The sequence below is a fragment of the Phasianus colchicus genome, chromosome 2, assembly GCF_987193195.1.
Source record: "Phasianus colchicus chromosome 2, bPhaCol1.hap1.1, whole genome shotgun sequence".
Lineage (NCBI taxonomy): Eukaryota > Metazoa > Chordata > Aves > Galliformes > Phasianidae > Phasianus > Phasianus colchicus.
In genome coordinates, this window is record NC_143437.1 from 73,417,337 (window position 1) to 73,489,425 (window position 72,089).

A 72,089-nucleotide genomic window follows, 5' to 3' on the forward strand; every position below is an offset into this window, starting at 1 on the left:
AATTGTACAAGTAGGACAGAAAGTGAATAGATCCACGAGAACTGATGGAATATAATTTAATAGTTTCATGAGAAAAGATGTAAGGTTTGTGATTAGAACGATGGAAGAATTTTAACCTCCTTTCAGAGTACAGAAAGAGAATTAAACGGATTTATGAGAAATGTTGGAGGAGAACTAAATTGAGTCAACCACTTTCTGTCTATCTATATGCTTGCCTAAAATATTTTCCTGTTACATTTTTGTTCATGACACATCCAAACTACATTAATTCATGCTATTATTTCTTTGCTACACAGGGTTCCCATTCTTCAGGATAAAAACAATTCTCAGTGTTAGAGGTATGTGACCAGTGATGAATAATCAATATTAGCATACATTTTGAAAGATGAGGAAGTTCACAATACATTATTTTTGAGCTTTTCTTAAGTTTTTCTGTGTTCCTTATAACTTTTCTTTAGTTTGGATGCATATAGATGCAAAAAAAACATGATAATCACCTGGTTTTCCTACCATTGCAGAAAGAGACTCGAGCTCTACAAGTTCTTCATGCTAATGCGTATGTATCTCTTCCTAATAAGGGCTGTTAAATGAATAGATAGACAGTACATGCGCAACACCTGCTTAGTCTCTGGTTGCTTAGTTTCTGTAGGTTGTTGATTTGATTTACCAGATATTGGTTGAGACAGATTTTCAGTGGAATGTGTATGAGCTTTCTTTTTGGTGAATTCACATCACAACATTCTGCCCTAGTTCACAGGAGCACAAATGTGCCCTTCAGAGGCTTTTTTATTTTCTCTTCTAGTGCTTGTTGAAGGCCTCAAAAACCAGGGGTGACCTACCTGTCCCCATCAAGAACAAGCTAAGAAAGCTCAGAATGAGGGTAGTATGATTAGGTCATGGTTGGACTCGATGATCGTTAAGGTCTTTTCCAACCTAAGTAATTCTATGATTCTATGATTCTATGGAAAAAAAGATTTATTAATACTTTCTTTTGAAACTCAGCTCCATGGTTCTGGGGTTTGACTCTTTGCTTTCATTAAGCATCACAGCATTCTTAGAAAATCTTAACTGAACCAGACGCCCTTTCCAGTTTCACCCACCATTACCTCTTGGCATTTAGGCTAGAGTAACTAGAGTATAATAATAAGTTAGTAAGTAAAAGTCCACCACCTGTGAAGAATTTGATATGCACACTCAGTGTGAGACTTCTCTTTCCTTTTTGGTTAAACATACACAATAAGCCTCATTCACATCTCATTTCACTTGTAGGAAGCACAGGATCCTGAATCTAGAGTTATTAGTTGGAATCTTTATGCAAAATGGCACACATTGTTCCAGTTTTAAAGAAATGCAAAAACATGCTTGAAAGTGTCACTTTTGTGTCTTGTAAAATTGCGGAGAAATTTATTCAGAGAGTTATTGAAAAATACTTGAAGTCAACACAGCCACTGGTCATAGCCATGAGTTCAAGAGAGGGAAGTCTTGCTTAGTGAACTAAATTTCTTCATATGAGATGTTTATTCAACTAGTGTACCAAGATAAGTCAGCTGATGTAATCTTTTTGAATGAAATAGCAAAGCAAAGGTTTTGCTACTGTTTGCCATAATATCATTTGGGATAAAATATCCAGCATTCAGTTTGACAAAAACATAATGTCATGGCAGAGCAAATGACTAATGGGTTGGGCTCAGAGGGTTATAACAAATGGTCTAATGGCCAGCCATTAGCAGTTTCCTTCAGGTCTCTATTTTAGAACAAGTTCTCTTTAAGATTTTTATCATCAATATATATGCAGGACTCAAATTCACAATAAGGAAGTCTGCAGATGATACTAAATTGGGAGAGATTATTTGTATTCTTCTTAGAGAGCTGCATGAAGAGACCCTAAATTTGTTAGAATTAAATTCAAACCTAATACATCTTCAGTCAAATTTAAGAATATACAGATCCAGTCCAACAATCTGATATCCTTCAGGTGTTGTTGTTTAACCCTGCAAGTAGCTAAGCACCACACAGCTGTTTGCTCACTCCCCACAAAGTGGAATGAAGAAGAGAGCTGGAAACAAAACATAACTTGTGGGTTGAAATAATTATTTACTAAGACAGAAAAATAAAAAAAAAAATGATAAAAATATATTTATACCTATATGTATACAATATATATATTCACTGTATTCACAATGCAATTGCGCACTAGCTGCTGATCAACACTTGACCAATTTTCCACTCTTTTATAGCCTTCTGGAAGTTGTCACATGGTATGGCATAACCCCTTGCCTAATTTAGGCCAGCAGACCTGGATGTGTCTGCATGCTGTCACTATTTGCTAAAGGCAGTTGTTCTGTGCCAAAGGATTTGGCCTGACCCTGGCTGTGCTTCAGCAATGGAAACACTGGTCTGCTGTTAATACTGGCTCAGCTGAAGAAACCATCAGGCAAGAAAAATATATAACTACAAGATACTAGTTGAGAAAAAATACTATTTGGGATTGGATCTTTGCTAGTATAACAGATTAATGCACGTTTAAAACAAAAACAAAAACAAAAAAAAAAAACAAAAAAAAAAACAAAAAAAAAAACAAAAAACAACAACAACAATCAAACATCTGTTAAATTAACATGTTCCTAAATGATCAAATAAATGAAAACTAATGCATATCATTATTCCACATTGTAGTATATCAACAATCTGCTGATTTATCACTGATTTTGCTTGCACTTCAGAGTGGAAAAAATATTTTGCAATCCTTTGTTAAAATATCAATGTAAAAGTGAGTTTATAGTATATTCTTATGGGTCAAGTAGAGCAATACCTATCTTTCTGTTGTTCAGCCTCCTTTTTTAAGGAAGAATTCTAACAGTAATGATTGGCTAAGTGAGCAATTAATTAGATGTGCATGACTTGTAGTTCGATGAGACTGTAGTATGGTAGTGTACTGATGTTCTGATCTAAAATTAGAGCTCTTTACTATTATTGCAATAGCTCAAAAATCAAATAAGCAAGTCAGCTTTTTGACATTTGAGGAAAATAATACTGGAAAAAATCATTACATGAAAATTACTATTAAATATGCATAAGTGAAATATGATCAACAGTCACCCAGCACAGAAAATGAAAAATAGCTTTTGTAGGAGCACATTACAAAGATAAACCAGCCAGTTAAGTTTTGAATAAATCACCTTTTATCCACTTGTTGTGACATACAGCCATAGAAACTGATAACTTCAGGACACCGCGTCCCTATGAAAAATATTTTCTCTAGATAAGACCTGTGCTTTAAATCAGATACTGTATGAAGACTACTTAGTCCTATTAATTTATTTCCAGCTTAATAAGACTCCCTCCAAAATGCCAATTTTGTATTTTAGTATGAGCAGATGGAAAAAAACAAACAAACAAACAAACAATGACCATAGCAATTATGATGTAGTATATAGAAAACAGAGAAGCAAAAATATGATAAAGGGTAACTGGACATTTTTTCATTATCTGGTATTTAAGCAAGGCACCTTTCCAGCAGAAACGAAGGATTACTTCAAGGTTATTTATTCATTTACTGGCAATCAACTAGGCTCAGATAGTTGAAATCACTGCTATCCAGAGTGACTAAGCAGCCTCATGCATATGTTCTACTTTATGTTGCTCATCTGCAAAACAATGAGGCTTGTAATTATGTGAAAGGTTTAATGGACTCTCTTCATGTTTGTCCTCTATTCAAGCTGATTGTTATTTGTGTAATGTAATCTTCTTAGGATTGTGGTTCCCACAGGGAGATGAGAAGGCAGTGACTGGGCTGTGGATGGCAGCTCATGTCAGGGATCAAGGATCATCCAGTTAATAGATTTACATTTAAAACTCACCAATATTTCTGGTCCTAAAGAGCAAGTCTCTGGCACTCAGAGTTGTTTTCTGTTATTTTGTACATCAAGAAAGTCCTTTATGTGTCACCATTTTAAAATTATGTAAGCATTGATCAGAAACTTTCCCATCACTTAATTATTGTCTCAAGGAGTCTAAGGTAAAGACATTTAGTATGTTTAGCAGGCCATTATGTGACAAGTACAAGGAATAAAAATGAAAGATAAAACAGTGGCTATATGTGACAAAGCTGTACAGAAGAAGTGACATCTTGATGTGTTGATTCATATATGACCATCCTTAAAAATGAAAGTTTAATTGACAGTTTTCAGTAAAAAATTATCTTTATACAAATCTTTGTACATATATCCTTATATATATGTATCTAAATACAGCAAATGTGTTATCTATGTAAGAATGACCATCCCTGAAACTACTAAAGTGACTAAAGAGAAACTCTTAATCACAATGCAACTACTAAACTTGTCTTTGAAGATAGGAACATTTTGAAAAAAACACATAGTTAATTAACATGTCTAGCTAGCCTGCAGGTGGGGAGATTATCCCTAACTTTAACTGACCAATTGTAGGCTGGATGCTGTAGGGGAATAATGATAAAAATATCCATTTTAAAAGTATCATGAAAATCCCTAGGTATGTTAACTTTGTGGAACACCACCTAGCACCCAAACTTGTGCAACTTTGCAATCACTCTTGTCTCTGTGTATGAGATTGGCTTACTGCATGCCAGGTAGTGAATCTGATTTTTGGACAACAACAACTGGCTTTAAAATAAACAGGAAACAGGAGTTCAAATCTCTTAGGCAGCTTTGGTGTTACCTTTTTTGATGCTCAAAACACCCTCCATATGTTTAATTGACCATTGTGCCCTTAAAAAGTGTTCAGAACATTGCTTTCCAATCCTCTACATATAAGTGCCTAATTTTTCCTGCAATTGTATTTATCTTATGAAAACATTTCATATAGACCTAGATATATGGGTTTATTTGACTGCAAAAGCCAGATATTTTAGAATTTTGTAATCATTCTGTCACTTCAGTGTACTTACAGAGTCACTTTAGGATAACTTTCATTCAGGCTAACTAACATAATTTTTTAATTTTTGTCTGCCATTTCCTAAGGATGTCCTCCAAACATCACAATGTGGTGCTTTTTTTCTTTTAATCTACAGCAGACAAAAGAGTCCACAACCATTCTTTCCATCTTTTGCCTTTGGATGGATCACCACTGGCAAATTGAGTGCAGCTTTAAAGATTTGTTTAAATGAAGTCCTGTTCTGTCTCCTTGAGTACTGGAATGATTTCACAAAATACAAACTCAGGATTGCAAAAAAAAAAAGCTTTTATTGATTTAAAAACAAAACAAACAAGTGAAAAACATCACCTTGTTCTTCTTCTTTCTCTTTTCAAATTTTCTTTGAATGTCATCACATTGACCCTCTGTCATCAATGAAAATCTTAATCATAAGAGACTCAAACCTGAACGGTATATTTGGCTTTATCATTTTTCCTTATTGTCAGATTGAGGCTACAACCAACTTTCAGGACATCTCATAATTTACACCAAGGTGTATCTTTTCCTATGAAGCTACACTAATAAAGCTTTCATTCAGTTCTCATCATATTCAAAATGCTTCAGCAAAATATCATTTTCATAGTTCATTGCTTTGGTAATGACGGTATTCTATATGCATCTTTCTATTAATTCTGCTTCTAACAAACCAAATGGAGATTACTTATTTTTATACTCAAGGTTCTTTGCAGTGTGTGGCTGCTCAGTCTTTCTTGTTTACTACTGAGAAGTCAAATCTCACCTCTACTTGGCATTCCTACATTTTCTGGAAAACACATACGTGTGCTGCAGTGTGATAATCTTTGCTGCTTGATACTTTCCAAAAATTTGTATTACTGCACTTTCTGAAGTTTCTTCCTTACTAATTTCTGTTGTTGCCTGTAAAAAATCTTCTCTACAACCACTCCTCACTGTATTCAAATCTATCACAAAACAGAAAAGTAGGAAGCAACATTTGACAGTGTATTTTCCCTAACTGAAAATTTTCAAGCATTATGCTTTCCTGTCTTATGTATTTGCATTCATGATGATTTGAAAGAGTATTAAAGTTCTAAGTTTTGTAATTGATATTTTATATAACTGCTGATCTTGTCATACTTCTCTGCTCTGTTCCACTACTGGTTTTCCACATACTGCAAGAAGTTACACATTTCCAACATTAATCAGTCACTACCTTTGTTGTTTAGACTTACAATTAGCAGTTGTCTTTCACTAATTATAATTCATGTCACACCTTTGTTTCACAATGTTCTAAATGTCCCAAAACTCTTTTAAAATGATTTAATATATTGTATTAAGAAACACACAATAGTTTCTTTACTATCACTAGGATCACTAGTAACTGTTTAAAGTACTGGAGTTCATTTCATGTCTGCAGCTTCATATTTTGAACATAGTAATGAAATTAATTCCATATTAATGTTTGAAAAGACCAATGTCTTTCCTTGTTTCCTTTGTGCTAGGAAACTACCAGAAGAGGGAATTACCTGCAAAGAAATAGAGAAGTGTCTATATCACTGCAGAAGGCATCATAAGACTCTTCAAACACTATACACAATTCTGGTTGTACTTTCTGGAGAGAAGTGAATTGAAACTGAATTCAGACTGAAGACAATTTGGAAAAGTGTTATTTATTATGAACACACATGATAAGCAAGTTTAAAATTGATAGACTTGAATGTCCTCAGCAATTCCATAAAATTCAGTCAATTTGTCATAGTAGAATTGCCATATCCAAGATCTCTATTCAACAGAAACTGTTTCCATGTTAACTTAGAATCTTCTGTTAGTTCTTAAGGCACATAACTAATGGTACATTCACATGTACCCTATTTTTATGAGTGCACAAGCTGAATGTGGCCTTTGTTGCACTTGTTAATGGATCAAGAGACTCCTCTGGAAAAACAAGCAGACCCTAGAATATATGAGGCCAATAAACTGCTGAGATTATCTAATTAATCTATCTGCATTCCTGTGATTTTTTATTATGCTTTTGTATATATAGCATGTTTCTAATAAATACTTAGATTTCTACAGTTTATCTGTTAGTGCACATACGTTAATATATACATAGAAATGTACAGTTATAGGTATGTGCATACATATACATCTAAATATTCATATCTATAGTCATAAATTTCCACATAATATCTCTAATGGACAGAAAAATAACTACATGTTTACAGGAAGGTTCTAAATGGCTTTGAACACTTTCAGTGAAGCACTTCAACATTTCTCTAACATAATGTTTTGAAAGGACCTAGGGTCAATAAAAATGTAATATATTGAAGCTAAAAGAAAATTTGACAGAAAATTTGTTCAAAGAGCGCAGTAAGGTGGCATGTAAAAACAATAATGGACCATTATGCTGTCTTATTAGAGAAATTAAAACATTGCACACACGGTCTGACTCATAGCGTGTGGTTTTTCTACTGAACAACTTGAAACCTGTATTTACCATTCAGTAGTGTTTTTTAAGTGTAATTCTTTTCAGTTCTAAATATTTAATATCAAATGTGGCAAGCTTTTTTGGAAGTTCAAAAGATAAAGAGCCATTGGACTCTGACAAAAAACATTTAGCGTGGCAATCATTATTCATACACAAATAGGCTAAATGTAGGCTTTACAGGTACAAGTTACATTGTTTCATCTTCTGGGCATCTACTGAAGTTAACTCTTAGAAGATCCCTATAATATAAAATCTTTTGAACTAAAAATGGATTTGAAGCACTGAAATTGGTGTGAGAGAGATGTCTGCTTGGAATTTCTACCTGAAGAATTTCACCAACAAAGCTTTCAGGTGTCTTTTCCTCAAAAAAAACTGTGCAGAATTTACCCAAACACCCAAAATTTACTTAAACACCAAATGAATGCGCTTTGGTAACCATATGTTCTGATACAATGTTGGTGAGATTATCTTTTCCATCACAAAAGAACTGGAAAAAATATTTATCTGAGTACATGATTACATTTAGATAAGTTTCCACTCTGAGTCTTCTCTTTAAACCAATGAAATCCCACTTCCCCACATATTCCTCAGCTGATTGTTTTTGTTCATGTATGCTTTCCTATCTATACTGAATTGCTGATTCCATCAGTCAGTTTTGGCATTTCAATTTATTTATTTATTTATTTATTTATTTATTTATTTATTTGAGCAATTCATCAGAAGATGTCTAAATAGGAAGAGGAACTTATGCATCTAGAAGATGTGGTGCACAACACAGTTGTTTACTAATTTCCTAACAACTGTTAATCCTCTCTTCTCAGTGAGATAGATTTGAAGAAAGATGTGCATCCGAGTATAAGCAGTGGAATCCTGGTCTTCCCAGGACCTTTTTAGTGGTGAAATTATATGTGAAAAATGAAAGCATAGACCTGTCTACTCAACAATCTCTCCCTAGATCCTAAATTAAGTTTCAATTGTCTGAACTTAACTATTTGTGCCACTGTATGCTTCCATTTACTGTGTATATAAATTTCCACCCAGTGTCAGACCACAGGTGGATCTGCTTTGCCTGGTCCCTGTACCTGCTAGGTCACATCATTAACACACATACACACACACACAAAATAAATAAAATGAACATTTACTTACCAGAGGCTGGAAGGAAGCAGGGTGGTACTTAGATTATTAAATTTCACACACATCCAGAAAATATTTATCACTGATTTTATACCTGACTGTTATTACACTCTTTGTGTAAAGATTACAAAGAATGTATTTCCTTTTACATTCAATCATTCTTTCTTATTTCAAATCTCCTTATGGCCTTATTCTCCACTGTATATTGTTTTAATGAGTTCAACTTGGAAACACATTTTTATTAATTAATTTTACATGTTGTTTTTTGTTTTTTGTTTTTTGTTTTTTGTTTTTTTTTTACTGTAGAAAATTATAGATAGAAATTACCATATCTAGACCTTCATTAGTCCATACTTTTATTATTTTTTATTTTATTCCACCTCTAGTTAAGACCAAAAGTTCCAATACGAGTAAACACACACATACATGCTGCTAGGGGCACACGCAGACAGCTGAGCACGTTTATAGTAGAAGGCACTTAAATTTGTAATTTGCCAGACATCAGTTATTCATCTGTGAGATTCTACTGTTTAAATCAGGATTGTATAAAACTTTATTTTTGATGCAGCAAGATTTAACTGCATAGAGAAATGCTGACTTGAGCTGAATGGTGGAACATGACAGTGTAAACGTTTGTAGACTGCAAAAAATTCTCAGCCTTCACTACAAAGCAATAAAAATGACTATAGAAAAATAATATGGCAAAATATTTTATGTAGTGAATCTTACAGATATTTTGACCACAGCAAGCATATAGACAATGATGACTTACCTATTTAAGGTAACAAATATAATAAAGATTTAGCTAATTTTTAAGATACTAAAGGTATTTTTAAGTAGAAACTCCAGAAAAAGAGAGAAAAACAATTTTGGAGACTTTTTGCAATTGAACCCCAATCACTGGATCACTGACCAGGAATTTTTTATTTTTATTTTTTTTCTGTTCTGGTTTTTGTTTATTAACTGACTTAACAAAATTTATATTTTTTGCCTTTTGACAAATGTTTTGACTTCTGGCTTGCACTGCTACACTTTTCCTCATCTGCTGAGCTTCATTTTGAGAGCAATGGGAAAATATACTGTTGAATGAAAATGTATTGCAACAATCTAAATGTCTTAATATCATTCCTACATTTTGCAGAAATACAGAGGGAGAAAGGGAAGACTAGGGCAGGAAGAATGAGATGTTACTGGGAATGTGCAGGGTTGTCTGAGTTCATACTATGTATTTATTGCTTTCCAGTGAAGGAAGAGAGGGGCAATTCAGCAATATGATCAAATAATTGAATAGGAATTTGGGATAGAGCTACCTGTATAAAAGCTAACAAGACCATTTCATCAAAATTGCTCCTTCCCAGAACATGAAAACTATTTAAAAGCCTTTCAGTTCAGACAAATGGTGGAACAGTGATTGTCTCACTTCAGCTGAGTAGATGTTTCCTGAAAGATGTGCTTTTGCTTTATGTAATATATACTATAATTCAAGTGAAATATAAATGGAAAGAGAAGAAGAAATTTGCCTTGATTCAAAAGTCAGAAACAGATACTGCTGGAAATAGATTTCTCAAAAATCTCTGAAAAAGACAAGGGAAAGAAAATTCACAAGTGTACAGTATCAATATTTATTAATAAATATTTTCTCCTTATTGAAGCTCATTTACCTCTGCAAAGTACAAGTTCTACTGACCTTAGGCAACTCTCATTTTTACATTGAAATGATTCATGAAAATGGGTTGCTACTATCAATTAAATTATCATGAAACAGAGCCTGCACACACACGTTTTATAGACACATAACTTTTCTGCAGGCCTCATTTTTCTTCAGACAGCATGTGACAGAGTAACTTGAACCTCAGAGATGTGCAACACCCACTAAGAGACCTGAAGCATTTGCATTCAGAGACAAACTCAAAGTTATCAAATGAGCAAACTTCGCAAATTGAGAGCAGCCCTATGGAGAAGGACTTGGATGTCCCGTTGAACAAAAAACAGGATATGAGTTAGCAATGTGCGCTTGCAGCCTAGAAAACATCAAAAGAGGGGTTGCCAGCAAGGTGAAGAAGATGACTGTCCCCCTCTACTGTCCTCTCATGAGGCCCATCTGAAGTACTGAGTCCAGGCCTTCATTCAGGACAAGAAGGATGTGAAGCTGTTGAAGTGGAGTCCAGATAAAGCCACAAAGATTACCAGAGGGCTGAAGCACCTCTCCTTTGAAGAAAGGTTGAGGGAGATAGGCTTGTTTAGCTTGGAGAAGAGAATGCTCCAGAGACACCTCAGTGTGGTCTTCCTTAAGGGAAGTTGATAAATAGGAGGGAGGCTGACATTCTACATGATCTAATAGTGGTTGGACAAAGAGGAATGTTTGTAAACCAAAAGATGAAAGGTTTACATTAGTTGTTTGGGGGGAAATTTTCACTCAGAGTAGTGAGGCACTGGCACAGGCTGCCCAGAGAAGCTGTGGATGCCCTATACCTGGAAGCGTTCAAGGCCAGGTTCGATGGAGCCCTGGACAGGCTGATCTAGTGAGTGGCAACTCTGCCCACGGAGAGGGTTGGGACTAGGCAATCAGTAAGGTCCCTTCCAACTCAAGCCATCCTCTACAACTCTAAGAACTGGTGACCTTTTTCAGCTCCTTTGAATTATGTAAGAATGTACTTGAGGATATCAGCTTTTCACCATTGCTTGTGTTGATAATGTTAGAGTAACTAGAAGCCACGTTCACCCTGTTCATTATGAAGAACATGGAAATACAAGAATGCACTAAAAATGTAACTACTTTATACCAAGTCATACTTTTTCCACTGTACTTAGTAGGCACAGTTTTACCTTGGCTCTTCTCTTATTCAAAACAATATATTGTTGTATTTTTCACCCTTTTACTTTCGAGAAAAGTTTAGCTAAGGCCTCTGTCTTAAAGTGCAATATTTTATCCAAGAAAAAACTTACATTTCTTTCCTTCCATGTTTCAGATGCCCAGGTATCATCATTTAGGACAAAAAACATCTTGTTTACTTCTATCCACGTCACTGAGGTTGTTGTCATGCTATTTTAGAAATAAGCTGCAGCTGGCTACAGGTACCAAATGAAATTATAGAAAGGCAAAGGTTCTTGATTGAATTTATTTATGTTTGAATCTGTCAGGGATAAAAGAGCCAGCAAATAATAAAATAGATGCAAGTTTCTGTAAGTCAGCAGCCACCTGCTACCTCTGGGCTATTAGAGAGGCCCTCAGCATGACAACACAAATCCATGCTGGCAGGCCAATCACAGCTTTAAAAAGCCCTGCATCAGCTCAAATTGTCAACTCAGTCAGCAGAGTGACAGCAATGTTGAAATTTCATTTTTCCTGATATTAGTTGTGAATTGTTTTATCACATTATTTTTACTTTCATCGTCTCATCTTTTAAATGCTGATAGTGTTGATAGCTCTAAAATGCAGCCTATCTAGATGCTCTTTTGAGAAATTGACAGGTTGCTCTACTTTTTTTTTTACTTCCCCAAATAGGCTGAAGCCTATTTCTCCCCCTCCTAAACATATAAGCCATGTAAATAATGGGGATCTATAAAAGTCATGTTAGTCATCATCAGCACCGTAATTATTGATAATAATCAATTCTTCAAAAGCAACACTATTTCAAAAGCTGTTCACTGATTTCACTCCTGTTCATAGAATAAGCCACATTCTTTGCTGACTTAAATCACTTGCAACTGTATTTAAACTGATCCTATAATTATATGAATTGGAAAATAGAATTTATGTATAGATGGTATACTGTTACCTTAAAATGGTACCTTGTTTAATAAGATCATGCAAAGGGATAGAGCAGAATGCACTGTTGGAGATGTATTTGTAATTGTGAAAACAAATGAAATCATTGCAGCTGTCTGAAGAACACCTCTTTAGAAGTGTTTTAAGCCACGGACAAACTTTTGTCCTCGGTAAAATTTTGCGCGTAACTTTGAAAAGGCTATGATTTCATTCCTGTGGAGTGCTTTCTTTGTTTGTTTTAAATTGTTGGCTTTGATAATACAGTCCAAAACATCCTGCCTGCAGCAGAGTCCATTGAACTGACATATAGAGATGACTGAAAAGTGAGAAAAGAAACAAACCTGCAAGTTATTTCTTTTCCATATGTTGTGGAATCAGTGTGGACATCAGTGATTTACAATGACTATGGCCTTCATATCTTCAACAGTGTATTATGAAGGCTTGATATGATCTTCTTGTTATGAGCATCTTAAAGCTTGCTGAGTGGTCTCTGTTATTGTCTATTATTCTCTGAATCATTAAACTGATCCAGTTTAAAAGACAATTCAGTTTGAAACCAGTAAAGGTGGATGGTGGCGTTCTTCTGGGACTGCATAAACACTTGGATTTGGCCTTAGTACAAGTAGTAATCGTAGACTGGAAAATTTCAGCGTCTCTGAGTGATCAGTGACCTGATTTTCATCATTCCTCATTACCCCATTGTATATAGAGAGGAGACCTGAGAAATATTCATGAAGGGTGGCTATTTTGTGATCCCTGAGGACTTAAACACATGAGCTTATGGGCATACCCTATTTTTTCCCCAGCCCTTTTTCTTCTCTTAAAATCCTATGAACACTGAGATGAGAATATTTTCTTTCACAACTTTCAAGATGGAGTTCCTTTATTTTTCCTCTACTTCTATTTTTTTTTTCACATTTTCTCTGAGTTTCTTTTAGTTTCCTCTCAGTGTGTATTATAATTCCAATCTGCAACTCTATTGTTTAACTATGAAATCTACTAAATAAATAAATAAATACAAGAAAGGTTTTACTTCTTAAAGTTACATTATATATAACAAATATTTTCACTCCCAATATACTTTCTCCTGTGGCTTTACATACAACATATGAACACTACTCAAGTAATTTAGAACGGAATAGATGTTTTTGTTTAAGTAACCAATACTGTGCTCTTTCTACATCCAAACTCCTATATATATCATAACTATAACACAGTCTGGTAATAGTACAGTACAATAACTGCTGTACTAAAATACTTTCTCATAAACAGCAGCTGTCAGCTGTTATAAATTTTTTGTAATTTTCTCTTGATGTAAATTTACCTTTTCTTTTTTGCCTACAATATTCACAACTTGGTAATACACAGAGCCAGAACAAGATTCGATATCCTTAAAAACAAAAGATAACAAACCAACAAAAAAAAACCCTTTCCTACTCTTTCCTACGTGTAAGGCTGGGTATTTTTTGCAGCTAGAAATTCATAATAAGAAAATAATTATATTTTCTGTGTGACTAACAAGATGCTAGTCACACAGGAATGAAGTACTGCTGTTTAGGTACATATTTTTCAGGCAATCTTTAGTGTTACTAGGAGAAAAGAAATTTAAAAAAATAAAATCTCTGAAATCCAGAGATCTCTATTCCTTTTCTCTGTTCCTTTTAAATCTTGGACTTCTTATGATTCTGAGTTGAATGATATATTGAAATATGTAGTTTGTGTCACACTGTTCATCAACATGTCACATTCTATCATGTCACTTTATGTAGCTCAATATGACAGATGCATCTCTGAAGTAATGCGTCATCATGTCCCTTGGCATGAGGAGATGTGAAAACACATTCCTGTTTTGTTTACCGTAAATTCCTTCCTGAAATAGAAAATAAAACAAAACTTTTTGTTTAGTTTAGGAATATTCTGAGAAGTAAACAAAGTGAGATGGTGCTTTTTGCATTCATCTTTTCAAAAAAAAATTATGCCCAGTGTGGCAAGAAGCATAACTTCATACCTTGAAGACAGTTAAAAAAGTTGAATAATCAAGTAAAAGATGAGCAAGAAAATCTCTTAATTCCTTTTGTAATCTTGGGGAATAGTATTTTATTTAACAAGGCAGAGAAACTTCCTATTACCTTTAATTACAGTCAATATTCATGAAGAATACTCCAGATCAGTCCACAATTTATAAATGCACATTCTGTCACCTTTAGGTTTACATCAATGCAAAATAAGAATTAATTTATTGCTAATGTAAAAATAAAATAAAAAAAAAAAAATAGGCAATTATTTTTAAGAAGTGAAGATTGTATTCTCTTGCTTGATACTTTTAATATCATTTGGATAATTTTTTACCTCGAATCTGATGGGCTGTAGCCATTCTGTCCCTTGTTAAGCTTCATGTTGTTCTTATGGAGAACAGGCAGGAGACAAATGTTTTGCATATGATGTTGTCAGTGAGTTTTAGTGGCCATACTTGAGAAACAAGAGATTGAGAAGCTTAGCTATTTGAATGAGGACTTAATCAGGAGCTTAATTCTGTGAGTCTAATATTGCTTTCTGTTCTCATTTGTTCTTTGTGTATTGTGAATAATGACATGCCAATTGTATATGATTATAAACAGCTACTTATGGAAATAGATTTTGCTTCTACACTTAATTATGCTTCTGCATTTTAGGTGAGCATTATATTGCCAAAGTTCTGTTTAACTGCATCTGTTCTGTTTTTTGTTTGTTATGCTGTTTTGTTTTTTTTTTTTTTCCCTTAGTATTTCCCTTTGTGTTTCCCATTTTTCAGTGGTATCTCTCCACTTGCTTATATGGCTTATTTTCTAGTGACTAAATATCTCGAATTAAAAAAAATACTAATAGTATATGTAATTATTGGTTATTATTTCCTATTAATTATAATTAATTTAATTTAGGAATCTGAATTTGCCTGTTTTCCTAAATAAATCTAGTTACTGTAACCATATGTTGGGTTTGTGTTCACGTATGTTCAAGTACACAAGTATACAAAGGTCTATTTTTCAACAGTAACTTTTGAAATGAGTTGGCAGCGTCAATTGGTTTTAAAAGGCAGATGTGTAGCAGAGAGCAAGTTTTCACAAGCTTTGTGAAAATACGCAATTGAATAGAACTAAACAGGGCTTTTCAAGAGAGAAGCCAATAACTTTACTCTTACCTTGACCTGACAGGATTTATATGGGAAAAGAAGACACTGGAAGTTCTGGAAATGATCATAGAATAACAAGTTTTGGTTTTAATTTTGGTGTTTTTTTTTCTTGTATATACGATGGATGAAAATGGTGAGGGAGATTACTGAATACATTCATCCTCATGGTCATAAATGTGCACTGAAAAAAATTGTTAAACATAAGTTGGTACTAAGGCATTTAGCAGAAGGGATTTCTTTACTACTGCTCCTCTCAGAGAATTTGGATATATAATGCTGAATGTTAGAATGATTAGCATCATAGAATATTTGGAGTAGGAAGTGGTGCACAAGGATCATTGAGTCCTGGCTGTGCACAGCACTACTCAAAGTTCAAACTCTATGTCTGAGAACATTTTCCAAATGCTAGAACTCTGGCATCTTGGGGTCGTGACCACTGCTGTGGAGAACCTGTACCAGGGCTCAACCATCCTCTGGTGAAGAACTTTTTCTCACTCTCCAATCTGAGCTCTGCTTATAATGTTTTAACCACTCTGTCGCCTCCTATCACTGATCACCAGAGAGAAAAGATCAGCATCTCTCTCTATATATCTCCTAATGAGCAAGTTGTGGAGGGCAACGAGGTCAGTCCTCCATTTCTTCTTCTCTAAGCTGAACAAACCAAGTATCTTCAACTACTCCTCACACATCACACTCTATAAACCTTTCACCAACTTTGCTGCCACCCTTTGGAACTGTTCTAATATCCTTCTTATATTCTTCTTATATTATATCCTTCTTATATTGTAGACACATTGAACTGCACACATCACTAGAGATGATGTTACAACAATACTTTCAAAGATAATCATTTATTTTTACTAATTAGCTATACTGTGCTTATTGTAGCCCAGGGTACAAGTTAAATAATGGCAATCTATCTAATGCCTTGCGTGTGTACACCAGACTATTCAAAAGGCTTTCATTCCTTTTTAACAAACTCATAAGAAATTGTATTCTTGCCACCATAAATTTACGTTGAATAATCTCTGTAAACTTTGGAGAAATTCAGTGTATGGAGTTGTGTTTGCTTGCCTTCATAAGTTTCCCATAAAATAACCACAGCGTTGTTGAGTTTTCCTCTGAGAGCCTGAATAACTCAGTTGTGTTTACAAGGTGAGTTATATGTAGTCTAAATTTAGGGAGACAGAAGAAGCATCTCTAGGAAGTTGGTGATAGATTGACAGTTGTTGTCACTTTAAAAAAAAAAAAAATCAGATAAAAATCTTAACAAACTAAATCTAGTGACACGAAAGTTCTGTACTCTAGAGATTTTCACAGAAAGAATAGGGTTTATTTAAGGCTTCATGCTTTGGAAAAATTCATGAAGCTTTAAAGGAGCATCCTACATATTTCTGTGTGAGAGCTGATGTGATCAGAATCAACTATAATTAACTGTACTTAAATCTCAATATGTGAGAAACTAAATAGAATGAAAAAAAGTCAAAAACAACAACACCATTTAAATCAACCAGGCACCTTCCAGGGGAGATTCACATAAAATAGTTTATTCTTGAAGGAATGTACTTTAATTAAAATGTCTTTTTAATTACCAGAACATCACATTCCACTTCATCAAGACATTTTCTAGTGGTATGAGACATAGCATAGGCCCATAAGGCTGGTTGAGTATGTGGTCCTCTCCTACTAGGAGCCTTATCTGCTTTTCAGAAAGATAAAGTGGTTCTTTGCACATAACTGAATTACCTGCCTAGGGTGCTCCTTTTTACCTTCTGTCACAGTCTTTTTGCCTGGAAAAAGAACCTAAAATATTTTTGAGATTTAGTGGATTTTGAAAATTGATCTCAATGGATCATGTACAGTAGGAGAGACAAATGCCTTCTTTGAAGGTCACAGAAAGGATGTATGAATCATCATCATTTTTGTAATAATCAAAAGAATTTGTTAATAAGTCTTATGGAAGAGTAAAACAAAAAAATCACGCTGTTAAAATAACAGTACATATGAGCAGAACTTTATGTAAAAGGAAAATGCTTCTATTCATATACTTTGTTATTTCTCTGGTAAGCATCCCTTAGTTTCATAGTGTTCTACTGCATGATTTAAGTCATGCAGAATCTGGAGTATTGAGGTCAGTCCATTAGTAGTTCAGTAGTTTTCTGGTGGAAAGTAGAAATGATACAGTTTCCATCACCAAATCATCGTATTATTAATTTTGCTCATTGTCCAAAAATTTAAAACTAATCTAAGGATCAGGATCCTATTGTACTAGGCATTGTATGTGTTTGTAGTGAGCAAAAAGGATTTCTTATAAAGTAGAACTCCATCCTGAGTATAGGGCAAGAAGTCAATGCTTTTGGATAAATGAGAGCTACAAGGAACCAGAAAACATGATAGAAACAGTCAAACTACTGTAAGAAGGAAAATAATGCTGAGTTACGGCAATTATACACGGAAAGATTCTCTCAAGCTTGGAGGATATGACTGAAAATATTGTGGAGCATATTGTTTAAAAATTAATGAAAGATTCTGAGATAAAATTTTAAATAAAACTCAAGACATGAACTGATCTCTCAGAAATGTATTGAATTTGGAGAGAAGCTCTATGCTTGATCAAACTGAACTGGTAGATTAAATGTAATGTGTAAGCAAAAAAATCAACTGTAACAAAGTGACGAACTGATGTGTTGAATAAGATTAGTTTGAGTACATTGGGTGTTGAAGTAGACAAGAAGATATGAAGAAAACATGGACCAGAAATTTATCTTTGTGGACTAAGAGAAATGGCTATTTTATGGATGGATAAAGTGTTATAAAATTTAAAGAGAATATAAACAGTAAGATATTGGCACTTGAATTGAATTTAAACTAACATTCAAGCTGGAAGATGGCTTTCTCCATCATGATTAAGAAATGGAGTAGTGAAGAACTATTTGAGGAAAAAAAGGTAGAACTTTTAATAGTTTAACCAAATTGAATTTGACCTGATAAATAAGGTATCAGCATGGAGCTGCCAGGTGAGCTAAAAAATTGCACAACCAACCAATTCCACCATTGCTATTTCTTTCTGAAAATAGAATACATTTTCTATCAGACTTGTTCACGCTGTCTGAGATACACAGATAAATACTATCCTTACCTTTTTATTTGATACTCTTTCTATAGTTTAGTCAAATCACATAAAATATCTTCCCCGTACATATTTTCTCTTATAAGGATAAAAAAATAACAGTGATATTGTGGTAATGAACAGAAAATAGAGAAGCTGGCTTAGCCAGTTCTTTAATCTTTGGAAAGACTACACATGAGAGAAAATCCAGGAAATACATAAAGAATGGTGGATGACAGATGAAGCCTCTGATGTGACTAGCTTTGTCTGTATAAATACATTATAGTCGAGCAAAACAATACAGTCTACACATTTTAGACCAAATCACCAACAGCACATCAACAGATAAAAGGGAAAAAGTCTTTTGTTGCAGTATGTACCCTTTCAAGTCAGGACAAAATTCTCTAGAATTATATAACTATATAACACACTGTATAACATACAGCTCCTCATTAAAACTAATAAGACATGCCAGCTAATGTTTGTCATGATCAAATATTGTTTCTGTTTAACAAGCCAGTATAAAATAATATGTCTCATGATGAGGCAACTCTTGCTCATTATCTGGCAATCATTGGGAAAGAAGTCAATAATCTATTTCATGGACTGAACCCATATACCCATACACAATACTTTGAAAGTATTGTGATGTCCCTACCAACACATAGCTTCTGATTTTTATTCATAGGATTCTGTCACCAGTAACTGGCTGGTAACAGATGTGTCGGAATCAATCGTGTTTTAGATGTGCATGCAGTGAAGTGATAGGACGAGTCACTGGGTATCCTTGTAAAATTGAGCTTTCCATCAAACAATAGAAATTGTTTTCTCTTTAGTGATCAAAATATCCCACTATTTGGTTCAAATGTCCTGGTGATACATATAGGTAAAGAAAGAAATACTTATAGGGATTGGAAAACAGCAGGGTTCTGTCAATCACGCTATTTTTTGCAGTTGAACAGTACATATCAAAGCTTTGGCTGGAATGTCTTTACATACTGATGATTCTGTGAATTCAACTTTCTTTGTTTTTGGAAGATGGGCTACACATAAACTATTAACAGAAGCTCAATGATTTTCTCTACTTAATGGTCTTCCTGAACTTTTTTTTTTTTTGTGATTGCTTACATGACACATTTTTGTCCTGAGTGATTCCCCAAGAGTTTTTGGGATGGCTGCCTGAACATTCCTTATGTGAGTTTTACTGCACAAAGAAATCTTGCAAATCTTCAGATGTGGCATTCAAATGTGGGATATTATTTAGAAAAGTATTTTATTTTAATTAAAATTCAGAACAGTCATAGAATCATACAATCAATCGTAGAATCATAGAATTATACAATGGTTTAGGTTGGGAGGAACCTTAAAGGTAATCCAGCTCCACCCCTGTGCTGTGTGTAGCATTGCTAACCACTAGATCAGGCTGCCCAGTTCCATAATGTTCCTGTTACTATCAGTATTCACAGTTTCTCTTATGTTTCAGAAGAATATTTATTTTGACCAACATTTTGGAAAGCATGCACAGGTAAATGAAAGCTCCAATCAATGTTTTCACTTTTACTTGACTGCTGCCGATTCACAATTTAAATCAAGGATTTTGCTGAACTGAAACAAAAAAAAAAAAAAAAAGAACTGTTGAATAAAGAACACTGTGAGGCTATAAAGTAATTGCTGATCTCAAAAACACTTTTTTAAAATTTGTCTGTTTTTTTTTTTAGCTCCAGCTGGTAGCTTTATAAGCCAACTCACTAAACACAGCACAGCCTTAGTGCACTTTTAATGTTATATCACATCATGGAAATTCTATTAATCATTAATTAATGAGTGATATAGATTTTCTCCTTCAGATTATTATATGGGACTTTTACAGTATGTATTCCTAGTCTTCATTTCTCTTTGAATAAAGTAGTTTGCCTTCCACTAACTTGTTAACTAGTTTGATGTCATGAGTCAGACTGTTGTCTTCCTTTAAATTTAAAACTATTTTCAGTATGTTAGATTTAACACATCAACTAGGTCTGTTGTATTTTAAACGTTTTTTTTTTCATATCCTACATTTTATCAAAATAGGAAGAGAAGATATTAGAGATTTCATGAGAAAAACTACTCAAAATTTATCCTGCATTAAATATAAACTACAATCTGATCTATCCTGGATTATCATTCGGAAGTTTTTAGTTTTCTCTCAGTCTTTTAAGCCTGGAATTTCATTCACCTTTGCATTAGACATTTGAAGTAACCCAAGAGAAGCTGATCTCCACTTTTTTTATTTTATTTCATTCTATTAAAAAATATATCTCAGTAATGTAGAATCTCATAAATAAGAAGGCAATGATTTGCAGTTTCTGAGGAAGTCATTGTACAATTTAAGGAGTTAAATATAATATTCTGGTCAGCACTTTTTTGATTCTTCATGAAAGGTTATTTTAGGCTTTTTCCTCATTTTTCTGACAAAGATGTATAGATGCCACTAAGCACAAAGATCACTGTAACAAAGACAAGTGAAGTGCGAAGTTTTATCAGGCCTTTCAGAAACTCCTTGGAAGCCAAAGAAATATGACCACTAAATGTATTAGGAGAGTCATGGCCTGATGAGAAGGCTAAGGAATATTTTTGTGACCATGCAACATTGTTAAAGCAGATACAGTACAATTCAGAAAAATAGTTTATATGTATTGGCATTAAGAATGATATACTGAACATCTCATTCTGAAAAGCTATTAAGACATTTAATGGTTAAATTTAGTATGGTCAAGCTTTGAGAACAGCCTGATTACCTGCTTGACTAGTGTCAGTCAGACAAGCAATCTGTTCCGGCAGGCAAAGAAAAACTAAGATAATTATTTTTTGAGAACTGGAAACATCCCCTTTTTTTGTTATTATACAAATATTATCAGAGAAAAATGCACCTACAGGGAATATCTGTGTTGTTGTTCAATTAGCTCAATCAATCATAATAAACACAATTCGTCAGAATAGGTTTACAGCCTAGATCACCATATACCAAAATGCACAAGGGAATTTTTCTGCTTTTTATGATGCGGCTATGTAAACTGTGCATAAAATAACACATTTTTTCCTATGTCTTTGTACTAGTTAAAGATCAAAAGCATTCTATGGGGTCATCTAAAGCTGAAGTTACGTCTAAAAGTGTAAATTATTACTAAGAATGCAAAAGGCTTGTGTATCTTTAGAGGTCCCTTCCAACTCAAAAGATTTTAGGCTCACAAAAATTATAACTTCCTCAGATTTCTGGTCATATATACATTATTTTGTTATGCCTGTATGTTGAAGAACAAGAAAGTAGATAATTTGCCCTGACTGTTTGTGAATCCTCAAGGAAAATGACATCAGATAAAGGAATGCAAATATAGACTTTCTATGGGCAATTTATTCACTCTTGGATTTTTCATTTTAGCCTTCAGAAAGTTAAATATTAACAAACTTTTATTTCATGAGCATTAAAACAAAATTTCAGTGATTCAGTACCCCATGACAGTTTCATTTCTTTGTTAATTCCTGCATTTAACTATATGTCGCTTAAGACAAAGGAAAAATATCTCCCAAGGTCCATTTCTGTTCTCCTTTACACAGATGAAATTCCCACTGACTTCAGTGGGAATTAAAGAGGGTGAAACTAAGATGATGTATGTGTATGTCCAACCTAGAATCGCCATCTGTTAAAAACTGTAGTATTAATGGCCTTACTAGTTCATGTCTGGAAACTGAAAGGATGATATAAGTGTTGCTACTTTTAACTTTGTCCCTGTTGTTGTGTTCTTTTTTTTTTTTTTTTCCTCCTGATAGACTCACTTAAATCATGCAGTCTTTTCTCATTTCTCCTCTTGAAGAATGGACTAACGCTGTTTTTTAATGGTTCAAATAATTTTCTTTTGGAACTCAGATAGGACACTTAAAATATCTGAAAGTACTTTTCCTTGACAAATAGTTTTAGAGAAATAAAGTTATTTCTTTTGTAATAGGAAACCAGTTGTTTAAGTCCCAGCAACGATAGATTACTCATATAGGCATCTAATTAGCTTCATATGATACCCTTAAAGTGCACTGGCTGGAATGGTATGCGTACCACTTAAGCACTACACTGGTACATCTTTGTATTGTTTTTTTGAGTTCAAGCACTTTACTGGATGTAAGGGAAGTATTTAATGACCTTTTCTTTGTGAGCAGGCCTAGAAATAGTTCTTAAGAATTCCTGCTCCTACAACAAGAAGTTCAGATTCTTCTTTCATATGGTTGATAAACTCAGAGAGACTTAAGACTCTGGTAGAGTTATTCTGCCACTTATCACTTTTAACATTAATACAAGTCGATATATTTAATAGAATTTATATGAGCTTAGATTAAACAGGAAAATAAACACAGTGCAATCTATTACTTCCTCTACTATATTTTGTATTGGCAAAGAGTATAAATTTTCCCTGATCCAGTAGCCAATACCTGGCAAGATGGAAGACAGTTACAATAGGTAGCATTTCAAATAGCTAGGTTACATAAGACATTTATGACAGAGCAAGTTGGAAGTACTCACTTCAGATGTATGAAAGGTAGATTCATCAATAGTAGCTGAAAGACTGGATGTTCTAGAGAACATATTTGTACATCCACAGATTATTTATGTAATTCCACCCTACAAATATTTCTTTGTACATGTGTATTTAAAACAGAAATGAGAACAGATTTAATTCTGTAATACCTATGGGGGAATTGTCCTCATTTAAAATAAAAAGAACTTTAATTTCAGCAAATGCAAGTAAAATCAGACTTCCAACTCACTCTAAGAGGGTTGCTCTGAAAATAATGCCTCCTATTTTATTGTGCTGACCCACAATATCAGAGGCGGAAGTTGATGATATGGCTGAACCTTGCTGCCAGTGTACAATTAAATTTTGTTGCTGTGTGACAAATGGCAGTAAAGGTGCAATCTGACAAAATAGTGTCTGTCATGGAAGTTCATTTGAAGCAAAAGTGTGTCACTGAATTCCCCCATGCAGAAAAAAAATGTCACCTGCTGACACTCATTCATTCACTCATCCATGTTTATGGAGACCAAGCAATAGATGTGAGCACAGTAGGCAGTGGGTTTCAGCAGTGATGACAATGTAAGGAAAGACAAGCTGTGTTCTGGAGGCCCATGCACAGCTTTCACACCATGAAATGAAGAGTGTCTCGATCAGATCATCCATGTGAATTGATGGATTACAACCAGGGATGTGTATATAGAGCTGAATATCATCTTCAGTGCACTGGAAATTATGGTGGCAGCACTGGAATATAGCAGAAGTTGCATACGTGCTATCATGAATGCTCATACAGGAATAGAAAGAACATCATATGGAAGTTTGTCAGATTCTATCAGCCTGTGGTTAAAGATGACAATTTCTTGAGTTGTATCATTACCAGTTATATGACATGGTGTCAACATTACAAATTAGAGTCAAAACAGCAATCCATGGGATGGCAATATGTGCATTTCCCACTGAAGAAAAAGTTCAAGATACAGCCCTCAACAGGCAAAGTGATGTGCACTGTCTGTTGGAATAGAAAAGGGCTGGAACTGGGATAAACCATCAAATCTGACCGCTACATTGCAACAGTGACTAAGGCCAGAAAAGAAGGCAAGCTTTCTCTTTCAACATGATAACACCAAGCCTCATATCAATTTGAAGACTGCGGAGCATGTCGCCAATCTTTGTCTGAACTATCCTATCACCATATTGTCTGGATGCAGTACCTGCTGATTTCTATCTGTTTGGACTGATGAAAGATGGACTGCATAGGCAATGTTTTCCTAGCAATAACGCTGTCAAAGCAGCTGTTAAACAGTGAATCACCTCTGGTGGTACAGATTTTTATGAGTGTGACATGCAGGCTCTTGTTAATTACTGGAAAAAATGCATAGCTAATGGTGGTAACTGTGTTGAAAAGAAGTGTTTTGTAACACTTACAGAATTTGCTGTATCAAATATTGTTGTTTTGCTCTTTATATCTGTTTGTTTTTCCTTGGAAACAAATAGAAGGCTTTACTTTTGGAGCTACCCGAGTGTATTGACTATTAGTAACAGGCAATGTAGTCAATTGCATGAATACATAACCACAAGTGAATAACACATGTACAGAGATGTATGATGTTAGATTTTTGTGTAAATGAGTTTAGAATAAAAAACAATGAAAAACATCTCAAAATTGTAAAGGTTGCTATGAAAATGGCTCAGTTATTTTACTGATGTGATGCTGATTAATCAGAGTTAAAGTTTGGCCTGATTCGAGCAAATTCCCAGAGCAAATATGAAACTGTTCTACATGGAGTCCCTGTAAGTCCTCCTCTCTTAGCTAATTTTTATAGACCTTCATCTGGTGTTTTGAGGGTTAAGTCATACTCAGCTCACAGTAGTGAGGCTCAACGGAAAGGAAACTTGAACAAAGAAATATCAAGTTTCCCTATGAATTTTTGCCTCACAGCTAAAATCAGTTTGTGCCAACATATGAAAGTTTCTATGATTAGGCCCCAAAGCTCAAAAATACCAATTAATTATGATGATTAGATATGTCTTCATTAGCTGCCTATAAATAAATCATACACAGCACTGCACAGCCAGTATTTCTGCTGCACTGTAGAGAAAAAAAATCCTTCAGTGCATTTTGGTAAAAGTCTAATTAATTTTAAATTTTGTTATAATTTGAATTTTGTACCATGTTATGGAACCCTGAATATTTTCTTGTGTTTATATAAACATATGTGCACATATACCTAAAGATGTTTGCTAGGACATATAAAATAGATATTCCTGCTGCATGAAGGTCTCTAGATACAAAACTGAATATATCAAATTTTTTTTTGGACTAAATCTTTTTGTTAGTATGATTTTTTTTTTCTAACTATATAACTTCATCTCAATTTCCTCTCCTCTTCTAATTTTGATTTGTGTAAATGATGTTGTATAGGTTTCTGAGTGGTGAAAGTGGAGCATGTGACACTTTGCAGAACTAGCTGTGGCCTGAATTAACAAGTTGTACAGCCAAATAGAAGTGACTCTGTGGAGTGGAACTACTGATGATGAAGGGGAGTTATTTGGCATAAACTGAGTCTGATCCTGTGAGATAGCAATTGGATAATATTATATGTGGTCCTGGAATACATTCCAGAGTTAGGTCCCTCCAGGAGAAATGTAGCTCATGAACTCTTAGAGCATTCCATAATATGAACCAGAAGGGACATGAGACAACCAATCTAGAAGAGGGAGGACAAGAGAGATCTCAAAAGTATTCTCCTGAGCACTAATGTAGATGCATTCTATCGGTATTCTTGTGCTTAACCAATAGTTTGTTAATTCCTACAAAAATCTTCTTATCTCCAACTTTTCTAGTATGCCAGTCTCCATTATGTTTAGCTGTCATAGAATCAGAAAATGGTACTTAAACTTGTACCTTAAGCTTTCAAAATATCCCTATATTTAGAGAATACTCTCAATAAATTTTATTCTAAAAATAAGTTGTTTTGGCAGTTACTGTATCTGATTCAGATGTTAATGTTCATTTGGTTATTAAACAAAAAAGATTCCAGATAATTGCCAGTAAACAATATTCTTTTTCTTCTTGTTAGCAAAAGTTTTCTGCTAAAACAAAATCTTGTGCTCAATTGTTGATACTTTTCCTCTTTTCCACCATGCAGTTTTATGCTACAGAGGTATCACTCTTTTAGCTGTGAACACATCTATCAGCACATATTCTCCTTCCAGTCGTTTTACACTCCCTCAAAGCCTTTTCTACTTCCTTGATTATCCTCCACAGTGAGCTTGATTTTCCTCTATAGCAGTGCAGTGTAATCACCCTTTTCTAGTTTCTGAATAACAAAATATGTACTCTCATTTCCCCCAGTTTCTATAACTTTTACCTCCTCTTGCTGAAAACATCATGATTTAAGAGCTATTTATGTGCTTTATTTGTTGTGAATTTTAAAAACATTCATACTTCAAGATTAAGTTTTTTGGATGTCCAACTACCAAGAAGATGAAAGCACTTTTTTTTTTTTCTTTTTTCTTTTTAGAATTAGATGTGGATTGTTTAATATCTGAGAAAAGGTAAACAGATAAGAAGGTCTTCGTTTCTAGCTAGTTCCTCAGTATTCCAAGCTAAAAACTTGGAAAGTATATTCATTCAATGAAAATAAACAAATCATGATAATGGAAGTACATTTTTGCCAAAAATAATGATCCTGAAATCTCACTTTCAGCTGCTGACTATTTAAGAATTGCCTAAACTGTGTGGGTACACTAATAAGCTGTTTGTTCATTAAAATGTTTACCTTAAAAATCTCTGGTGCTTCAAATGATTATGCAAAAAAATCCACTCCAGATAATGAAAAGAGTCAGCAATTTTGTAACTACTTCTACTTAAAAAAAAACTAAGCACTGGATATAAAAACAGGCAAACAAACAAAAAAAATTACAAAAAATAAAACAACCACCCACCAAAACCTAGACACAATTCTCCTCAAATACACAGTATTTATTAGTTTAGTAGTTAGGCACATAATCATCCTTAATTTTTTCTCCATTTGAATGTTCAACATAAAATTGCCTTTTTTAGTATTTTCAAAACTATGGATATACTTAACTCCAACTGGCTTCTCTTGTTGGAACCTGTTGATACAAAACAACCCACAGGTCCACCGAGAACATTTTCTATTAAAATAGTTTAAATTCCTGGTTAATTAAAAATGGCAAAGCTCCATTAAAAATCCTGAGATCTTTGTTTCTAGTCTTTAAGTGAGATGAAAAAAAAAAAAAAAGGAGAGAGAAAAACTGCAGTTAGCTTTCATACTGAATAGACAAACTATATCTCTTTCTTCCAGCCTCTTCAATCAATTTTCATTAGGACTTTCCTGGGTGGATTTTTCTCTCTTTTTTCTGTGTTACTATTCAGTCTTTGAGAATACAGTGCATATATTACCAACATAATGCCAATAGGGATTTTGTATAAGTCAAAATATGCCATCAGCAGTTTATAACACATTATGGATGTTTCTACGTTGCACAGACTTATTTTTCTGGACTACTACTGATATCACTTAGAATAGAAAGAATGACCCTGTTGTTATCCAAGAGAACTCACATCAGCAGCTTGAGCTATGATTATTATTACACAATATTAGGGTTTCTGTCTGTCCCACAGTAGGTTAAACACCACTGCTCCACTCCTATTTAAATTCCAAACTCTAATAGGAAGTATTGCACGCATGTTCGGCCACACATATATATGTAAGTAGATACAGAGATGTGTGTTTGTGGCAAAAGACAATGAGTTTGCCATAAAGCCTTCAAGTTTATTTTACAATATGTATTGATTTCTCCAATATTTATAAAAGAGATTTGTTATTCTTTTTTAATAGTTTAAAAGCACATAAACCTGAAGAGTATATATATGCAAACGGTGGCCATTTTGGTGGAGTTCAGTAAGTCAGAGTTGATATGATTTTGTTGTTGTACAATATCTGACAGCAGAAGGGGGGAGAGAATCACATTTAGGGTCATCTTTCATCCTGCAGCAAACAATTATAACAAAAAGAAAGTCTTATTACCCCCAAAAGATACACTGAAAAGGTAAAGAAACTTAAAAAGTAAAGCACTTTAAAGTCTTGAAGCAGAAAATGTTAGGAAGATTTTGCTGTAGTTTCTTGGCCTGACTGCCTTTCCTTTTCTAAGGAAAATTTCTATTAGCATTTTTTTAATTACATTTATCATTGACAATTTCTTTGTTATTTTAGAAGAAAAATGCCACTATTGACTGTTATTGATGTTGAAGTTTCTATTGAAGTCTGAACCTGCATCCTCAGGACAACAAAAGGTAAGAAAACACCAGTATTGTTAGAAAATAAGACTTCAGTTACTTAGGTTGATCTAAGTTGAAATCTCAGTGCCGCAGTCCACATTTCCAAGACGTGGGGAATGTATTCTGGCCTTAATCTGTTAAATGGCTTTTAGTTCCTTTTTCTGTCCAAATATTAAGAATTGTGGTTTCATCTTCTGAAGTATATTCTTTTGAAGCAAACATAACAAGAAAACAGGAAAGAAAAAGAAGACATCAGTAGGCTCTATTGTTTAAGTTAAATAAAATAAGTCTTTCTGCATACAACTTTTTTTTGCAGAACTTAGAATCATTCTTTTGAACAAACAAAAGCATACTGTAAACCCTTACACAGTAGAAGTTGCAAGTAGCAAAATGATAAGCTTTTTTTAACAAGACTGCCTGTCTCTAGTCAAAGCTTGGGATAGATACCTGTTGAATATATTATTCAAAAAACAAAAACAAAAACAAAAACCAACGCAGAGTAGCCAGTAGAAATGATGAGGATTGAGGCAGTCAGCATTTGACAGTTTAGTTTATTAACTCTACTAATATTTCTTATTTTCCTACATTATGAATCATCTCTGGTTATGTCTATACAGCTCCCCACAGAGCTCTGTGAAAAGTTGCACTTGCAAAACAGTAAAAGCCATATTTAATTCAGTGCTCTTTCCACAAAAAAAATAAATATGTATTTTTGCCCAGTGCTATGTCAGGACTCTGCTGAAGAAACCTGACAGACTAGTAGTTAGAAGTAAAATGGCCACTTTCAAATTTATTTGCTTTATGTTGAATTATTCCTCAGAACTTTAACCCCCTTCAATTTCCCTGATTGCTTTTTATTGCTGTTTATTGATACTGATGCACATGTATGTCATAGCATTCAGAATTGTCAATCTGCTAAACAGAAGCTGTGGTAATAGTAAGATAAATGTATAATGTTTTGTTCACTGAAATACAGAAGTAAAGCAAATGTAACATTTTGAGGGACTTGAAGAAGTGATTCAGTGCTTCTCCGTGTACAGAAACAGGATAAGATGTCTTTACTACATTTCCTTCACTTCACCAAAAAAAAAAAAAAAATAGGGACAGATATTCTATAATCTTCATAACCTGCATGCCACTGAGATATTAAAAGAAAGGTCTACTAACAAATGCTCTCCTAGCTTCAACCAATTTATTGCATCAGCCGCTTTGACTTCCAAATAGACCAAAATAACTTGACAAGCTACTTTGAAATAATTTGTCTCTTCAGTTGACTAATCAAGAGAAAATATTTGTCAGATTAAAGTAAATTTTCATTTTTCTTACATGTAAATTATCAGTTTTTGTTTGTTTGTTTTGTTTCAAATATGCTCAAGTTCTGCCTTCTCTTTTACATTAACGTGTTTTTTTTCCTGATGATTATCATGATGGTAAATTTCCTTTGCCAATCAAAAGTAACTGAAAAAAATAAACACAGTCACATTTTCACTTGAATTGTACCTTAGGCCAGCACTGTCCTTCCACCATGATGTATTGTTTAACAGTTGTTTCAGGAAAGATGATTTCTGTTATGCTTTATTTAGAGAAGAAAGGTAAATGTTAACTCATTCTTTTTATTTCATCTGACAGATTAGCTACTAAACGTCAACTAGCTACTAAATCTCCTCAGAACAATAAAATCACTTTTTATTCTCTTAACAAAATTTTAAATGAAATATTTAATCATAGACTTCAGTTTTCTTCTGGGCACTTAATGGGGAGGTTGGTGGCCCTGCATGTGGCAGGAGGGTTAGAGATTCATGATCCTTGAGGTCCCTTCCAACCCTGGCCATTCTGTGATTCGTAATATTCAACACTTGACTATCTTAGGTCTGATTTCTTTGACCTGTAGTGGGAATACTTACGCAAATGAGCACGCAATTGGATTTCCAAATATGGTTTTTAGGAAACACTCGAAATAGTCCTTTCACTTGAAAGTAAAACAATATTATATTTAAAGGAGATAAAAAAGAAAAACAAAACAAAGCAAAACCCATTTTTCATTATCTCACTGTTTGAAGTGACCAAAATAAATAAATAAATAAATAAAGTGAATTGAAAAGTATTTATCTCTTCAAAACTGTCATTTTCACAACATGCATAAAAGTGTTACTAACTAGAGGTAGGTATCCAGAAACTGAGATGTACTCATCAGTGAAAAAAAATTCATATCTGAGAGGAAGAAAGCTCTCAAACATAACTGGTCTGGATATTGTGAATCATGATTTTGGATTTAGACAAGCAGTTGCGTCTATACAAGAGATTAAAAGATTCTATGAACATTCCCAAGCTCTTCAGCTCACAGGGACAATCTGATCTATGTCAATACAGTAGCTTCTTCAGACTCCAAAGCAGGATGGCTGCTCACAAATTGCATAACTCAAATAGTCCCTAGAACTTTTTACATCCTGAATTGTGTCTGGGAATTGTCTGAGAGAATGTTAAATAGCATGTGCAAAGGATTAGTAACAGTTAGTCAATCTAGACAGTCTTGTCCTTGTGCCTGGGAAAATTCCTGGACGTTATTTGATTTATTGGTACGAGTCTACATGGGCTTTAGTTTCTCCAAAGTCCAACATTACATGCCAAAGTGTTATCACAGTATTCTGGAAGCAGTGGGAGTATATTCAATATAATCTCAACATAAATCAGTTTTCAGTCACCAGCTTGCACTATGAAATGTGTAGGTTTGCATTACACATTCAAAATTATACTTTATATGTGAACAAGTCCTGCAGTCTTCTGAATCTTGGAATTTGGGAGTATTTTTGTGAAGAAAAAATAATACAAAGACAGGCCTGGTATGGGATTTATGAGCACAATTGGATTGAGCTTCTGAGTTTTTACTCATACTGCACCAAACTTGTGTGTCCTTGTGTTTGTTTGTCAGACCATATTTTTCCATTCATCAAATAGGAGCTTTCCTTTTCTGCCTACCTCAAAAAGTAATTAACTTACAGTGCATTATTTCTATACTGTGTTTCAAGTAGAAACAATGATTTTTTTATGTGAATATAAAATGTTGATTTCATTTCATCAACAAAAAGGACATATACATGAAAAACAAGTGAATGAAAACTTCAGAAACAACCATGTTAACTGGAAGATCAGTCCCCAGTATATTCAGCTCCACTGAAGTTAAATGAATCATACCAAAGCTGAAATATAACAGATTGTGTTTAATGACCAGTGAAGAATTTTCCTATTAAAAGGGTTCCCTCTTGTTAATTTCTTAGGGTTATCTTTCAAGCTGTGATGTCTGTTTATTTTTATTTTTTAATATATTCAAACTAAGATCAATAACTTCTGAAATCTGAAGCAGAGATTTTTATCTCATTTTGAAGTGTAAAGGAGCTCCTTTGTCTACTTAATTGGTCATTTGTGGCAAGCAGAGGCATTTAAGATGCTAACTGGATTGGATTTCACAGATCCTATTCACTTTGTCAAATGTATTTTGAGTCACAAAAAAAAAAAAAAAAAAAAAAAAAAAGAGAGAGAAAGAGTGCAATCTGAGAGATTCTGTAAGTACATCAGGTGTTGATGCTTGCTCCTTTGGTCAATTTGCCTAGAGGAAGTTTAATTGGATACTATATCAAGGAACTAGGACAATGGGATATGGCCCTCCGTGCCTGCAGATTTTATTTACCATTAAAACATTGCTTCTGAGCATATGATTAGCACAAGACTTAGCACAAAAAAAAAAAAAAAAAAAAAAAAAAAAAAAAAGCAGCTTTACAGTTTGGAAGTTAAAAAAAGAAGTGTTAGTTTTACAGTGCACACTCTGAAATTTTGTCTTCCAAATACTTTTCAAAATCATGAAGAAATCAATTTTGCCTTCTATTTTAATCAAGTCACCAGTTAAAATGGTCATATTCTAAACTATGTCAGCTGCCAAAGTCAGATCTACTAGAAATCTGGAGCAAAATCTGGATTGGTACCAGGACATTTTCATTTGAGTGATCTATCTTCTGGAGTACTGACTTAAGCTCTGCTTGCTCACCAACATACAGTGAGATATTTTTGACAGGATGCTTGACTCATTCTTTGCCCAGCATGACCTTCTGAAGGCATTTGGTTATTTATTTCAATACCTTCATGCTCAGAAATGTTTCTAAGCTAGTTAAGTTGAGGTTCTACCATGCCTGCCCAGAGTCGGACTTGTTAATGTTTCCGGATATTTTTCACATCAAACAGACATACACCCAATTCACTCATCTCTTGTGCAAAGATGGACTCCAGCTGACGATTAAGGCTTTCCCTTTGGCTTCATTTGCACTGTCTTAAATGAGCATTAAATATTAGCATGAGTATCATGGTGGGGAACTATAGTTTATATTAATTTTACCATTTCCTATTTGAAGTTTTGTCACCACTTCAGATTATTCCAACTGGACAGTTTCCTTGTTACTTTCTTATTACAGCTAATTTTATTTTTTTTTTGGGGGGGGGGGAGGGGGTCCTAAAATATTCTGTTTTCCTCAAAGCTTCAACATTAATCAACACATAACTCCAATAACTCCATAAGACACCAGTAGGATACACTTTAAAATAGAAGTCAACTCATATCCTTAAAGACAAATGAATAATTAACAAGTGATTAAATTATAGCTATGCCAATTTTTTAGTGTGAAGTTGTCATGCTGTCAAAATACATTGCTTCACCAGTCATGTTTTCAAACATAAAGTGTATGAATGCAATACGTATTTAAACTGTGAAATTTAACCTATGCGGAGCTAAACCATATCTCGAAGTTTCATATGAGTTCACAAAGATCTATCTTTGTGACATCATAGCAGCTATACTCAGCATGTTAAACATGGCCACACAATGCCAAATAATTACTTTTCTTTATGAATACATTATTATTGTGTCCTGTGTTGTATTCTACATACCCTTTCCAGCAAATTCCACCACCTTTACTTCAGTGAGGTTAAGAACATCTGTTGTCCAGTGAGTCCAGATATCTGAGCAGGGAAAACAGCCCCAGGATGAGGGCTGAGAGTTTGTTTAGATTCCCGAGAAGTACTGAAGAGAACTGGTTACCAACCGAGTGGTCAATGAGCCTTCTCTAAGGGTTCCCAGTTCCGAGTACCTCAGCAATTCCATAGTTTAGGACTGCGGCATTCAGTCTAGAAAAAAGCAGCGGTCTTCTGAAGGATTTTGCACTGCCTTGGATTTCTGCAGCGGTGCTTAAGATGTACTTGTGCATCCCTGAGCAGGCAAATGCAAATACCACATTGCAAGGTGTGTCCAAAATACTTGCCTACATAAACCTCCACCATATTCTCATCTGAAAGCCCACAGGTCTTTAAAACTCTGTTTCTTTTTATGCAGAAAAAGGATTTCTAGGGCATTTCACTCCCATCTTCTTTTTCTGACTTCCACTGACTAGCAACATGACCATTTTAAGTCACTTCTCTCAAATTTGGGTTTGCTTCATGAAAGAGGCTTATTACATTGTATCTGAGAAAAATCAATTGAAAGGTTACAGATGTACTGGTACATAAAATAATCTGAAGCAAAAACTTCTTCCAAGAATTTAAGTATAATATCAAACACATACAGTGTTATTACTGTTATTTAAGTATTTTGGAGAATATTACTCAGCTGTTATGAAAGAAATAACACAAAGTTTATTTTTCTGTAGATTTTGTACAAATAAATCTTGTCTGGATAATTTTTGTCATTAATTTTATATATTAAAAATAATTCCAAAATTACAAAGGGGATATGGCAAAAATAGCTGCAAAATGAAATAGCACTAGCAGTTTTATATATATGGACATATGACCCTACTCCATTACCTTTTTTTTGTCCTTGATGTTCTTTCAGTCAGCACTGACCTGCCCAAATTCTACTTTGCTTATAAAGTCTGACATGATTACAGTAACTGTCAGTCCAGCAGGTTATTTTGTTGTTATATTTCAGTTTCTGAGGCTCCAATGAATATAAGGAGCAAATATGAAATGAGTGTCTCAAGTGTAAACTATATGCTTTGACCAGTGAGTTAAGAAGCATATGAAGGCTTAGCAATACTTTAGCTGCTCACACAAAGGCAAATATACATCTCCTGTGGATGCATATGATAGCATTCAGAACAAACATATTAGTAACGTAGCAGGCTTCAAATGTTTTTTGCTGTTATATCTCCACAACTACTAGGATTGTTTTGTTTTTTTTTTCTTTTTAATTACTTAATGCCACAAGTGCTTTCTGACTTCACAGATTTTGTAATGATGGCAAATAAAAATAAAATGAATCTTTTAATTTTGTTTAGAGTCTGTTCAGAGAAGTGGAGGACAATGGTATACTGCCTAATAGATTAAGTTTACAAGCAGAAATGACAGCAGAGGAGGTTTTCAAATACACACCTACATGATTTCTCAGTTCATTAGTTTGATAGAAAAAAAGAAGAAAAAAAAAAGGAAAGAAGAAAAAGTCTCACAGAAATATTTCACCTGTACAAAACACTTTTAAGCATCACTGTGCCAGAAGGCTTGCCTGTCTGACCCCTACTTCCATACTCTATGGACTGTATCTGTGGAAGCAACATGAGAGGAAGACGCGCAATGGGTGAAAAAGACTGCTGGAGTCTACTACAAGGATGGCTGTTCACAGTTTACTTTGTTTAACTGGACAAAATTCAGAAATGCTGGGGCACATCCTGATACCACTGTCTAGCCCTGAGGGTAGTTGGCAATGCATTGCTGGCTTTCAGCTCTACATCTCCTCCACTTCTATACATAATAACAGTGCTGAAGGCAATTTCAACAATTCATAGTCCATTTCTGATCCCACATCTAATCCAAACCTTCATTTCTGCCTTTCTGCTAGTCTGAAAGGTCACGCAGTGAACCTAAACAGGTAATTAATACAGTTAAAAAGGAATCCAATAAAAGGAAAAGACACCTTTTCCTGTAGGATCAGTTCCTCATTCTAGTTCACTCCCACACAAATAGATGTGCAGGTGAATATAAGGAGTGGCTAAAAGCATGAATAATGAACAGGATCAGGGGGTAGAGTTTTGAGTACTGCTTAACCTAGCACTGCTGACTGAAAGCATGCATATCAAATGGTGCCTTGTATATAAAAGGATCATTGTGAAGCTAAGATAGTTGATACCTGAACGAATATATGGATGGCATAGAAATATATTATCCCAAGCCTTTAAGTGCAAGATACTGTGACACTTGCTGTAAGATCCATTAACACTTTGTGTCAAAACCCTTGCAGAATTTTTCAATAGATCCCTTGGATTTGACACTGCACTTTTAAACTTTTTACTCAAAAATTAAAGACAAATTAAACTCGGTGCACATTTTGTATTTGATACAGTTTTCATCATACTAACTTTTATTGGGAATAACAATTTGAGCAAAGCTGTCAGTAATCAATAAGGCTAAAATGTAGTATTACAGATTATAGAACTAAATATATATATTTCAATTTGAGTAATCAACTATTTCAAACTGAACATATCAATTCTTACCGGATTATGATGCTCTTACTGTAGGAACATATCCATATTCTCTTTTGAAAAGTGATAAATGTAGGTATATGGCATTAAAAGGATTAAAAGTATAATTTTCAGGCAGTATGTCTTCAACCTTTAAAATTGACTTTTAATTCCTAATCTTAGGAATCTTCCTAACCATAATGGAAATTAATAATGTTAATTTATTGGCTTTTAAAGAATAGTGTGGTAGAGATCATTTAATTATTTTATTCTGTTAAAAATTAAGGTCTGCTGTCTGTTTTCCTTGACACTTATACCTATTTCAAAGAAACAGAATTCGTACTTGGGGAGAAAAAAAAAAAAAAGAAAACCTGCTGGACACTTAAAGATCTAAATTTTGACTTGCAAAATTCCCAAGTTTATGCCTTCTAGTACCGCTGCTGTTTAAACAATATGCATAGCATTCAACAGCAGTGTAGACCTTCTGGAATCATAGAATCATAGAAGTTGGAAAAGACCTCTAAGATCACCCATTCCAACTATTAACTCATCACTACTTCATCCACTAAAACATGTCTCTAAGTCCCACATCAACACCGGAGACAGTGACACTGCCACCTTCCTGGGAAGCCTGTTCCAATGACTCGCCACTGTTTCTGCTAAAATACAATCTGAACTTCCCCTGGCACAACTTGAAGGCCAATCCTCACCTTGCCACGGCCTCTCTTCAAGGAATTGTAGAGAGTGATAAGGTCTCCCCTATGACTCCTCCAGACTAAACATCCCACTTCCCTCAGCTGCTCCCCATAAGACCTGTGTTCCAGATGTCTCACAGCTTTGTTGCTCTTCTCTAAACATGCTCTAGTGCATCAGTATCTTTCTTGTAGTGAGGGACCCAAAACTGAACACATCACTCAAGATGCAGCATCACCAGTGCTGTGTACATAGGGATAACCACCTCCCTGCTCCTGTTGGCTGCACTGTTTCTGATATAAACCAAGATGCCATTAGCCTTCTTGGTCAACTGGGCACATTCTGGCTCTTGTTCCGCTGAGTGTCAGTCCACACACTCAGATGTTTTCCTCTAGGCCACTCTGCCCCAAACCTGTAGCACTGTAAGGGGCTGTTTTGACTGAAGTGCAGAATCTGGCACTTGGTTTCTCTTATTATAGATTTCATATTTAGAATGGTATGAATCACACTCTAAGTGATGTCTGTCCTTTCACTGTCTTGTGATAATATTGGGAAGCTGAAGATTTTAGTTTCATGAGAAAAACTTATCTACTTTCCAGACTAGGAGAAGATCACAGAAAAGAAACAGCTTGAATCTGATTTACAAGGTCCAATATTCTTAGCTGGAAATTAGCTGCAGTAAGAAATATAACAGTTACAAAATTAAGAGAGATTCATTTGTGCTTTGTGCCAAAGAGAGGTGTAAGCAACAGAAAACAATCAATGAGAAAAAAACTGCTTTGATTGGCATGACTGAAAACTGGTGGAACATATGTTCAGGAGAAAGTAACACCGTTATGGATGGTTATTAAGTAGGACATAATTTTGAAAAGGGTAAAAGAACCACAGGATTCAGGCTGCTCTGAATCAACACATCTAACCAGAGAACTGCAAGGATTCTTACTGGAGTAACAGCACTGAATGAGGAAAAATAGAGTGTTATGGGGGAACTATCATTTAACAGATATTTGAAAGTCCTAGCCTACACAGGCTAGTAACACATCATAAATATAAATGATAAAAATGTAAATAATTACTTCATGAAATAAAAGATATTGCACACTTTGTAGCCAAGAGAACCGCAGCCAGTAACATTTATGGGATTTCAATGGGAATAATTACCCAGTGAAGAAGACCCAACAGAAAGACTGGGAAAAAATTCTTAGGGCTAGAAAAGCAAAAAATACACTGAAACACTGGACTATAACAAAGAAATCATCACAAAGGGATAGGCAGAATGTTTAAAAGATAAGTTCTGTAATTAAAGTCACAACTTTGGTTAAAATCATTTTGAAATATACTAGAAACATACTTTTTTCCTCTCCAATTAAAATGCTTATTTGTCAATTTATTTTACTTTTAAAATATTTAAATATTATGAAATACAGAAAATTTATATATAAATATAAAAGTTATAAATTCTCATAATTACTGCAGCCAGAATTAGCAAAACACTACCACTAAAACGGCAACAAAGAAGCCCAACAGATTTGAAAGACTGCCACAAACAAAAGACCACACAATTTAGCAATAAGAGCTATAAAATTATATTAAAAGTATATATAATATTCAAGTGACAGAATATGTCTCAAAAATGCTTCTGGTGTGTACTGAAAGAGAAGCTGGACAATATTCTTTTAAAACAAGAAGATTAAAATGTACTTCTAGCACACAAGTAAGATTTATGTTAATGAATCTTAGACATCTTCAAATCAGACACACTAGAGAAAATATCCAAAGTGCCTTAAAAAATTGAGATGAATGACAAATTACATTACATAAGTGTTTTGATATTAAAGAAACTGATGCCAAGATTCATACAGAATAAGCAAAATATCCCAGCACAAAATAACTATCTGCAACTCATACAGCATAGATTATGCTGTAGCCAGATAGAACTTCTAGGATTTAATTTAACTGCAGCCAAATGAAGTTTAGAGAACTGACATATGAATTGTAAATTTTAGAGATCTTCTTTTTGTTTTTGTTGTTTGTCACTCATTGCACAAAATATTTCATAGAAGATTATAGAGAATTGTGGCATGAGGATAAGTACTCCATGAACTTAGTTTCTATCCCTTAATTTGACTCTACCCTTGATTTTTCCAATAGTAACCTTTTTCCATGTGAGCCACTTAAATTATTTCTTTTACAGTTATTTATTGATTGTTTCTTATTTTCAAGGATCTACTTTAACCCACCGTGCCAATCAGCTTATTGTAGGAGGTTGTCAGATTGATCAGGAGCATTTTGTCTTTCATAAATCCACGCTGATCACTCCCATTTGCCTTCTTATCTTCCCTATGTTGTTTGGAAATCATTTACAAGATAATCTGCTTTTTCACTGACCCGGGTATAAACGTGAGGCAGATCAGTCTGTAGTTCTTTCTTGAAGAAAGGAACCATACTTGCTTTCTTCCAGTCTTCAAGAACTTCTCCCAGTCTCTATAGTGTTTACAAGAATGTTCTTGTAGTAAGATTTCTCAGCTTGTAGTCAGATTCTTGTAGTCAGATTTCTCAGCATTGCTGTGTATACTCCATCATTTTCAACATACCTGTGAAATTCTCTTTTGTTTCAGTACTCCCTAACCTGAGGTCCCAGTTTCAGAGTTATTTTTCTGATAGTTATTGATATGATGCTACATTATGGCTTTAGGAGAAAAAACATGCTGATAACATACCAGTGTTTTATTTGTTGCTGAGCAGTGAGCTGCACAGATCCAGGGATATCTCAGTTTTTCAGATTCCAGTTCCAGCCAGAGGACTGGAGGAGCACAGGTTGCTGGGAAGGGACAGAACCAGGACAGCTAACATAAACTGGCCAGAGGACATTCCATATCATATGCCAGCATGTAAAAAAACAGTACTGTGGGGAACTGGCTGGAAGTTGCTGCTGTTGCTCAGGGCCTGGCTGAGCATTGGTCAGCTGGTAGCGAGTAATTGCTTTGTGCATCACTCGTTTTTGGAATGTGTTTAGAATCATAGAATCACAAGGTTGGAAACGATTGTCTTCACACTACCACAAGCTACTAAACCATATCTCGCAGAATACATATATATTTATCAGTACTGTTTCTTAGGATCCTAAACTTCCTTATCTCACGATTACTGCTTCCAGGGCTGCCCTCAGCTTTCAGTCCTTCCTTGTTCGCAAATCGGACTGGTAGAACATTTCCCCTTTGTCACTTCCTCAAACACATGAATCTGAAATTGCCATTAAGACACTCCAGATAACTTCTTGTTTGCTTCTGTTCTTCTGGACTGCCCTTTAAGCAAATATTATGGTGGCTGAAGTTCCTTCTGAGAAACAGGGCCTATTATTTATAGTCATTATTAATTCAAAAATACCTGATATGTTAAAAAAAATTAGGCTGGATATTTCAGTGTTCCAGATGACTTTCTTGCTAATCACAGGCTATTCCAAATAGATGTTGTATAAAATCTAAAGTGTTATTTATTTGTCTTTCAAGAAGTGTAAAAAATAACAGACTTATCTTCAAAATCTATCTCCTAGTGGTCTAAACCAAGAAGACAACATAGTATTTAATGTTTTACAGGCTTTGAAATTATCAAAATTTTTAATGGGTTTATAATTTATTTTTAGACATTATTTCATGAGCTAGTCTTTGTACATACTTTCTGAATTTCTCTTAAATGTTAATAAACTAAAACAGTTTCCCATGGCTTTTTTGTTTTAAAAACTTATCTGACAAAAGCAAAAGGCAAAGCTAGTTCAAGCCACTCTCACAGTGCAGTCTTTGAAAGACCATGTATATTATTAACTTCACTCCTGCAAAAGTTCCCACTGGCTTCAATATGACTACTTTCATTAAGAAGTACTTAATCTTAGTGAAGACTGCATGGTATATGCATCTGTAATCATTATTTATTTCAATAGAGTATGTTTTATTTTTATTGTGTTTTCTTCTTAACAAATCATTTCATTGTCACTTCTCAAGAAGTGACATTGATATTTGCAATATCTTAGGTTTGTTTGGCTTAGAGGCAGTATCTCAAAGCACAAGCCATATGAGCATGTAAAGGGATAGGTGAAATCCTACCTGGACAGTTATATGTGTAGCAATTGCCCACATCCCCCAGGTACACTAAGCTAAATCTGCATATTTTGTGTAAAAGGATGAAACTTTCAGTGAGTTTAAACCTCTGATCCTGTTAAAGATGAGGTGGAAAAAAGGAAAGAGAAATATTATTAAACAAACTTATGTTATTTCAGAACAAGGCCTTAAAGAAACAACTAAGTTGCTATAAGGCAGTTTAAACAAAAGAACAAAAATTAATTTGAACATATAGTTGCTATGGGATCTCCAGCACCATTACAAGTGGCTGAAAAATGAAGCTTAATTAAAATGAAACAAAATAAATACATCTGTATAAAAAAATAATTGTAACCATAGGAACCATTATTTACAGAGAAGACATAAATGAAAAACATTATTTTAATTTTATGGCTGTAAGTCTGAAAATATCTTTATCCAAAACCTTTACAACAGAGTTTTATTTCATGTATTGAATAATCTGATAGTAAGAAGCTTTCATAAGAACCGCCACAGATTCACTTTCTTACTAAACTCAAAGGAGAGAAAGAAATTAAATAGAAATGCTACCAACCTTTAACAGCTTCCCACAGAAGATAAACAAAGACCGTGAACTTATATGCCTTATATTATACCAAGGATCACTGAAACACGAACAAATACAGAGAATACAATATTAAAGTCTTCAAGAAAAAGAAAGAAGCTATCTTACTTTAGCACTCTAAAGATCTTCAGAAACTTTTGGCTGTAGACATATGCAGAAATTTGTAAGTGAATAAAAATAAAATAGAAATGAAATAATTAAATAGTTTAATATTTTATTAGTTATAATAAAATGAAATAGAATAATAGATTTCACAATATTTGGTTGATTTATAGAGAGTAAAACTAGTTTGCAAATGTGAACTCTGTTCCACTATCTGACCCGTAGAAAACCTGTTAACGTTTTTAAAATGCAGATGAAATTAGAACTGAAAGTGCTAGATAATTTTCATAGTAATCTGCTCATTGTAATCTCATTTTGAATATAATTACTTTGGTATAAGTTTTATAACTGTGATTCGATGTTTAAGCATGGGATTTGTTGACAAAAGAAGACTTTAGAATGTTAAAAAAAAAGTTAAGTTTTACAAAAAACACTTAGAGTAAGTTTTCTCCTGTACACGGATTCTATAGCTCAACAACAATATGGAAAGGGGAAGAAAACTAGGGAAAAAAAAAAAAAAAAAACAGGGAAGGGGCATGTGTAATTACTACTTACAACTACTACTGAAGACAAAATTATAATTCTTTTAAATATTCACATGAAAGATTCTGCACAGTAGACATTCTTTTGTTTTTGATACTTAAATTTACAGACTGTTCTAGGAATTTGATAGTTCTCCAATGTAGTCATCCCTGAAAGTACTGATTTAAATATCAAGCCACCATTACTTCTCTTACCTTGTTTGGTGTCGGTTGTTGTTTGTTTGTTTTTTTTTCTCCTAACAATTTCTTCTTATTCCCTTCACAAGTCTACCAAGTGCAGCCCTAGCCTGATCTCCACCACATTTTCAGTAGTTAACTCTCCCTCACCTACACAATAGGCTTTTAGACAGTATTGGCATATTTATACAGGTTAAAAGCACACAGAAAGGATTACTACCCTTATCTCCTGTACTTCATTAAGCCACAAAAGCACCTTCTACAGGTACACAAGCTCTACAAAGCAAGAGCAAATAACAAATAAATAAAATTAGCTAGCCCCTTCCAACAATCAGTGACAGCTCAAGAGGAGCTTGATTGCTAACCCTAAAATGAGGGTGAAGAGAGGCAGATCCAGATTCCACCTATTCCAGTCACTCAGGTGCATTGATTGCTTCTGAGATCCCTGGGTTAGCCATGAATGCATTTGTAATGGAGAAATTTTATTTCAGCACCTAGTGACAACTGTTATTTTATCTGTAGTACACACACGCATAGTAAACAGCCGAATTGTGTAACAGCATTATCTGATATTTGATACAGATTAAGGTTATTTCATGTTTTAGACCACACAATTACAGTTTCAAAAGGCTGGATTCAAAATTATGCTTATTACTTTCTTTAATTATGATCCAAACCAGTTGGAGAGGAAAAAAGAATCTGATGAGCTTAAGGAATTTCTTTTTTTTTTTTTTAATGTAGAAAATAATAACCTTATTTTTCTCTTCTCTAAGAAATTTCTCTTTCTTTTTTTAATCAACAAAAATGGTTTCAAATTGCCAAATCAATCTTTTCAAACACTTTTTTAAAATTATTGTTCATTTTGCTGCCCTAATTTTCCCTTCTTTCAAATGCAGCATTCTTACCAACTAAGCTATCTTCAGGAATAGAAGCTAAACAAATTATGTTTGTCAGGTGGGTTCTCCCAAGCTTTCAGTGCTCTGCTTCCAGTCAGTAAATGAGTAAAAAGAGCAAGCACACTGACAAAAAGAAAGAATTTTCAGATTCAACTTGGCTTGACTGTGTGGGATTAGTCATAAGAATATAAATTTCTACTTTGGAAAATAATTACTAGTGATGTGTAACAAAATAAAAGCTACAGTTAGCTAGAGCAATTACCATGAGGAAAGGAAACGAGAACGTGGAAGATTTCTTTCTTCCCATAACAAAACTTTTTAGGCAATCTAAAGCACTGCTTTTTCTGGTCTCTACTTGAAATTACCCTGAGGGCACTGAAATTACCTGGACTCAGCAGCACAAAAGATCAGGCACTGCACTTTGTTCTCTATGACAGAGGGAATTTATCCTGGTGAAAAAATTTTCTTTGTCTCTGCCTAGTTGGTAGTTTTATCATGCATTCTTAATGCAAGCAGGATTGTGGCTTCCCAAGAACAAGTATTGCTTTGACAGCAATACTGGATTAAGATTCCCCCCCACGCTCATCTTCTCCATGTTTTATACTCCATTTTTCTGCAGCTTGCCATCAACTTCACTTACACCAGCACAATTCTATGTGTGGTGTCATTATGAACTGGGTCAGGGTATCACTCATTTGAAAAGTGCTAATATATATACTAAAAAATATATGTAATATATACTAAAAAATATATGTAATTAATACACTAACTGACCAGGATTCCTTCCTTCACTGAGCTCATCCAGCAGGCCAGATAGTGACGCTGATATAGCATCAGACAAACACAGTGAAAATATCTAAAAATATTACAGTTGCTAAAGCCTCCATCTTTTAAAGCCATAGCTTCAGATATGAGTGCATGCAAAGCCTGCAAAATGATTGTATCACTTGAGACTAGTGTGTTCAGTATGTTCAGTATACCTCAGTATTTCTGCCTTAACATTTTTTTCCTTTTTTTTTTTTTTTTTTTTTTGTATATTTGCCTAGAATTGGCTCATGCCTGACAATCCTCCTGTTACTTTTGCATTTGTGTCTGCAGTTTACGCAAACTAAGTCCAATATTCCTGGGAAGTACTACCTAAGACAATGTGGCTGCCTGCAAAAAGCCACTCAGGAAAGATTATCTGGAAAATAATGCTATGCCACTCAGCTGCTGCATCTCTAGCAGGTGGGAAAGACAGCTTCCTCCTATGTGCCTGAGCTGGTTTCCAGCACAGTGCCTGTCCTCTTTGCCACCCAGAAGCATGTTCAGCAGTAAAGCAAGTAGAAAATTTCAATCACTGGTCATAAGTAATAGAAACACTCCTAAAGGCTGATTCCTTCTTTCCCTGACCTCTGTTTCTATTTTGTTGAGCATATGCTGTGCATAACCAAATATTTTGGTTACTGCTTCCATTACAAAATGATGTGCTTCATTAAAATAATAAAAATTGCCCTCCTGCAAGAATTTGTCCAGGGATATTTCAATATTAGAAGTTAGAGAGTCTGAGCATTACAAGGCTTAAAGAAATAACAAGTTCAACCTTGATGTTATCCTCCTGAGATGTAGGCATGAGTGAAACACATTGCTAGTTACAGCACTTGAAAAACATTGTTGGAGATGTGAAAATTAAGACAGATGAGAAAAAGAAATTTAGTCATTCAAATCCTACAATAGTAACTTCTGTTTTATGTAATATCCTTAACAGAATAAATGTGACATATACCAACATAATACCTTTGATATTGCAAATATGGAGTAGAAATAGTATTCCTCACACTATGAAAACTTGTCATATGGAAGAACAGCATGCTGGTTTGGGACTTGTGTCTTTTCCAGTGCTTCAAAGAGTATAGTCACAAATATACTCTGTCTCACTTTACTCTAAAACAATAGGCAGAAAATACACTTTTGAGAATAAAGAAAAATGTTTATCAAGACAATTTTGGCAAACTGAATGCTATTAACAAGTTCTTCACCTTCAAACTTCCTTTCATAAATCTTGATTGAGAGTTTGATAAATCTCTTAACTAGTCTAAGGCGATGTTCAGGTATGTTCTTATCTACAAGGACTTGAGCCAAGTGTCAACTTGGACTAGGGCCAAGTGTTGCATTCTACATTTTGGTCACAACAACCCCAGGAAACCCTACAGGTTTGGGGAGGAGTGGCTGGAAAGCTGCCTGATGGAAAGGGACCTTGGTGTACTGATAGGCAGCAGAATAAGAGCCAGCAGTGTGCCCAGGTGGCCAAGAAGGCCAGTGGCATCCTGGCTTGTATCAGGAATGGTGTAGTGAGCAGGACTAGGGAAGTCATTCTGCCCCTGTACTTGGCACTGGTGAGGCCTCACCTCGATTACTTTGCTCAGTTTTGGGCACCTCAATCAGAAAGGACATTGAAGTGCTGGAGCAGGTCGAAAGAAGAGCAACAAGGCTTGTGAAGGGCTTGGAGAATATGCCCTATGAGGAGAAACTAAAGGAACTGGGATTGTTTAGTCTTGGGAAGAGGAGGCTGAGGGGAGACCTTATTGCTCCCTTCCAATATCTGAAAGGTGCTTACAGCAAGAGCAAGGATGGTCTCTTGTCACTGATTACAGGTGACAGGACGAGGGGAGATGTCCTTAATTTGCACCAGGGTAAGTTTAGGTTGGATATCAGGAAACACTTCTCTACTGAAAGGGTTGTTAAGCAATGGAATAGGCTCCCCAGGGAGGTGGTTGATTAACGGTTTAAAAACCATTTGGATGTGGTGCTCAGGGCATGATTTAGTGGAGGGTTGTTAGAGATAGGGTAGTTTGGTTAGGTTGCAGTTGGACTTGATGATCTTTAAGGTCTTTTCCAACCTTAGCAATTCTGTGATTCTGTGATTCTTTTCCAATTGTTTACCTTTTTTTTTTTTTTTTTTTTTTTTTTATCTTCTGGCATTTGTGCCACTTAGCTTTTCTATAACTGCACTGACAGATTTTATTGACTACACTGAAAGCATCCTGACTACTTCAAACTTAGCTTGTTAACTAGGGTTTTTCATATTTCTTACTCATTTACCTATTTATTGAAGATCAGGGCTAATAGCAATGTCCATAGGTAATTGGTCACTGCATAGACACAGTCACAGAGGGTTCACAGCACTCCATAACTTATGCTTTCTGGTCAAAGCTCTTCTTATTTCAATTGCAGAATCAATAGATATTATACTTGGTCATTCCCTTCCCTCTCTTTTTTTTTTATTTTTTATTTTATTTTATTTTTTTTTTTTCAGTTAGATAGGAACTTCTCACACTGCTGGCTCTTATTCTGCTGCCTATCAGTACACCAAGGACTAAGTGAAACATCTCCTTCAATCCCCCATGGGACACTGACTTTTTTTCATTTCAAGTATATGTTATTTATAAATACATTTAAGACATAACTGATTAAATCCAACATACACATTGATTTAACCCTGCCGGTTATCTTACAGCCTGTGTCTTTAACTGATGATTTTTATTTCTGATTCTAATCCCCGAATCTGCCAGTAGGGGTGGAAGCACGAGTGGTACAGGTTTCTTTGTTGATGTTATCCATATTCATATATAATTTTTACTTTACAGGTCACTGTACATGTCATGTACAGGCAGGCTACTGCTCTGTTCTCAATAGTACGTATCAGTATGTTACCCATACTTTTTTTCCTTAAAGATGGCTGCAGCTCCACTTCCAGATAGCAAGGAGGGAAGAACAAAACCCATCTAGCAGCTTTCACAGGCCAGGTATAGAAGTACCTCAGCATACTGAGAGGCAAGTATTCTTGCCTTACACTTCCTGCTGAGATACACAATCAGTCAATGCTGCCAGAAACTGATGTTGAGGGAAGCAAATGTCCTCCCTGAAAGACTGGATGGCATAGAATCATAGAATCATAGAATCATAAGGTTGAAAACGATCTATAAGATCATCTAGTCCAACCGTCTTCACACTACCACTGCTACCACAAGCTACTAAACCATATCTTGCAGCTCCTCATCCAGATGAAAATAGCCTCCCCTACTCTCAGTTCAGAAACAATTACCTCTTGTAATAAGGAATTACTTGTCTGAATCTTGAACTTAGCAGAAACTGTTAACCTTTGCCACAACACGACAACACATATCTGTGAGGTGGGGAAACTGGGAAGCAGTGGGCAGGCACTGTAAGAGAACCTGTAGCAGCCTGAAGAGCACTCTCCAGGGCAAAAATGGATGCAGAGAATGCATGGTCACAACGCCACCAAAATGAGGAATCAGGTAAAGGAAAGAGTAAATGGAAGAGATTTTTTGTGATAGAGAATAACAGCAGATTTGAAAATTAGGGTACAAATATCCGAATTACAGTGGTTTCCTATAAGAAAAAAACTCTCTGAGAGTTTTCCAACCACAGTGTTCTGAAAGAGCTAGCTGATTTAAGATCACTAATATTTTCTGACACATTTCATTTGACCTCCTCTTAGTGTCTATCATAGTCAACATTTCATTCACCCTACCTACTCAAAACAAGATAATCTCAACAAAGTGAAAGAAGAAAGATAACACTCAAAAGGGACCTTCAAGTCCTCTCAAACTGGACTGATGTATGTGATTGGAATTGTATTGTTTCATTTCTTTTCTAAAAATTATATGTTACAGTTCTAGAATTTTAAAAAGATGAGAAGAATGAAAATATATGATTCTAATGTTGCAGTGCATCAAAATGATATTTTCAGATTTGTGTATGAGATTTGTATGCTAGGAATGTAATCACCAGCACTCTCTCTTTTTTGGGAGGATATTGTGTTCATATTTCCTATGTACCTCCCTCACCAAAGCTCAAATATTCAAAACACTATTTTCTTCTGAGTTGAAAGCACGTGGATAAAACACATCTATAAATAAGGTTTGCTTTCTAAGCCATTCAAAAAATCTTCATTGAGTTGCAAACAAAAACAGTCTGTTTGTCTAGTTTTTGTTATATATAACCAATTCATTGACATGGTAGAGATCAAGAGAGGAGGAAAAAATATTGCAGAACAAGGGAGATTAAACAAAATGATGCTGATTTAGTATTTTACTATGGTACATGTTGTTAAGTAGGCCTCAAAGCATTAACGTTCTCTGAGGTGTTTTTTTGTTCTTTTGTTTTGTTTTGTTTTTCATTAATAATGCTGTCTGACTTTAAAATACATACTAATCCTAACAACACGTTTCTAAATAAAAGATGCTGGCAAGGCAAAATACTGAGAAGTATTTGCTGTAAAATTCTATAGTACATGTTGAAAAATGTAATGTAATAATTCCCCAAAAGATGACAACCCCTAGACTAGCTGGCTGTAGCTCAGATACTGATTACCATATAGCACATTTTTGTTTTACAGTTTCCTTACTCTCCTCATGCTCCCAATGAACACAGCTGTTCACCTCTTCTGGCCCTTGACTTTGTGACAAATTTTAAACCGCCTTATTTATTTATTTGTTTGTTTTCATCAAAATGTGCCACAATAAATTTTTATTCTTGTTTGGGATCATAACTTGGGATCTTAACTTCAATACATCAAGAAACTTACAAATCAGATTTTCAGATCAGATAAAAAAGAGAAGTTGATCACAAAGTCATATAGTGATGCTATTTTTATAATGATTTACAACTCAGTTATGCTAAAGATGTACTGTGTATTTTAGGCTGAACATTTTTTCTGCAGTGCTCCACTTCTCCACTTCTCAATAGGAAAAAAAAAGAAAAAAGAAAAAAGACTTTTGGCACTTGCTAACAATGCCTGTGAATCAAATGCCTTCCAACCAAAAAATGAAAAACACATGGAATTATTTAGTTGCCAAACTGAAATATGTCTGAACTAGCCAAGACACTAGTCTACAATTATGTATTTATTTAAATAATTAGCTACATATTTGTTTCTGCAAGAAATACTTTTCCTTTTGTGTGTGTGTGTGCGTGTGTGTGTGTGTCTGAATATCAGCAAGATGTTCCTGAAGCTTAGTGGGTGCCTTAGACTTAATAAGGAACTATGAAAAACCTATCTGAAATGAGAAACATTTCCCTCTTAAGCTCAGAGTAGTCTGCATAGGCCAGGCTGATTTTTTGTACTTGAGAGAAGGAAAAGACAGGAACTGCCTCATTTCACAGGAAACCATCACAAGTTGTTTTCTGTAAGTTAAATAAGTGTTCAATCTTGTTCTCAGTGACAGTCTTACTCCTCTTACCTATTCTTCTTTGCCTTCTCTGCCTTCCCTAGAGCTGCCTCATGTTTCTTGCTTTCCTCTTTACTTTAACATGAAAACTCAACAAGCATCAGTAGCAGATGGGAAAAACTGAAGCACATTTCTAAGAACAAGAGCAGCACTTGAACTGTTGCTCACCCTTTAACAAGACAGATTCTGATGTGAATAGTATATGAAAATATATATTAGGTCTGGTCTGAAAGTAATGCCTGCTATTTTATGGTGTTGGCCCGTGACATCAGAGGTGGATGTTGATGGTATGGCAGTAAAGGTTGTACCTCCCCATCAGTATTCCATTAAGTTTTGTTGCCATGCAACAAATGGCAGCAGAGGAGCAGTCTGACAAAATGGCATCTGACATGGAAGTGCCTATGATACAAAGGTATGTAACTGAATGCCTCCATGTAGAAAAAATTGCACCTACTGACATTCATTGTCTCTTGCTGAACATTTATGGAGACCAAACAGCGAATGTGAGCGCAGTGGAGTGGTGAGAGGTACGTTTCAGCAGTGATGACACTGACACTGACCTCTGCTGGCACAGATTTTTACGAGCATGGCATGCCAACTCTTGTTCATCACTGGCAAACATGCATAGTTAATGGTGGTGACTATGTTGAAAAATAGTATTTTGTAGCTGCGAATTTGCTCTATGGAACAGTGCTATTGTGCTCTTTCTTTCTGTAGTATTTTCCACAGAAATAAATAGGAGTCATTACTTTCAAAGAGACCTATGGTAAAGCAGAGCTGCTTTACCTTAGAATCATAGAATCATTAAGGTCCGAAAAGACCTCTAAGATCATTAATTCCAAGTGTAATGAAGAACATAAAGACAAGTAATGACAAAATAGTCACAGGATCTTGAGATAACTCAGGTTGGAGGGGACCTCAGGAGGTCTCCTGTCCAACCTCGTGCCAAGACAGAGTCAACTTCATCTCAGATCAGGTCTAGTTGGATGTCAGAAACCTCCAAGGATGGAGATGGCACAGCCCCTCCAGGTACCACTGCACTGCCTCAGCATCCTCCTGAGGAAGTTCTTCCTCTTCCCTCTCCCATTCCTCCTATTGCATATTGCATCTCTTAGATAAAAAACACTTTGAATGAGGATGATGTATTCTCATTCATTTCATAGAATGAGGCCCATGTCCAATTTGAAGAATGGAAAGAAGCATACAACAATATTTCAGAGTCTAGTGATGAACTGTGATCTCAACTCTGGCAGTAGGATCTGAAAAGAATAATCAGAAATCCAAAGAATAATGTTTGCTATAGAGTAGAACACTACCAAATGATGAAACAAGGAGACCCAACCAACGTACGTTTGGTGCACTACTGCTCTGTAAAACACACTGCCATGCTTTGCCATGAGAAGCTGTACTCTGTATTTAATGTATTTTCCAATTACTCTCAGAAGAATGGAATTATTACCCAGAACACCATGCAGATGATCACCAAATCTAACACTCCTCCAAAACCTTACAGTGTTCTTGGTATTTAAACCCAAAAAGCAGCATATGATCCTGAAATGTCACTGACCATCTGCACCAATATGCAGAGCCAGTAAAGAAATCATTTCTAGCAAATTCCTCATATTCCTTATAAATTATTTATAAAGGTAAGACCAGCAATGTAGAAGTGTCAAAACAGTGAATACCAAACTGTAGAGAGGATGCACTGCATTTCTTACCCCCAGTGCCTTACTTTGAGTAGATTTATCAGTCCTTCGAGCTGCACAATCATTTCCCTTCTGCTTTACTGAAGCATGGACATCTTCTGTTCCAGCTCATTCTTTCTCTGCCGCAGGAACCAGAATCTTCCATGTAGTTACATGACAAAACAAATCCTGGATATACAATAAGCCTGAACAAGTGTACTGCAGCCACCACTTCCACTTTGGAACTCCTGTATACATTGTGGCAGAGAGTTATTTCTTCATATTTACTATTTTAAATGCTTTATGCTTCATTTTTCTTACCATTTTTTTCTCTCTATTTTTCTCTTAATTCTTCAGACTAACTCCCTCACTCATTTCCTTTACTAAAAATTTTGAAAACAACATTCGTAAATATGTCTATCATCTGAGTAATAAAGCTAGTAATAAGAACAAGTTGTTGAACAGTTTCATTTTTAGTTATGCTGGTGACCCTCTGCCTTTTCTCAGAGAAAAAATAAGAGCACTGATGACCTTAATGTAGTATTTTAACTTCAAACACGTAATTCTTTACAGATATCTTATGAGCCAGTAGATTGCTCTTACAACAGATGTATATTGCAAAGATAATTATATGACATCAAAGAAAATGTATTCAACAGTGTATGTACTGTCATCAATGCTTTATGAATAGATTACAAAATATTACAGAAGTATACTTACAGAACTTATGTTTCACAACTTCTTTATACAAATTCTAAATATATTTTCTTGATTACTTTTTCTTAAAAAAAGTACTTTCCTGATTTTGGACTGAAATAAGACAGAAAAGAGAAGTAATTAAAAAATTACAGTTATCACTAGAAGGTTAAAAATGTTATCGTGGTGTGGATGTTCTCTGCATATTTTCATGTATTAGATTTAGTCAGCATATAATGACTAGAATCTCTGAGATAATAGTCAAGGCTTATGGGATAATGAATTATACCATTCTACAAGACATATAACTTACTTCTACAAAATGTTCTTCTTAAAAAAATGTATGTAAAATCAACAAAAATTATATGACAAATGTAAAATAGTCTATTATGAGATGTTCAGAGAGTTTTTTCATTTTTTCTCTCATATAAATAAGGAAAATAAAAGATAAGGAGATCATCTGATGGTAATGAGTAAGTATCTGGGTGAGGAGAAAAGAATAGATTTCAAAAAGTTATAAAGATCAAATCCAAATTCTAATGAAAAAATATCTTTATACAAGCTCATATTGTCAAGCTCACCATAGAACATCAGATAACTAGATGAAACTTTTTTGTATAGAGTCATACAAGAGCAGAATGTAAGTGACCTAGCATGACACAAAAATATATTTATTCAAGTCTGTTACATTTTCTTTTTCTTTCCTTAACATCTCCAAGCATGTAAAGAGGACTTATTTTTTTTTTCAAGATGTAAGAGAGTAGTTGTCCTCCATGCATTTCCAATCAGACCACATACAAGAATTTTGCCATGGTAAAATGGCAGTGAAACTGTGGACTAGCACGTTGTAAAAATTGCCAAGATTTATTTTTGCATTTATTACTAAAGCCATTCTTTACAGAATAGTTATCATTCAAAAAGAAAGAAAAAAAAATCAAATGAGACATTAAAAGTTATTTAAAAGTAGTTAAAAATAGCAATATATTTATTTTCATTATCAAGTATACTGTAATAGGATAAATGTCTGTATTTTAGATTGCCAGATCCAAATGTTTCAGAAATTTAGGGATTTCATTGAAAAACACAATAAAAATAGGTATGAAGATGGACTAAAGGCTGGAATTGGAATGTTAGAAAGTCTCATGGAATCAACCTTTAAAAGACAATTCTGCATGTATGCCAGTGTTGCAATAATTTTGCTCTATAGTGACTGAAAAGGATGTTGCCTTTCAGAAATGCTGTTGTATTCTGTAGCCATGGTAGCAGCAGAAATGGAAACTCAAAGTCAATAAATGTACAAATTACATAAAGAAAAATATTTTTGTATGCTACTTTAGGCATATATCTGTAATCAGGAGACATCCTCTTTCTCAATACTCCGAAAACTTGGTGGATACTTTTATTCTAGGTTTTGCTTTTCTACACACGTGGCTCCAAAAATACCTTAAAAGTTACACTCATGCAAGCAATAGGAAAGTAATAAGATTTGTAGAATTTGAATCAAATGAGAAAGACATAGCACTGAATAACTATAAAACACTTTTGATAAATATTAGGAACTTTGTGATAAAGAATTTTTTTTTTATTCTGAGAGAATTAATATAAGAAAAAGAGGTTATATTATTGCTCAGCTGAATAACAGAGACAATGTGTTCTTCAGCAAACTTGTAGTTTCGATTTGAAAATCAAATCAGGTGGACAAGACATTTTTAATGTTTTGCTTCAAATCAGTGACTTGCATGCAGAGTAATGAAAATTTCCTAATACATAATTTGTCCTGATGGCCCTGAAAAATTCTGTAAACAGTCTTCTGTCCAGGTACGGGTATAAAAATTTATTCTGACTTCTGTAATATCCAGGTCTTCTGCATCTACATTCCTGAGTAGAAAATACCCCAAGAAAAGAAGTATCTGTTATTTCTGGTATTTTGGAGGAGTGCTAGTCACATGCATCTGAGCTGAATGTTTCAATCCCTCCACCTAGCCTCTACGAAAAAAAACATTTCTGCTGGAATACAAAAAACAAGTTAGTCATCATTCTGTCCTCCTCTTAAATAAAAGATGGGTATATTTCATCAATTAACAGAGATTTGGGTGTGTTGTTTTTTTTTTCCCACGACTCCAAAGGCAGCAGCTGACTGTCAGGAGTATTACTTGCTTTGTCTGTGACTTAGCCCTAGAAAACTCAGCTTCTTGTGACTGCCAAGGTAGGGTCAGTGTCCTATGGGAACTGAAGAAATGCTACCCCATTTCAAACACAGTAGCTGGATCTCCATCTCTTCCAGCCTTTCAGGCGCTGAGTGAAAGCCCTTGTTCTCCAGGGTCCTTCACACTGTGAAACCTAGGACCCAGCTCCCATCCTGAAACTTCAGTTTCCCAACTATGATCAGGCTCTAAGCATGATCTCTCTTTTCCCTCCTTCCTGACTTCCCAAAATTACGTTTTGTCTATATTGCTGAAGCTTGAGCCAAGCCTTGTTTTTATATGATATGCAATCCAAGGACATTTTTCCATGGTCATCATAAACAGTGCCTGGTTCACCCTGAATATTTTAGATTCTGAAAATAGTTTCTGTCAGACAGTCTATGGCACAGATTTGCAGAACATTTTCTCATTTAGTTTGAACCAGTTCCATATAATAAGAGAAGCAGTACACAATGTAACTGTAAAACCAAACTGCATTTTTCCAGTTAATAATGTATTTTCCAGTTAATAAAACATTTTCTAGTTAATAATTTATTTATTTATTTATTTTTAAAGAAGAGTTATAAGAAGGAAAACAGGTAAGTAATCTCTATTGAATTTACACCAGCTTTAAGTGCAACTTTGGACAAGGTACTGTTATTGCTAAAAATAATACCCAGCTTTGTTTTATGTTACTATTATGTTTGAGTCTTGACCTTGACATTAAATATAGATTGTTGGGATTCTACGGATTATTTTTTTATTAATCCAATCACACTGAAGTTTCAATTTATGACTTCTACTTCTAGTCTTTATTCTTTACAAAGGTTATTTTTATTGCAGGCTTTTTATAGCAAGTGCTATTTTTTCATATGATTGGTATTAAGAGTTTAGAATGTCTTAAATTATAGTTTTCTGGAACCATGAATGATGTAAAATTAGTTGAATATACCACAGACCTTAACAACATTCTTCCTTTCAGGTCTCTGTTTCTCTCAACATTAAAATATTTAGCAGGTTCTTAATATTTCCTGCAGCTTGGGGAAAATTAAGCTGTTTGAAAGTGTAAATTTAAAATTTAGTCAGAAAACATAACATGTAACTTAATAAAATGCACTGCAGGTCATTCCAAATAACAGAAATAAATGACATGCAACTTTAGAAATTAGAACAATTTCATAACATCAATGGCCTTTTTATGACTAAATTGTTCCTCTGTGAATTTGTGTACTGACCAGGAAAAAGATACGACAAAAAATGATCTTTTTATGTCCTTTTAAAATGATAAAAATAAGATAATCTCCAGGTGGTCTTTTTTTCATAAATCACTTTTAAGCTTAGTGGCTAACCTCTGTTGTGTCCTGACATCTTGACAAAAAAGAAGTGCTTATATGCTCCTGTGGGGTTTGTTCTAAAGCCTTTTGCTACTGTTGAGCAGTAAATCAGTGACTGACAGCTTTCCTAACCTGCCACCTCCCGCCAGGGTGACATTAAATTTACACAATGTACTGTAATCTCCTTCCAGCTCCTAAATAAGGACAAGAGAAAAGTCACTTTTAGGTATCCCAGAAACTATCTCTGGATAGTTTCTTCACAAAAGTGCACTAAAGGAGTACCTAGTTAAAGGCACCTCATTTCAAAGTGTTGTAACAGTCTCTTAAAATTACTATGCCTTAACCAAAGGTGGAAATTGATTTAAGATTACAAACATATAAATTATCATATAATGTAATATTCAGTTTTACATGACTGTAGATGAATGTAGCTGTTCATCTATATCTTTGTATCTACAGATTTATTAACATACCAAATATAAAACTATAAAGACTTATTTTCTTAGGACTGACATGTCTTTCAATACCTGCCAGCTGGGAGGATTACCCCCAGCTACACAGCAATGATTACATTCTGAGCATGGCTGGTTTCCCTTCCAGCCAGCTGGCCTCTGATGCTACTGAGGCATAAACAAAAGGTTCTGATAAGATGCTGACCCTCTTGTTATGCTCTTATGCTTTTAATCAGCCTCTGGAAATCACCTGATTTACAGCAGTGCCTTATCCATAGCTAGGAGGGGAAGAGAATTAGGAGAAATATCCAAGATCTACAGTAATGGCACTGTCATGCCTCAGGAGGGGTGCAGAGAGGACACCCAGCAGGATTTTCCAGATGTCTATTTCATCATATCACTCAGTCACAGTGTGATCAAGATGGGAAGGGTCCTTTGGAGATTTTCTAGTCCACCGCTCCTACTAAAAGATCAACTGCAGCAGGTTGGCCAGGATAATAAATTGTTACATTCTGAACAGTTCCAGTTCTCTCATCATCTCACTGTATCTGCCTCTTCATAAGTACCTCTGTGGTCCTTTGGTGGACTTGTTCCAATATGGCTATGTCTATCTTGTGCTGGGGAGAACAGAGCTAAACTCATCTGGACTGATTCTATGATTTTATGATTCAGCACTTTGAATTTTTCTGACCGACATTGAATGAGCGGGGAAAGTCACACCTCTTGATCTGTCAGTAATGTTCCTTCTCATGCAGCTCAGGATGCTGTTGCTTTGTAACTGAAAAAAAAAAAAAAAAAAAACAACCATGTAGACATGAATGAGGTTATTCCTTCCGAAAATCAGGACTTTGCACTCCCCCTTATTGAACTTCACAAGATTCTTGTCAGGACTTCTTATAAAATAAAACTCAGATTATGGATGTCTGGAAAATTATTGGTCTCAGCTAAGTAACCCTTCGAGTTTTTGTGGGAAAAAGGAAAGAACGAGACAAAATACAAATACAAAGAGGGAAAAAGTCTCTCTTCAGTGCCTTTTTGTGTTATGTTACAGAAACTTATTTGAACTACACTGAAGTAATGACAACACATACAAAAATAATCAGATTTTGTCTGCACAGATGATTTTTAACATGCTTTAAGAACAGCAATGCTTATTCTTACTTTTATTTAAACACATTCTTACACCTCAACTGACTTCAACTGGCTCTACCACAGCTCCACTCTGATAAATTTTCTCTCAGCCGAGTATCAAAGTTCAAAAGTGTAGAGCCTCATTTGTGACCCATATAATAATTTTATGGTAATGTAAAAAAAAAGAATAGAAGAAGAATGAGGTGAATATCTGCAATTTTACCAGCTATTCATATACAGAATCTTAGGTCAGAAAAATCATTAATGTGGCTTTAAGTCTAAACACTGAAAGAATTTTCTCTCTATACTGTAACCAATTTATAAGCAACTTTTCCAGAGTCAGTCAACAGAGATGTAAAATTCATTTCAACAGAATCCAACAGCAAAAAGTTAAATTGAGAACTGGGCTTGAACATTTTTTTAATGTCATGTTCAGAAGATTAATTTACAGGGGCTGTTTTACAAGGAGGAAGATGCTTACACCTCTCAGTCCTGTTCAGACTAGAGATTTCCTGGGATGAAGATGAACAAATGTTAGCTCTATTGTGTTTTCAAGCGATTTTATCCAAAGTCTGTCTAATCTTTTTTGTTTCTTACAAGAATAAGAAAAGAGAAATAAATCTGATTCCACATCCAAGCTCATTTTAAAAATGATGTTGAATAGCTATGTTATGAAGTACACTGGGTATGAATCCAATTCAAATTCCAAACCTTTAGTATTTACTTGCTTTGATTTTTCCTTCTGGAAAAAAATCTAATTTTGATAAACATCTGCAATGAATTATAACATTGATCTACCATTTGCATTTAAATATTAAAACAATCAGTGTACAATGTGTGCAAGAGTACACATAGGTATGAAATTTTTGCATGCAGTCTCACTTACTCCAGTCAACTCCAAAACAAAATTTTACATGACCTCAGTCAGGATTAAAAAGAATATATACAAATGATTCTATACATTCATGCATAATTATATAGCATATATTCACATATATATGCTTCTATCTACCCCTACACATAAATAAGCAGGGCGTACTGAAAGTAACGCTCCTATTCATTTCCACAGAAAATACAGTGGACACAAAAGGCACAACAACATTAGTTGATAGAGCAGTTTCTCAGCTACAGTTCATTTTTCAACACGGTAATTATGCTTAGTTATGCATTTTTCACCAGCGATGAGTAAGAGTTGGCATGCCATGTTCAGAAAAATCTGCTCCAGCAGAGGTGATCACTGTCACTGTTGCCACTGCTGAAATACTCACCACCTCACTGTACTCACATTTGCTGTTTGGTCTCCATCAATGTTCAGCAAGTGTCAATAAAGTCAATAGGTACATTTTTTTTCCACATGGAGGCATTCAATAACTCATCTTTTCTTCATATGCACATCCACATCAGACACCATTTGGCCAGATTGCCCTTCTGCTGCACATGGCAACAAAATGTAAAGGAATGTTCAACCTCTATTGTCATACCACCAGCATCCACCTCTGGTGTTGTGTATCAACATCATAAAATAGGAGGCATTACCTTCAGAGTAGCTGTTGTACGTACATGCACACACAACTAACACAGAGTCTATATACACTGTACATAATTACACATATTTTTTGCATTTATAGAGAGAGATACTGTCATGGTTTTGTGATTTTTGGTTTTCGGTATTCCACATCATAACATCATGTGGGGCAGTGGGAGTTTAACTGTTGGTGCTCAAGCTCTGGGTACCAGCCTGGAAGAGAAGAAGAACTACATTCCCCAGGGGGCTTTGCGGTCACAGAGAGTCTCGAGATACAACTCCTGGCAAGGTCACCTGATGCACTCTTCTTAGCCTGCTCTTCGTCGGCTCTCCTCCCTTTTCTCCCTGCTGCTCAACTGGACGGCGCATCTCACCTCAGCGTTGTGGTGAGGCCTATCCACCTTTCGGACATTCTCTCTCTCATTATATTTGATTTATTAGCTTCAAATTTAATTATATTGTATTATAGTGTGTTATCTTGCATTCCGATAATATATTTAGTAAATTAGTTTGTTTCTCCTCAGATCGTTGCCGCTGTTTTTAATTATTTTGGGGTCCCCTGTTCCCTTTTTCCGGAGGCGCGGATCTGCGGACCCCTCCGCCCCGCTAGTCACGGAACTGGGCCGAACCAGCCCGTAAACCGTTGACATTTTTGGTGGAGAATGCGGGCATAAGCTGCTTTTTAGTTTTTTAGAACGAATCTCTCTCTGCTCTCTCGGAGAGTTTCGTTGGGAAAGTTTATCTTTTTCACAGGTGCTCGCTGAGAACTTGACCTTGAAAGTCTAGGCAGACTGCCAATACTCTGGGATATTTGTAAACTTTGAGCACTGCTATCTTGTTTTTGTAAAGAAAGAGAAAAAAAAAAATGATTTTGCTTTCTCTTTTAAACCTGTTTGCAGAGGGAGCTGCTAATTTTACAGAACTTGGGATTTTTAAGCAGGCTCCCAGTCTCTCCTTTGAATCCTTTATGCAGTTTTTGAATGCTCACCTGATCATGTTGTCAATCTCCCTGAATGTTCTTCTCATCATTTCACTCAGTATTTGTATTTATCATATTTTGAGGAAGCCTTCCCCAAAACCAGAGAATACTGAGTGGCAGGGAGTGTGGAGAGGCTTGGGAGAGACTTTAGAGAGATGGACATCTTCGGTGTCATGGAACTTCACTCCTGAACACCTGAAAGACCCTGAGAGCTTAAACGCATACTTGACACAGGAATGTTGCGGCTCAGGCAGATCTGAGGAGGCACAAATGATTTGGGGCCTAGCTAATTCTTATCGGGCCTTATTCAATAGTATCCCAGAGAGGGAGAGAGTTTGTGAAATTGAGAGAGAGTGTCTGAGAGCTGAAATGGAGAGTCTCCAAGCCGAAAGGGAAAATCTTCAAACTGAGAGAAGGGATCTCCAATCTCAACAAGATGCCCTCCAAATCGAGAGAGACTCCCTGCAATCCAAACTCAACACTCTCCAATCTGAACGGGACACTGTCCAAACTGAGCGAGACACCCTTCAATCTGAACTGAATGCTCTCATGATTGAAAAAGACAGACTCCAAGCCAAGCTGGAGGGTGAAAGCATTGGAACTGACCAACCTGATCAACCACAGGAGGCACCACAATTGATATCAGTTGCCCCTGTGAGAGGACGGAAAATGAAACGAATCTCGACTCAGTTAGAAGAGAAGAAAGATGAGCAAAGAGGTCCAGAGGAGTGGCTCCGAGATCCAGGGGAAGCACCCAGTAAGACCACGGTCACCAACGCCTATAAGGGCATCAAGGAGTCCTGAAAGAGTAAGAGGTGAGCAAGATATTGTTACCATTGTTGATCGATCTCTGAAAATGAATGAAATTCGAAGTCTGAGAAAAGACTTTTCACGTCACCCAAATGAGCCTATTGCCACTTGGTTACTTCGTTGCTGGGACAATGGGGCCAACAGTGTGTGGCTAGATAGTAGAGAAGCTCGCCAGCTGGGTGGCATTGCTAGGGACTCAGCCATTGACCGAGGCATTAGTACATGCCAGAACCAGGCCTTCACCCTCTGGAAGAGGATGTTGTTAGCTGTAAAAGAAAGATACCCCTTCAAAGATGATCTGATGCCTGAGAAAAAGAAGTGGACTGATATAGAAAAAGGCATCCGTTATTTGAGAGAATATGCTGTGGTGGAAACGCTACATAGCCCTGATTTCATTCCTGATGAGCCGGATCAAGAGCATGATCCTGAGAGAGTCAGGTGTACACCAAATATGTGGCGTACATTCACAAAGACTGCACCAGAAAGGTACGCCAGTACATTTGCAGCAATGTATGGCAGAGGGGAAAGAAGACCCCTTATAAACGAACTGATTAATAAACTTCAAGACTTTGAGTTACATTTAAGCCCTCTGCGAGCTTGTGTTTCAGCCGTCGCAAAAGTAGCTGAAAAGCTGAACAGAATGGAAAACAAACAAGAAGATATAATAGACAAACTGTCAACCGTGCCTAATGCTGATGGATCCACGGTGATAACAGACACATCCAATGGGGACCAGAATTCCCAGAACAGCCTACTGGAAGGGCTGATCAACTTGGTTTCCTCCCAGCCGGTGTCATCCAACGTCTCAGCTATCAAAAGAAGACGTCCTCCTGCTCGAGCAAGTGACAACAGTAAGACTATGTCACGTTTTGCCTTGTGGCATTACTTACGTGACCATGGAGAAGATATGAAGAAGTGGCATAAACAACCTACTCCTGCACTTCAAGCACGGGTAAAAGAATTACAAGACAAATCAGCCACCAAGGTGAACTTCTCCAAAAAGGTGATTGCTCCAGTTGCTGCAGACAACGGAGGTAACAAATAGAGGGGCCCTGCCCCCAGCCAGGGGGGGGAAAGGGATAATAGAGTATATTGGACTGTGTGGGTTAGATGGCCTGGCACATCAGAACCACAGAAATATAAGGCCCTGGTGGACACTGGTGCTCAGTGCACCCTAATGCCCTCGAGTCACCAAGGGACAACATCAATTTATATTCATGGGGTGACTGGGGGTTCCCAAGAGCTGACTATGTTGGAGGCCGAAATCAGCCTCACTGGTAAAGACTGGCAAAAGCACCCTATTGTGACTGGCCCAGGGGCTCCATGTATACTTGGTATTGATTACCTCAGAAGGGGATATTTTAAGGATCCCAAAGGGTATCGATGGGCCTTTGGAATAGCTGCTGTAGACACAGAAGGTGTTAAGCAGTTGTCTGTTTTGCCTGGCCTATCAGAAGATCCGTCTGTTGTGGGGTTGCTACGAGTAAAAGAGCAACAGGTACCGATTGCTACAAAAACGGTGCACAGGCGGCAGTACCGTACCAACAGGGATTCCTTGCTCCCCATTCAGAAACTGATTCGTCAACTAGAGAATCAGGGAGTGATTAGCAAGACTCACTCGCCTTTTAATAGTCCCATATGGCCAGTGCGTAAAGCCAGTGGAGAATGGAGGTTGACAGTAGATTACCGTGGCCTGAATGAAGTCACACCCCCACTGAGTGCTGCTGTGCCGGACATGTTAGAACTCCAATATGAATTGGAGTCAAAAGCAGCCAAATGGTATGCCACCATTGACATTGCTAATGCCTTTTTCTCCATTCCTTTGGCCAAAGAATGTAGGCCACAGTTTGCTTTCACTTGGAGGGGCATTCAGTATACCTGGAATCGTTTGCCCCAGGGGTGGAAACATAGCCCAACCATTTGCCATGGGTTGATCCAAGCTGCACTGGAACAGGGCAGTGCTCCTGAGCACTTACAGTATATTGATGACATCATTGTGTGGGGCAACACAGCAAAGGAAGTTTTTGAGAAAGGAGAGCAAATAATCCAGATCCTTCTGTGTGCTGGTTTTGCTATTAAGCGAAGCAAAGTGAAAGGACCTGCCCAGGAAATTCAGTTCCTAGGTATAAAGTGGCAAGATGGACGTCGTCACATCCCGACAGATGTGATCGACAAAATCACTGCCATGTCTCCGCCCACTAATAAGAAAGAGACACAATCGTTTCTGGGCGTAGTGGGTTTTTGGAGAATGCATGTTCCAAACTACAGCCTCATTGTAAGCCCCCTTTATCACGTGACAAGAATGAAGAATGAGTTTACATGGGGCCCTGAGCAGCAGCAGGCTTTTGAGCAGATTAAGCAAGAGATAGCCCGTGCCGTGGCCCTGGGGCCAGTACGGACGGAGCAGGATGTAAAGAACATCCTCTACACTGCTGCTGGAGAGAAAGGTCCCACTTGGAGTTTGTGGCAAAGAGCCTCAGGAGAGACCTGAGGCCGACCCCTGGGATTCTGGAGTCGGGCCTACAGGGGGTCGGAAGAGGGCTACACTCCAACTGAAAAAGAGATCTTAGCTGCTTATGAGGGGGTTCGGGCTGCTTCTGAAGTAGTCGGTACTGAAACACAGCTCCTTCTGGCACCTCGACTGCCAGTGCTGAACTGGATGTTCAAGGGAAAGATTCCTTCCACCCATCATGCTACTGATGCCACTTGGAGTAAGTGGATTGCGTTGATTACGCAGCGAGCTCGGATGGGGAACCTCAGCCGTCCAGGGATCCTAGAGGTGATCATGGATTGGCCTGAAGGCAAAAAGTTTGGAACACCACCAGCAGAAGAGGTATCACGTGCTAAAGAGGCCCCACCATACAATGAACTACCAGAAAATGAAAAGACATATGCCCTGTTCACTGATGGATCATGTCGTATTGTGGGGAAGCATCGCAGATGGAAAGCTGCTGTGTGGAGCCCCACACGACAAGTTGCAGAGGCCACTGAGGGGAAAGGAGAATCAAGCCAATTTGCAGAGGTAAAGGCTGTCCAACTGGCCTTAGATGTTGCTGAACGGGAGAGGTGGCCAATGCTTTACCTTTATACTGACTCATGGATGGTGGCAAATGCTTTATGGGGGTGGTTACAGCAGTGGGAACAGAACAACTGGCAAAGAAGGGGTAAACCCATTTGGGCTGCTGAACTGTGGAAAGACATTGCTGCCCGAATAAAGAATATTGTTGTAAAGGTGCGCCATGTAGATGCTCATGTGCCCAAGAGTCGGGCTACTGAAGAACAGCAAAATAACCACCAGGTAGATCGAGCCGCCAAAATTGAGGTGGCTCAAGTAGACCTGGATTGGCAGAACAAGGGTGAATTATTTCTAGCTCGGTGGGCCCATGAGACCTCGGGTCATCAAGGAAGAGATGCAACATACAAATGGGCTAGAGACCAAGGGGTGGACTTAACTATGGATGCTATTTCACAGGTTATCCATGACTGTGACACATGCGCCACAATTAAACAAGCCAAGAGGATGAAACCTCTCTGGGAGGAAAGGCGATGGCAAAAGTATAAATATGGGGAGGCATGGCAGGTTGATTATATCACCTTGCCACGATCTCGCAGTGGTAAGCGTTATGTACTTACTATGGTAGAGGCAACCACTGGGTGGCTTGAAACATATGCAGTACCCCATGCCACTGCCCGAAACACCATACTGGGTCTTGAGAAACAAGTCCTGTGGCGACATGGCACCCCAGAAAGAATTGAGTCAGATAATGGGACTCATTTCAAAAATTCTCTTGTAAATACTTGGGCCAAGGATCATGGCATTGTGTGGATTTATCATATCCCCTATCATGCACCAGCCTCTGGTAAAATTGAACGCTACAATGGGTTGTTAAAAACCATGTTGAAAGCAATAGGTGGCGGAACATTTAAGCATTGGGAGAAGCATTTGGCAGAAGCCACCTGGTTGGTCAATACTAGAGGATCTATCAATCGTGATGGTCCTGCTAGCTCCCTACATACTGTCAAGGGAGATAAGGTCCCTGTAGTACATGTAAAGAACATGCTGGGAAAAGCGGTTTGGGTCTTTCCAGCTTCTGGGAAGGGCAAACCTCTTCGTGGAACTGTTTTTGCCCAGGGACCTGGGTCCACTTGGTGGGTGATGCAGAAAAATGGGGATGTTCAATGTGTACCACAAGGGAATTTGATGTTGGGGGAGTGCAGTCAGTAATTCCATGTATATATACAGGTTTGTGTGTGCATGTGTTTAGTGTTTGGTAAATATATTTTGTTTGTATATGTTAAGCATGATGTAGTGATGTAGAATAAGGGGTGGAATGTCATGGTTTTGTGATTTTTGGTTTTCGGTATTCCACATCATAACATCATGTGGGGCAGTGGGAGTTTAACTGTTGGTGCTCAAGCTCTGGGTACCAGCCTGGAAGAGAAGAAGAACTACATTCCCCAGGGGACTTTGCGGTCACAGAGAGTCTCGAGATACAACTCCTGGCAAGGTCACCTGATGCACTCTTCTTAGCCTGCTCTTCGTCGGCTCTCCTCCCTTTTCTCCCTGCTGCTCAACTGGACGGCGCATCTCACCTCAGCTCTCCGCGTTGTGGTGAGGCCTATCCACCTTTCGGACATTCTCTCTCTCATTATATTTGATTTATTAGCTTCAAATTTAATTATATTGTATTATAGTGTGTTATCTTGCATTCCGATAATATATTTAGTAAATTAGTTTGTTTCTCCTCAGATCGTTGCCGCTGTTTTTAATTATTTTGGGGTCCCCTGTTCCCTTTTTCCGGAGGCGCGGATCTGCGGACCCCTCCGCCCCGCTAGTCACGGAACTGGGCCGAACCAGCCCGTAAACCGTTGACATTTTTGGTGGAGAATGCGGGCATAAGCTGCTTTTTAGTTTTTTAGAACGAATCTCTCTCTGCTCTCTCGGAGAGTTTCGTTGGGAAAGTTTATCTTTTTCACAGGTGCTCGCTGAGAACTTGACCTTGAAAGTCTAGGCAGACTGCCAATACTCTGGGATATTTGTAAACTTTGAGCACTGCTATCTTGTTTTTGTAAAGAAAGAGAAAAAAAAAATGATTTTGCTTTCTCTTTTAAACCTGTTTGCAGAGGGAGCTGCTAATTTTACAGAACTTGGGATTTTTAAGCAGGCTCCCAGTCTCTCCTTTGAATCCTTTATGCAGTTTTTGAATGCTCACCTGATCATGTTGTCAATCTCCCTGAATGTTCTTCTCATCATTTCACTCAGTATTTGTATTTATCATATTTTGAGGAAGCCTTCCCCAAAACCAGAGAATACTGAGTGGCAGGGAGTGTGGAGAGGCTTGGGAGAGACTTTAGAGAGATGGACATCTTCGGTGTCATGGAACTTCACTCCTGAACACCTGAAAGACCCTGAGAGCTTAAACGCATACTTGACACAGGAATGTTGCGGCTCAGGCAGATCTGAGGAGGCACAAATGATTTGGGGCCTAGCTAATTCTTATCGGGCCTTATTCAATAGTATCCCAGAGAGGGAGAGAGTTTGTGAAATTGAGAGAGAGTGTCTGAGAGCTGAAATGGAGAGTCTCCAAGCCGAAAGGGAAAATCTTCAAACTGAGAGAAGGGATCTCCAATCTCAACAAGATGCCCTCCAAATCGAGAGAGACTCCCTGCAATCCAAACTCAACACTCTCCAATCTGAACGGGACACTGTCCAAACTGAGCGAGACACCCTTCAATCTGAACTGAATGCTCTCATGATTGAAAAAGACAGACTCCAAGCCAAGCTGGAGGGTGAAAGCATTGGAACTGACCAACCTGATCAACCACAGGAGGCACCACAATTGATATCAGTTGCCCCTGTGAGAGGACGGAAAATGAAACGAATCTCGACTCAGTTAGAAGAGAAGAAAGATGAGCAAAGAGGTCCAGAGGAGTGGCTCCGAGATCCAGGGGAAGCACCCAGTAAGACCACGGTCACCAACGCCTATAAGGGCATCAAGGAGTCCTGAAAGAGTAAGAGGTGAGCAAGATATTGTTACCATTGTTGATCGATCTCTGAAAATGAATGAAATTCGAAGTCTGAGAAAAGACTTTTCACGTCACCCAAATGAGCCTATTGCCACTTGGTTACTTCGTTGCTGGGACAATGGGGCCAACAGTGTGTGGCTAGATAGTAGAGAAGCTCGCCAGCTGGGTGGCATTGCTAGGGACTCAGCCATTGACCGAGGCATTAGTACATGCCAGAACCAGGCCTTCACCCTCTGGAAGAGGATGTTGTTAGCTGTAAAAGAAAGATACCCCTTCAAAGATGATCTGATGCCTGAGAAAAAGAAGTGGACTGATATAGAAAAAGGCATCCGTTATTTGAGAGAATATGCTGTGGTGGAAACGCTACATAGCCCTGATTTCATTCCTGATGAGCCGGATCAAGAGCATGATCCTGAGAGAGTCAGGTGTACACCAAATATGTGGCGTACATTCACAAAGACTGCACCAGAAAGGTACGCCAGTACATTTGCAGCAATGTATGGCAGAGGGGAAAGAAGACCCCTTATAAACGAACTGATTAATAAACTTCAAGACTTTGAGTTACATTTAAGCCCTCTGCGAGCTTGTGTTTCAGCCGTCGCAAAAGTAGCTGAAAAGCTGAACAGAATGGAAAACAAACAAGAAGATATAATAGACAAACTGTCAACCGTGCCTAATGCTGATGGATCCACGGTGATAACAGACACATCCAATGGGGACCAGAATTCCCAGAACAGCCTACTGGAAGGGCTGATCAACTTGGTTTCCTCCCAGCCGGTGTCATCCAACGTCTCAGCTATCAAAAGAAGACGTCCTCCTGCTCGAGCAAGTGACAACAGTAAGACTATGTCACGTTTTGCCTTGTGGCATTACTTACGTGACCATGGAGAAGATATGAAGAAGTGGCATAAACAACCTACTCCTGCACTTCAAGCACGGGTAAAAGAATTACAAGACAAATCAGCCACCAAGGTGAACTTCTCCAAAAAGGTGATTGCTCCAGTTGCTGCAGACAACGGAGGTAACAAATAGAGGGGCCCTGCCCCCAGCCAGGGGGGGGAAAGGGATAATAGAGTATATTGGACTGTGTGGGTTAGATGGCCTGGCACATCAGAACCACAGAAATATAAGGCCCTGGTGGACACTGGTGCTCAGTGCACCCTAATGCCCTCGAGTCACCAAGGGACAACATCAATTTATATTCATGGGGTGACTGGGGGTTCCCAAGAGCTGACTATGTTGGAGGCCGAAATCAGCCTCACTGGTAAAGACTGGCAAAAGCACCCTATTGTGACTGGCCCAGGGGCTCCATGTATACTTGGTATTGATTACCTCAGAAGGGGATATTTTAAGGATCCCAAAGGGTATCGATGGGCCTTTGGAATAGCTGCTGTAGACACAGAAGGTGTTAAGCAGTTGTCTGTTTTGCCTGGCCTATCAGAAGATCCGTCTGTTGTGGGGTTGCTACGAGTAAAAGAGCAACAGGTACCGATTGCTACAAAAACGGTGCACAGGCGGCAGTACCGTACCAACAGGGATTCCTTGCTCCCCATTCAGAAACTGATTCGTCAACTAGAGAATCAGGGAGTGATTAGCAAGACTCACTCGCCTTTTAATAGTCCCATATGGCCAGTGCGTAAAGCCAGTGGAGAATGGAGGTTGACAGTAGATTACCGTGGCCTGAATGAAGTCACACCCCCACTGAGTGCTGCTGTGCCGGACATGTTAGAACTCCAATATGAATTGGAGTCAAAAGCAGCCAAATGGTATGCCACCATTGACATTGCTAATGCCTTTTTCTCCATTCCTTTGGCCAAAGAATGTAGGCCACAGTTTGCTTTCACTTGGAGGGGCATTCAGTATACCTGGAATCGTTTGCCCCAGGGGTGGAAACATAGCCCAACCATTTGCCATGGGTTGATCCAAGCTGCACTGGAACAGGGCAGTGCTCCTGAGCACTTACAGTATATTGATGACATCATTGTGTGGGGCAACACAGCAAAGGAAGTTTTTGAGAAAGGAGAGCAAATAATCCAGATCCTTCTGTGTGCTGGTTTTGCTATTAAGCGAAGCAAAGTGAAAGGACCTGCCCAGGAAATTCAGTTCCTAGGTATAAAGTGGCAAGATGGACGTCGTCACATCCCGACAGATGTGATCGACAAAATCACTGCCATGTCTCCGCCCACTAATAAGAAAGAGACACAATCGTTTCTGGGCGTAGTGGGTTTTTGGAGAATGCATGTTCCAAACTACAGCCTCATTGTAAGCCCCCTTTATCACGTGACAAGAATGAAGAATGAGTTTACATGGGGCCCTGAGCAGCAGCAGGCTTTTGAGCAGATTAAGCAAGAGATAGCCCGTGCCGTGGCCCTGGGGCCAGTACGGACGGAGCAGGATGTAAAGAACATCCTCTACACTGCTGCTGGAGAGAAAGGTCCCACTTGGAGTTTGTGGCAAAGAGCCTCAGGAGAGACCTGAGGCCGACCCCTGGGATTCTGGAGTCGGGCCTACAGGGGGTCGGAAGAGGGCTACACTCCAACTGAAAAAGAGATCTTAGCTGCTTATGAGGGGGTTCGGGCTGCTTCTGAAGTAGTCGGTACTGAAACACAGCTCCTTCTGGCACCTCGACTGCCAGTGCTGAACTGGATGTTCAAGGGAAAGATTCCTTCCACCCATCATGCTACTGATGCCACTTGGAGTAAGTGGATTGCGTTGATTACGCAGCGAGCTCGGATGGGGAACCTCAGCCGTCCAGGGATCCTAGAGGTGATCATGGATTGGCCTGAAGGCAAAAAGTTTGGAACACCACCAGCAGAAGAGGTATCACGTGCTAAAGAGGCCCCACCATACAATGAACTACCAGAAAATGAAAAGACATATGCCCTGTTCACTGATGGATCATGTCGTATTGTGGGGAAGCATCGCAGATGGAAAGCTGCTGTGTGGAGCCCCACACGACAAGTTGCAGAGGCCACTGAGGGGAAAGGAGAATCAAGCCAATTTGCAGAGGTAAAGGCTGTCCAACTGGCCTTAGATGTTGCTGAACGGGAGAGGTGGCCAATGCTTTACCTTTATACTGACTCATGGATGGTGGCAAATGCTTTATGGGGGTGGTTACAGCAGTGGGAACAGAACAACTGGCAAAGAAGGGGTAAACCCATTTGGGCTGCTGAACTGTGGAAAGACATTGCTGCCCGAATAAAGAATATTGTTGTAAAGGTGCGCCATGTAGATGCTCATGTGCCCAAGAGTCGGGCTACTGAAGAACAGCAAAATAACCACCAGGTAGATCGAGCCGCCAAAATTGAGGTGGCTCAAGTAGACCTGGATTGGCAGAACAAGGGTGAATTATTTCTAGCTCGGTGGGCCCATGAGACCTCGGGTCATCAAGGAAGAGATGCAACATACAAATGGGCTAGAGACCAAGGGGTGGACTTAACTATGGATGCTATTTCACAGGTTATCCATGACTGTGACACATGCGCCACAATTAAACAAGCCAAGAGGATGAAACCTCTCTGGGAGGAAAGGCGATGGCAAAAGTATAAATATGGGGAGGCATGGCAGGTTGATTATATCACCTTGCCACGATCTCGCAGTGGTAAGCGTTATGTACTTACTATGGTAGAGGCAACCACTGGGTGGCTTGAAACATATGCAGTACCCCATGCCACTGCCCGAAACACCATACTGGGTCTTGAGAAACAAGTCCTGTGGCGACATGGCACCCCAGAAAGAATTGAGTCAGATAATGGGACTCATTTCAAAAATTCTCTTGTAAATACTTGGGCCAAGGATCATGGCATTGTGTGGATTTATCATATCCCCTATCATGCACCAGCCTCTGGTAAAATTGAACGCTACAATGGGTTGTTAAAAACCATGTTGAAAGCAATAGGTGGCGGAACATTTAAGCATTGGGAGAAGCATTTGGCAGAAGCCACCTGGTTGGTCAATACTAGAGGATCTATCAATCGTGATGGTCCTGCTAGCTCCCTACATACTGTCAAGGGAGATAAGGTCCCTGTAGTACATGTAAAGAACATGCTGGGAAAAGCGGTTTGGGTCTTTCCAGCTTCTGGGAAGGGCAAACCTCTTCGTGGAACTGTTTTTGCCCAGGGACCTGGGTCCACTTGGTGGGTGATGCAGAAAAATGGGGATGTTCAATGTGTACCACAAGGGAATTTGATGTTGGGGGAGTGCAGTCAGTAATTCCATGTATATATACAGGTTTGTGTGTGCATGTGTTTAGTGTTTGGTAAATATATTTTGTTTGTATATGTTAAGCATGATGTAGTGATGTAGAATAAGGGGTGGAATGTCATGGTTTTGTGATTTTTGGTTTTCGGTATTCCACATCATAACATCATGTGGGGCAGTGGGAGTTTAACTGTTGGTGCTCAAGCTCTGGGTACCAGCCTGGAAGAGAAGAAGAACTACATTCCCCAGGGGACTTTGCGGTCACAGAGAGTCTCGAGATACAACTCCTGGCAAGGTCACCTGATGCACTCTTCTTAGCCTGCTCTTCGTCGGCTCTCCTCCCTTTTCTCCCTGCTGCTCAACTGGACGGCGCATCTCACCTCAGCTCTCCGCGTTGTGGTGAGGCCTATCCACCTTTCGGACATTCTCTCTCTCATTATATTTGATTTATTAGCTTCAAATTTAATTATATTGTATTATAGTGTGTTATCTTGCATTCCGATAATATATTTAGTAAATTAGTTTGTTTCTCCTCAGATCGTTGCCGCTGTTTTTAATTATTTTGGGGTCCCCTGTTCCCTTTTTCCGGAGGCGCGGATCTGCGGACCCCTCCGCCCCGCTAGTCACGGAACTGGGCCGAACCAGCCCGTAAACCGTTGACAGATACAAATACAAAGGAAGAGAACTGTGTAAGAAAGAGGTTCTAGGAAACTCCCAAGTTTCCCAACCTCCTAAATGTTTACAGGGTAGCTTTGGTTTAGATGAGCTGTATGTTGAACTACTTATTTTCCCACCAGGACAACAGCAGGCTACTAGCTAGATATTTAAATCCTTTTTCTCTTCAGTAGTTGTAACATCTGTGACACGTGATCTCTGGAGGAAACACCTTTTGGAATTTTTTCCTTACACTTCTGTTCATCTGTTTTTGCAGTCTGATGCTGTATTGCATTTTATCTTCAGCTGCAGTTCCCTTATGATTTTCTTCTTCTGTATTCTTTCCTTTATCTCCCAGCTTCCTTTCCTCCTTAGTACTTCTACAGTCTCCTTTCCTTCATAAACATACAAATCTTTAGGTTCTGTACTCAAGATCCTCAGAGGAAGCCAAACACAGCTATCAATTAAGGTCATTTTCCCATTTAAAAACATGATTGGAAGTTTCCCTTGAGACAGAGCTATGAACTTGGATTATAAGACTAATAAGAATGTATGAATGTAGCCAAGAAAAAAAAGTTGAATCACTGAGTGGAAAAAAAAAAAAAAGGGGGGGGGGGGCGGATTTACAGTTTTAGAAAGTAGAGTATAACATAATCTCACTAGCATTTCAGGTGATTTTTACTTTTTTATCCTACTAAGATGATTTTTCCCCCTGTAAAAACATGCAGTCAGTTCAAATCTTTACAAAATACTTCTGGATTATTTTATTCAATGTGAATTAATTATTTCCTGACTCTGTGATTGTTTGCAAGCTTTATCTTTTGGATTATTATTATTTTCTCAAAGAATGTCATAACCTTGAATACACATACATCTTCTTGTGGAATTAAGTCTTGATAGCAATGTAGCATATTTTAAGTAATTCTAATGGGGCTTGTCCTCTAGAGTTGAAATCTCAGGCAACACCATGCGACAGTCCTGATGAAAATCTGTATCTGTCACTCTACAAAAATTGCCTAAAGTGGCACTTCGAAAACCAGTAGTTGGAGAAAATATGCAAATAGAAATTCTAAGAGTAGAAATCCATAATTTTAAATGAAATCAATTGTTCATCACTTACATTTATGGAAATAAATTCATTTTT

The 72,089-nt window shown here is 36.8% G+C and overlaps 1 long non-coding RNA gene across 1 annotated transcript; it reads right to left on the minus strand.

Annotated features, from left to right (window-relative positions):
* Window positions 1-14,079: 14,079 nt before the first annotated feature.
* Window positions 14,080-33,471, minus strand: LOC149919112 (uncharacterized). The gene is made up of 3 exons (XR_016464775.1): window positions 33,365-33,471; window positions 14,655-14,774; window positions 14,080-14,175 (listed from the first exon to the last, which is right to left on the minus strand). It is a non-coding gene; the product is annotated as an uncharacterized LOC149919112 (long non-coding RNA).
* Window positions 33,472-72,089: the final 38,618 nt, after the last annotated feature.